Here is a 71,150-nt window from a genome sequence, read left to right on the forward strand (position 1 = left end):
TGGGCTCAGGATCCCTGGAAGGGCTGCTGTTGTTGCCATGCATCTGTTCTGCACCGTCTCCCTTAAGCCGCACATCCTCAAGAGAGAGGAATGATCAGTCCCACTTTACAGGTGTGTAAACAGAGGCCCAGAACATGGCCTCACTCCTCCCAAGTCCCACAGCGAGCAGCGCCCGGGCCTCACCGCACTGCCTTCTGGCAGCCTGAACTACCAACTCCAAACCCTGCGGTCCCTCTCTGTGACTTCTTACATTCTGACCCGGGGCCTCCCACAAGGCCTGCGTGCTGCCATTTGTCAGGACCACCTCCCGAACCGGCCGCGGCAAGAACAAACGTCCCCCTCCCGCCCTCCCGTTGTCCCCACAGCACGCCACATTCAAGTGGCCTCAGATCTGGTCCAGCGGGGGACTGTCCTCCTTTGTTCCTCTTCCTGTCCGGCCCTCCGGCCACCGCCCCTCTTTACCGGACACGTGAAACACCCTCTCGGCCCTGCCCAGGGTCCACACAGCGTATGGGAAGCTCAGAGGTCGGTAACCTGAGCTAGACACCCACTGTTGCTGAGAAGGGGGGACCCCTTAATGGTTCTAGCAGATGCTGTGGGCGGGGAGGGGCCACAGGCGGCCCCCAACTGCCCACCCGGAGATAACCCCTGACCCCTGCCTCTCTCAATGGGTGAGTCAAAAAGTCCGAGCACTGGGGAGGCCAATAAATCCTTGGGTGTCGGCCTCCCAGGATTCCGGCCTCCTGCCTGGGAGAAGGTGTCTGACTTTCCTAAAAGAACTCTCTTGCTAAACCCACAGGAATCTGCTCAGGCCCTGCTGGGACCGAGGGCCGCCAGGCTCCGGTGCGGGTTCTAGAACGGTGGTGCTGCACAATCCATCTGGGGGCGTGCATCTCGGCACCACGGCTGAGCAACGCCACGGGCGGAGACCCCTGGCACAAGGGGGGTCGCTTATGGTTCAAGACAGCAGCCAAGCAGATAGCAGGATGGAGCCTTCGTTTTTCTTTTTAAGGCCACATATTCACATGGTTAGAAACTCCAGGCACATTAAGGAACCTACTGCGTCTCGCCTTTCCCCACAGCCACCTTCCCAGGGGTGCTGGTATCCGCAGAGCTGTTAGGCACATGAGCACATAATCGTACGCGGGTGCGTCCGTGAGTGCTCGTGCTATCCACGCAAGCGCACACATGCAAAGTCACTCGAGAACAGGCCCCCTTCTCCACCAGCGGAAGCACATCACACGCCATTTGCACCTTGCTGTTTTTTGTTAATCTCTCTTGGCGCTCATTCTGTGTTGTTACACGAGGAGCACTTAGGTTCTTTTTTATGGCCGTGTACTATTTCCTCAAACGGCCCCCTACTGATAGGCCCTTAAGGACACCCGTCACCTTTCCGTGGATTCACTTATTAGGCATCCCCACCGTGGCCACCTGGGACTCCCAGTCACTCTCAGGCCCTGTCCCTCCTTTTTCCCGCTCACGGTCCCTGCGCTGCCTTTTCCGCGGTCCAGCTCTGGCCTGAGGCTCCGTGTGGCTGGGTGACACCCCAGGTCCCCCTGAGAAGCAGTCCTCTTGCTGACCTGACCTGTCACACACACAGCATAGCTTCTCTTGTATGTCTGACGGGAACACAGCAGGTGCCGGATCGTGCTCGGTGACGGGAGGGGGGGAAGTCAGTCCACCGTGGACCGCGAAGCGCGTTTAGGTTTGCCCGAGGGCACTGCACATGGAGGAACAGGAGGGGCTCAAGGGAGGACTGGGGGCCTAAAGACGTGGGTGGGCAGCCTGACCCTGTTTATTAGCTGCGTGACCTGGGCCTCCTTCTCCCACCGCCTCCGGGCCAGCGCAAAAGCACACACAGCAGGAGGAGCCAGAGCCCCCGCCATCCGCTCCTCAGCGGGAAAGTCAGTGCCGCCCACGGCCACATCCAAGCCCCGCTTCCTAGAGTCAGGCGCCCCCGGGCAGATCCCTTTCCTCCCGGCCTCACTTCCGGGGCAAACTGTAGCAACAGTACCCACCCCCCCAGAGCCCACGGCTCAAGACGTCTTCGCTGTTACCGCGGTCACTGACCTCGTGGTGTGGGTGGCTGTTCTCTCGACCCGCAGGGCTCCCCTGTGCACGTGGCCCCACACACGGCGGCGCGAATGTTCGCAGCAGCCGCCCGGCTCGCAGGCCCAGGGCAGAGGCGGGGCTTACCACTTCATCATTCCCTCCAGGTGTTCCCGGCCTGCTTCCTCTCCCCGTCCTCACCTGTGTCCTCGCACCGCGGCACACGCACGAGGACTTTGCTGGGCAGGCCTGCCTGGAGGCGGGGGATTGCACCAAATGACCTTGTGACCTCTCTCCCACCCCTCGCTCCGGGATTCAGGATCACCCAGCGTGCACTCGGGCCAGTGAAATCGGCTCCTCCTTCCGGAAATGCGAGCTTATCCAGCAGTCTCACTGCTCCCCAGGGCGGTCTCAGATAAGGCTCGCCCGGGCTTTCCCCCCAGGGCTTGTGGAAATCTCTGGGTCTGTCTGACATCAGCTTGTGTTCTCCCAGGTCCCACCAATGACCTTCTGCCGACCTGTGGAGGCCAGTGAGAGAAAACGTCATCCTTTGCCCTAACCCACTGAACCCTCCAGAACGACGAAGTGACAGAGGCCAGCGTGGCCTTTCCGGAAAGGCCTCGGCCCCCCCGCCACCGCCGTGGCCGAGAGACAGCACCCGTGCCCGGCCGCGCAGCCGGGAGCCCCGGGCAGCCCCCTCGCCCTGGAGATGGAGTGAGGTCTTCCTGAGGGGCTTTCTCGTGCGAGGCCCGGAAGAACGAGCAGGAAGGCAGGGGGGCGGCCGATAGGACAGCCAGAGGAAGAGGAGGAAATGGCCAGCGGAGTCTAGACGCGTTATCTTGCCCCCCGTGCGGGCACCAGCCCCACACTCATCCATCGTCCCTGGGACCGACTTCCTGCCTCAGGATTTACGCCAATGACTTCACCCTCTTGCTATCTCGACTGTCCCGCTGCTGCCCGCTCGGGGCTCTCAGGAATTAGGGGCCAGATAACAAGTCTAGACAGCTCAGAAGTTTTAAATGGATTGTTCCCCGGGGAAGGAGGATGGCTAGTAACGCGGGTCAAGACCGAAGAGCTGCAAAGTGGCCCTCGGTGCGTTCTCAGCCAAAAGCCAAGCCGTGGTGAGCGACGCGGCGCACGGAAGGAAGGAAGCCCGATCGAAACCCCTTCCACGTGGCCACCACCCTGGAGCCTGAGTTCAAACACCAAGTGTCTCACGTGAGACTCTCACCGGTGCCCCGGCCTCGCAGCTGGCCTAGAGGCACACCTGCACCCGCCCACTGGGCTGTGCCCTCGTGAGTCCCGCAACCTCGCAGGTCACGTGGCAGCCGCCCCGGCCTCCTCCTCGCACCCCGTTGTGGCGGAACCGTGGACGTCCTACTCCCAGGGCCTCAGAACGTGACCTTATTTGGAAGTAGGATCCTTGAAGATGTTATGAGCGACGATGAAGTCATCCTGGCACGGGCCTCCCATCCAACACGACCGTGTCCTTATAAAAGGGGAAGTGAGCACATAAACACACACACAGGAAGAGCACCGTGTGGAGACACAGGCAGGCTCAGGGTGATACGTCCACCGGCCGAGGAACGTCGAAGATGCCAACAAACCACCGAGAGCGGGGGAGAGGCCCGGGGTCTCGGACTTCTGACCTCCAGGCTGGGGGACAGTAAATCCTTGTTGAGACCCCGGCCCTGGCGTACTTTGTTAGAGCAGCCACCGCAGGCTACACAGCCCATGTTCCCCAAGGACGGGGCCACGAGGATGAGTGCCTGAGACCCTCAGATAAGAGGCCTCCCCCAAATGCTAACGAGACCACCCCCCACCCCCGGTGCTCTTTAGCAGAGCCTCAGATGTCGGCAACCCAGGGCTCCTCTGCAGTCTTCGAAGTCACAAAGCTGTGGGGCCAGCAGCTGCAGCTGGGGGGTATGCAGCGGCTCCGTGGGGGCACGGGACTTTTTTTTCCCAGCTCAAACCACGGCTGGAGCGTTGCCGTCGGCGTCCTGCCTACACTGGGCAGGGCAGGCACTGCTGGAACACAGCGAGTCCCCAGCAAGCACCAGAGCTTTCTCCACTGTGGGCAACGGCGTGGCTGGCTCACGCGGGCAGGCCACACGTGCCGGGGGCTGCCGTCCTCGGGAGTGGCCCTGGGCCAGTGACGCGAGAGCTGGCGGGCAACGTTCCAGCTCCCGGAAAAACTGAGGCTGATCCACACAGCCCCCAGAGTCCCCAGAGGAAGTGAGCCCAGAGTGGTCACCCTGAACTGGCCCCCCGTGCCTCCTGAGGCCCCCTCCCCCGGGACCCCTCGCACTCACGCGTGACACCAGCCTGCGTGGGGTCCGGACGGAGACACTGGGAGGTCAGAGCTGGCAGCGCAGAGAGAGCAGGACGAGGACATCCGTCCAGGCAGCACGCTGCATGGACAGCTCTGCATGCACTGACTTCCTTCGGTTTCTCAACAGAATATCTGCCCCCAAATTAAAACCAGCGTGATCGCTGTCACAGCCAGAAACGGCTACTTGTGTTCGATACCCATCCCCCTTCTTAGGTGGCAATACTGACTGTAACTAGATACGTGACGGTCTCACACTCCACCCTTACTAAAAGTGCAAGGTCCCCAGTGCACGTGACTCCGTGTCTCCATTCTGGCCGGTGCGGTGGGAGTGAACACGATGTCCAGCTCCAGAGCCTGCTGCCTCTCCCCTGCCTCTATCCTGCCGTCAGGAGGCAGATGTGACAAAGGGAGCACCTCTGCATTTCCCCCCTTCCCCCGCTTCTCCCTCTCCCTCCTCGTGCTCTCCCTCTCTCCCTCCTCCTGCTCTCCCTCTCCCTCCTCCTGCTCTTCCTCTCCATCCTCCTCCTCCTCCCCCTCCTCCCCCTCCTCCCCCTCTTCCCCTTCCTCCCTCTCCCCCCTTCCTTCCTTCCTCTTCCTCCCCTTCCTTCCCTCCTCTTCCTCTCCTTCTTCCCCCTCTTCCTCTCCATCCTCCCCTTCCTCCCCCTCCTCCCCTTTCTCTCCCCTCCTCCCCTTCCTTCCCTCCTCTTCCTCTCCTTCTTCCCCCTCTTCCTCTCCATCCTCCCCTTCCTCCCCCTCCTCCCCTTTCTCTCCCCTCCTCCTCTTCCTTCCCTCCTCCTCTCCTTCTTCCCCCTCTTCCTCTCCATCCTCCCCCCCTCCTGCCTCCCCCCTACTCCCCTTCCTCCCCCCTCCTCCTCTCCTTCTTCCCCCTCTTCCTCTCCATCCTCCCCTATCTCCCCCTCCTCCCCTTCTTCCCCCTCTTCCTCTCCATCCTCCCCCCCCTCCTGCCTCCCCCCTACTCCCCTTCCTCCCCCCTCCTCCTCTCCTTATTCCCCCTCTTCCCCTCCATCCTCCCCTATCTCCCCCTCCTCCCCTTCTTCCCCCCTCCTCCCCTTCCTCTCCATCCTCCCCTTCCTCCCCTCCTCCCCTTTCTCCCCCTCCTCCTCCTCTTCCTTCCCTCCTCCTCCTCTCCTTCTTCCCCCTCTTCCTCTCCATCCTCCCCCCCTCCTGCCTCCCCCCTACTCCCCTTCCTCCCCCCTCCTCCTCTCCTTATTCCCCCTCTTCCTCTCCATCCTCCCCTATCTCCCCCTCCTCCCCTTCCTCCCCCTCCTCCTCCCCTTCCTTCCCTCCTCTTCCTCTCCATCCTCCCTTTCCTTCCCCCTCCTCCCCTTCCTCCCCCTCCTCCTCCCCTTCCTTCCCTCCTCCTCCTCTCCTTCTTCCCCTCTTCCTCTCCATCCTCCCCTTCCTCCACCCTCCTCCCCTTCCTTTCCTCCTCTTCCTCTCCTTCTTCCCCTCTTCCTCTCCATCCTCCCCTATCTCCCCCTCCTCCCCTTCCTCTCCATCCTCCCCTTCCTCCCCCCTCCTCCTCCCCTTCCTTCCCTCCTCCTCCTCTCCTTCTTCCCCTCTTCCTCTCCATCCTCCCCTGTCTCCCCCCTCCTCCTCTTCTTCCCCCCTCCTCCTCCCCTTCCTCTCCTTCTTCCCATCCTCCCCTCCTCTTCCTCCTCCTCTCAGACTGAGGAAAGGTGAGGTTGAAATGCTGTAGAGTCTACTACTGGTTTTTCTCCATCAAAGCCAACTGAAGCTGGTGACCCTAGCAGCCCTTTCATCCATTTAGACAGCCAAAGGCAGCTTTCATTTGCATTAATCCAAAAATAATAAAGTGACAGAAACTGAAAAATTTGGGAAAGAGTGAGGGTGAATCCTGGAACCGGCGAGTCCAGGAAAGGCTAGGAGGCGAGAAGCAGGTTGTGTGGATAAAATCTGGAAAGTACGCCCCTCTCACAGGCGAGGGGTGACCTGGCACATGGCGTTGAGGTCACTGGAAGGCCCATTTGCCTGAACGCACAGGAGCCCCATTTGGAGGAATTTCCTAAAATGACAGTGAGCAGGAACAATGGGTGAGCCAGGTCTTTAATTGCCAGAAGCGATCTGGACTTTCATAGCAACGTTGAACCGTTTGGAAAGTCTGCGTTACATAAAGATAAACTCATGCGAGGGCCAGCGCCTAAGGAGCAGCCAAGAACAGTTGGGAATTCATGCTCTGCACTGTCTCCCATGGAGGGTTAGAAGCACGTTTTGAGGCATCGAAAGGATCGGCTCATATCTAAGACACCGCCCCCCCGCCCCGCTTGCTGGCCGCACAACGGCCAGGTCAGCAGCTGTGTCTCATCCCAGCAGGCCTGTGCGTGTCACTAGTTGGAGGGAGGAGCCTGGGACTGCTGGAAACGGCCCGTGTTGGCACGTCCCTCCCGCTGGGGACAAAAGCATGTGCTCAGGCCGAATTCTCCTTGATGCTCGCTGGCCGTGTGCACTTAGGCCAGACGTCTGGCCTCCCCGAGCTGCACCTAACACACCTCTTAAGCGAACTCGGTATTGGGCTCTGTGAAGATCGAATGAAGTCGCGGAAGCGTGGGCTAATGTCCTCGTCTGCTTGTGTGGCCATGACAAAAATACCAGAGGCCAGGGCTCGTAAGCCACAGCTGTTTGCCCCCTACACTTCTGGAGGCTGGGGGTCGAGATCAGGGTGCTGGCAGGACGGGCTGCGGGTGCTGCTCTTCCGGTGTCAGCCTTCTTGCCGGGTCCCCACACAAAGGACGGGCCAGAGGAGCTGGCCGGGGCCTCCTTTGTAGGGCACACACCCCACTCACGGGACCCCGTCCTAATGACCCAGTCGCCTTCCAAAGATCCTGCTTCCTGACCGTCACCTGCAGCATCAGGATTTCGACACGGAAACTTCAGCTGGAAGGACCGCAGGGCGTGGTGTGAACGTGGCGGGGGCGTGGCGGGGGCGTGGCGTGAGGGAGAGTGTGCGTGTGCTGTTGAGTGCGGCGTGAGGGGGTGGGAACATCTCTGCACGGGAAGCCGGGGCACCGCTGAGCGGCAACCGCTCCAAGGAAGGCGGAGCTGAGCCGTTCACGGTAACAGTCGGAACGGTAACTTACATGTGACCGGGAGGCACGTATACTGTGCTAGGAACGACCTGGTTGTGCACGTGACCGTGACATACGCGTGAGGCGCACACACTGAGTTAGGAACCGTCCTGCGCGTGCTGTAAAGTAGGCGAGCGAGCACGGGAAGCGGCAGCCCAGCTTGTGCTCGAGGTTGCCTCTGGGAGGGGAGGCGGGAAGGAGAAAGAAGGGGCGTCGGCCCCTAGTGTCTCAAGCGGGCAGAGCGGACGCGTGGAGCCACCGCGAGCACGGTGAGCGCCAGAGCCACGAGCGACGTTTGCCAGAGCCAGTCGCGGGGAGGAGCCCGCCGGAGCCCCCGCAGCTCGGCCGGGGAACACACAGTGGCACCTCTCACGACAAAACCCAGAGGCAGCCCAGGCCCCTCAACGGCAGCCAGACGATACAGTGTGGCCTGTCCACGGCGGGAGGTGACCGCGCCCCGAGAACTCAGGGCGCAGCTCCCCACAGCGGCGGCGGTGCCTGGCGGGGACCAGAAGAAGCCGGGCATGGAAAAGTACACCTTTCACTCCACTTGTGCACATTCCCTAACGGTTTGAGATCTACAAAGCCCAAGCCCAGGCACCACGAATCTGCACGTTGGAGATGGGCTGTGAGCAAGCGGCCTTGGGGCAGGAGGGGCCCTGGGGTCATGTTCCGTCCCTGTTCTGTCCCTCCCTCCGGGTGCTGGGGCTGGTGACGAGGGGGCTTCACCGTGTGACGACTCTGCGGCCGGTACCCTCAGGATGCGCACACTTTTCGGACTGAATCTCACACTTCAATCGAACGTTTTCTTTAAAAAGAGTTTACAACTCCCGATGGCAAGTGCGCAGTTATCGGTCATTTTCTAGATACTTGGTACGATGACATGATTTAAGAAATTGGATACACGGCGTTTATCGCCAGAAGAGGCGAGCGTTCAAGCCACTTGTCAGAAACATTTTAGGGACCAGTCATTGTGTTCACACCAGCCCTTTCGTGCTCGCCCTGGCCACCGAGGGGGAGGGTGCTGCCCGGGCCGCAGGCCGGTAAGTGGAGTCACGGGCCGGGGAGCTGGTCCACCCCACCGGCCTGGTTCCGCACTCCAAGTCAGCACATGAGGGCAGGGGCCGGCTCACGGCCACGTCACGCGAGTCCTCGAGGGAAGGGGAAACAAGGCAGCTGCTTCCAGCTCAAGGGCCCCCCACGCACACCGGGACAGGCAGAGAAGGCTCGGCACGGCCTGCTCTCGGGGGCGACGGGAAAGTCTCAGTTACAGTTTCGGGACTTAGAGGAGTTCCGATGGTCATCGCAGACTGATTCGTTCTGGGTCACGGGTTATCAGAGACTGGGCTTCAAGTAAGGGGAATGAGGAAGTGGGCGGTCTACGTGGGGTCTGTGAGCAAAGACAGGAAACGGGGCCGTTTCTCTGAGCAGCCGAAACCCAGGGAGGGGGCTGCAGGCTGCGTGCTGGGCCGGCCCCGTGAGCTGGCCACCGGATCAGCGGGCCACCCGGCCACCGGGCCACCGGGCCACCCGGCCACCTGAGTGGCAAGTCAGCAGATGCGTGACTGTGGCTCCACACGCACCACAGGGCCCTTGAGGACAAAGCCTCTGAGATGAGAAGTGGTCGGCCAGGTCACCTCCCCACGTCACCTCCCTGGGGCCCCCGAAGTGTGCGTCTCGGGACAGCAGACCCTGGCGGGGGTCCCGCACCACACACTCACACACACGGGCACAGACTCGTGAGTTGGGGAGCTTGAGCGGCCTTAGTGAGCGGTCACTCACACACCAAACGGTTCACCCGTTTAAAGCGCGTGGGTCAGTGGGGTCTAGTGCACTGTGCTGACAGACTGTGCAACCGTCACCAGACTCCATCCATCTCAGGACATCTTCATCGCCCCCAGAAGAAACTCAGCACCGCTTAGCCACCACCCGTCCAGTCCGCCACCTCCTTCAGCGCCATCAGCCACGAATCCACCTTTGTCCAGGATGCCTATGATATGCAGCCTTTTGTGTCTGGCTTCCTTCACGCAGTGTGGTGCCCTCAAGGTCCACCCACGCTGCGGCCTGGGGCAGGACCTCATTCCCTCTTATGGTTGAATAATATTCCACCGTGTGGATGGACCGCATTTTATTGATCTTCAGTAGATTTTGCTTCGAAACCGGTGCTGTGCTCTCGTTACTAAGTCTCCTGAGCTACCTTGGAGGTGAGGGTACTGCCCTGTGCTTCAGATATTCTTGGGTGTCAAGAAAGCCCCGGGAAAGGGATCGGGGAGGTGGGTGTGCTGCCCAAGAACATTCTAGAACTTTGTCTGGGAACTAGTGAAAGAGTTCACATATGTTGGCACTAGTGGTATTTTCTGCATATAGGAACTCCGTTGCCAATAAGGTTATAAAGTGGGCAGAGGTGCTGTCCCACCCCTCACCGTATGGGTGCACGGAGAGGGTGTCTTGCCTGAAGACACTGGAGTGGGGGGATCCTCTGCTTCTGGGACCCCCCGATGGCTCCCCTTGTAAGTTCAGGGGGGCGATCCTTGCCCTGGATCACGAATGTCTGGCCATGCTCTCACTAATAATTTCCCCGATGCAGAAGACACCCTCCTGGTTCACAAGGACCTAGACTGAGCTCGCTTCTGTGTCGTGGAGCCCTCTCCTGACACTGACCTTAGACCCTTTCTTTAAAGAGCACTCAAGGGCATCACAGACTCCAAAGTGGCCTCCACACCCCAGCTCCATCCGGATCGATGCTGGGTGGAAGAGGAAGGCTCTGATTCCAGTAAATTCCCGACACGCGTCCGTGTTCCAGGAGAAGCCTTGCCTTACCGGGAGTGGGCGGGCAAGATCCTGATCTCTTGTTGGACACATTCGGTCCCTTATCGCTGGTGCCTTCAAAGCCAGCATATTTGGGAGCCCGATATTTTTCATAAATAATGGGGGTCAAAAGCTGATAAAAATCAACGCATCTGAAACAACGTGCCGTTCCTGGTACCGTGGCCCAGCGGATATCTTGTGGCCCGGCGGGTCCCTTTGAAATGTTCACAACAACAGAAAGGCTTGTTTTTCCATCCAAAGCAAATGGAAGCACTCATGGGAGGGCAAAAACAAACACCGTCTGGGGGCTGGAGTGTGTCCGGCAGCCCAAGTGAACCGTGGGGGCCCAGGAGATTCACAGCCCTGCCACGGCCATCTGTGGGAAGAGGGGTCCCGTGGAGCATGGAGGGGCAGGAGGCGGTCTGGGGATGAAAGGCCTGTAAGAAAGAACTCAGAGTATGAGGAGTGCTGTGTGGAGCCAGGGGGACTTGGGTTTGATTCCTGCTGCTACTACTTGTCTATATCCTTCCCTCTGGGAGCCTCAGTTTACCTGTCAGCCAAATGGGATAATAACAGCTATCTTTACAGCAGTGTTGGGAGGAAACAATTGGTTAAGGCACATGATCAGGTCCTGCCTCGGGGCCAGTTCTCCACATTACCAGAAACTAGCGAACCCTAAGTCCTCCTCCAATAGCTCAATTTTACTCTGTACCGTAAGACCCAGCCTCCTTCCATCTCCTGTCTGTTCTTGTACGTGAACACGGGTCCCTTCCGGGGCTGTGACCTTGTGGTTCAGTCTCTTCTCTCTGACTAGATTAGAAGGCCTTTAGGGGCGGGGGCCATGCCCGGCACGTCTTCTGTGCCCAAGGTGGATTTTCACGGAATAATCAAAGCTGATGGTCACTGCGTCTTGACGAGCGCTCACAGGGGCCAGTACGTGCCACATAACAGGTCACTTAATCCCCACGACAACCCCATGTTGGGTGGGACGCTGCGTCATCCCCGCTTTGCAGACGGAGACCGAGGCTCAGAACAGCCGGGCGACTTCCCCAGAGGCGTTGGTGCCATCCAAGGTAGCCTGCCCTTCCGTGTCCGCTCACGGTTTGTACATCGGTGAGGAAGCAAGGCGAGCAGTGGGAAGCAGGGGTGAGGCGGCCAGTGCAGACAGGACTACCAGAGTCCCGGGGCCAGGGGTTGGGTGCTATCTGGAGCAGGTGTGTTTGGGTGAAGCCAGGTGGGAAATATAAACCAAAGGAGTGGGCACACAGCACGGGGTGGCCCATGGGAAGCAGCCTGGTGCCTCCAAACTGAAACACACGATTAGCACGTGACCCCACAACCCACCCGTGCATATTAGCACATGACCCTGCACCCCCCCCACATATTAGCACATGACCCTGCAACCCCCCCCACATATTAGCACATGACCCCGCAACCCCCCCACGTATTAGCACATGACCCCGCAACCCCCCCACGTATTAGCACAGACCCTGCAACCCCCCACTACATATTAGCACATGACCCCGCACCCCCCCACATATTAGCACATGACCCTGCACCCCCCCCACATATTAGCACATGACCCTGCGACCCCCCCCATGTATTAGCACATGACCCCGCAACCCCCCCACGTATTAGCACATGACCCCGCAACCCCCCCACGTATTAGCACAGACCCTGCAACCCCCCACTACATATTAGCACATGACCCCGCACCCCCCCCCACGTATTAGCACATGACCCTGCACCCCCCCACGTATTAGCACATGACCCTGCGACCCCCCCCACGTATTAGCACATGACCCCGCAACCCCCCCACGTATTAGCACATGACCCCGCAACCCCCCCACGTATTAGCACAGACGCTGCAACCCCCCACTACATATTAGCACATGACCCTGCACTCCCCCACATATTAGCACATGACCCTGCAAACCCCCACTATGTATTAGCACATGACCCTGCAACCCCCCCCACGTATTAGCACATGACCCCGCAACCCCCCCACGTATTAGCACAGACCCTGCAACCCCCCAGTACATATTAGCACATGACCCTGCACCCCCCCCCCCCCCACATATTAGCGCATGACCCCACAACTCCTCCTACGTATTAGCACATGACCCTGCAACCCTCCACTACGTATTAGGACATGACCCTGAAACCCCCCCACGTATTAGCACATGACCCCGCAACCCCCCCACGTATTAGCACAGACCCTGCAACCCCCCCCCACATATTAGCACATGACCCCGCACCCACCCCCACGTATTAGCACATGACCCCGCAACCCCCCCACGTATTAGCACAGACCCTGCAACCCCCCACTACATATTAGCACATGACCCTGCACCCCCCCCCCACATATTAGCGCATGACCCCACAACTCCTCCTACGTATTAGCACATGACCCTGCAACCCTCCACTACATATTAGCACATGACCCTGTTAGCAAAACAGAAACAAGGAAAGGGAAGAGGGTGATATATACAGACAGATATACAGTGTGAACATCTCTCTGCTGGAGGAGGGAGAGCAGGGTCTCGAGGGCACGAACGGGCAAAGTCCACGCTGGGTGGGGAACAGAGAGCCACGGCCAGGAGGCCGGTCAGCTCAGCTGCAGGGGCAGACTCACGATGTTGGCAGAAAGCAAAGAGGAGAGTCCGAGCTGGTTTTCAGCAGATGGCAGCTGCCTGGCTTACGGGTGAGGACCACGCAGCTCTGCCCAAAGATGGGGTGAAGGACAAGTGGCTGAAAGGTAGTGTCGTGAGGGTGCGAACGGCATTGCCAGTCATGAGATTCACTCACTCACTCGCTCGTGCGACACGTTGTAAGCAAGCGCCTACTACATGCTGCGGGGAGAACTCTACGGGCAAAGAAGATCCGACGCCTGCCCTTGTAGAAGCTACATTCTCGAAAAACACACAGAGGGTCTGCAATTGTGGTAAGCGACCTGAGGAAAAAGCAGGTGCTGTGATGAATGTCAGGGGCCCCTGACCTGGCCAGTGAGTCAGGGAAGGCTTCCTGGAGGAAGTGCCATTAACCAGGGAAAGAGAAGGAAGAAGGGCACCCCGCAAAGAGCAGGGGGTGGGGCGTGAGCTCGGAGAGGGTGGGGCCAAGAGGCGGCGATGTGGGCCGTGAGCCAGGCAGGGAGCTCCGCGCCCAGCACAAGGGCCACCGGCTAGGGAGCACGGGGCAGACTTGCGCCCAGGCGACGGGCGTCCGCGTTGGGGCTGCAAGTGGCCCGCCTTTAAACGGGGAGGCTGGCCAGGCGCACACAAGACCCGGAGGCCATGGTAGCGTCCTCCCATGTTGTCTGAAGAGTATGGCGGTGGCAGGCTCAGCCTCGCATGGTGAACGGAACCTTTCCTGGGACGTGGGCCGGAAGGGACGACAGACGGAGCAGGAAGACCAGCTGGAAGACGGGGTGAGCACACACGTTTGCTGAAACCCACGGAAATTTCCATTTCCGTGAAAACGTACGTTCACACAAAATCCTGTCCGTGAATGTTCACAGCGGCTTTATTTATCACGTGAAAGCTGGAAACAACCGCAGATGAGCAGCCAAACAAGTCACGGACCACTGCACCAGGGGGCCCACGGTACGGCCGCCCCAGGACAGCCACGCCGAGTGGGGCAAGCCCGGCTGACGAGGCTCCACGCTGTATGACCCCACTCGGCGCTCCCGACACGACAAAATGGCAGAGTCGGAGGGCAGATTCGTGGCTGGCCGGGTCGCAGGTGGGTGGCCGCGGCCACAGAAAGGAGGCAGCAGGGATCCCCGTGACGGGTGGTTGTGGCCACACGAATGTACCCACGTGATCAACATGCATCGGACAGAATACACAGACGCGTGCGTGCGTGTGAACGGCCTCGGTGTCCATTCCTGTCTGTGCCGTGGCGCTAGTGACGTGCGTACCCCCAGGCGAGACCGGGTGACGGGGACGGAGACGTCCCTGTGCTGTTTCTTACAGCTGCATGCACACCCGCCCATTCTTTCAAAGCAAGAAGGTCTTCAATAAAAGTGAATTGAATGTCACAAAAACGAATCGTTAATTAATCAAATTCAAGGCAGTTGGGTCACCGGGTGGGAGACGGTGGAGACCCGGTGCGGTGGCTGCAGAAGAGACGGGGACCCGCGGTGGCCCCCGGAAAGCAGTGACCAGCCGCTGTGAGGACCTTAGCCTCCATCCAGAGCAAGGACGGGGAAGGCAGGGCCCCTGCACCGCGGCTGCTGTCAGCATCCCTGGCGGGAGAAGCCCTCACCGGCCTTGCGTGGGCTCAACACTGGCATTTTTTAAGAGCTCTGCAGACGGTGTCACGGGGGCAGCCGGGGGCGGGAGAAGCCCATGTTTCCAGCCGGGTCTCGTTCTTGGAGGGCTGGAAAGGGGACTGTTCCCTCAAGCCAAAGGAATTCAAGGGCCCAGGGAAAACGTCCGTGCCTGCAGAGATGTGGCGAGACTTTGGCACGGGCCCTTCCGCAAATTCTTTGTGTTTTGCCCATTCCCCCCGTCATTTTCTCGAGGCAAAAATAAATACCGACATCCCCGCTTGTGTCAAAGTGACGGGTGTGTACTCCGTCAGCGTGAAAAGTTATGCCCCGAAGCCGAGCTAGACAACCGAACAAAACCTCCCTGTCAGTGAGTGGATGTGTCCAATATTTCAAGCAAAACGGTTTAAAGCTATTTTTGTAATGTGAGTCTAAGTGGATAATGTAAGGCTACGGCAAAGCCCGGCGAATGAATACATTTTTGTTTGCAGTTTGAAAATCAATAGCAGACGTGCAAATCCTGTGAGCATTCGTGCACAAGACAATCTGTGTCATTGAAGCAAGGCCCGGCGGCCCGGGGAGCAGGGACAGACTTCTGGCCCGCGCCAGCCTTGGGAACGGAGGGCTGGTCTCTCCGCCAGCCGTTGCCAATGGCCACTTTCGTGCGTGCAAATGTCCCTGGGTTCTAATGCTCGCTCCGAATCTAAATCTGGGGTGTTGGGTTCAGCGCCAGGGAAAGCGTAAGCCACCTGCGGTGAAGGTCTATATCCATGTGGCCTCCACGGGCACCCACACATTTTCATGAGAAATGCCTCCTCGCACGGGTGTTCCCTTTGTGGGGAGACGGTTTCCCTCCTGGGCATCGGGGCAGCCCAGCGCTGAGCTCTGAAGCCCCCCGATCTCTTGCTAGAAGACTCTTCCTAATTGAGCGGCCCTTAGGCTGGGTCCACTTCCGGCTTTTAGTGGCTCTGTGGGCCCGCTTGATTTGGATGCGGAAGTCCATTTCCATTCCCTGGGGCCAAAGTCGCTCAGCTTCACGGCTGCTCACAGGAATCCCTACTCCAGATTCTGAGCCTTGCTGTCCTGAGCTGGCCCACCCCACCCTGCCAGCCTACACACAGCACCCAGTCGCCCTGCTCTTTGGGCTTCAAAATATATTTTTTCCGTGCACTCTCCTTGAAGAACGATGGGAAAGTCCAGATAACACTGTGATATCCAGATTCCAGACCCCGATGCCAAAACTCAAGCCTGATGGTATCTACCGCCTCCCGCGACCCAGACACCTGGCACCCGCAGCACCGAGGCAAATCGCAGATCTCCGTGCCGCCCGTGGGTCTCCACATCCTCCGGTCCTCATCCGGCACCGGACACCTAATAGCTGTTCTATGAAGTCTGCACAGTAAATAAATGGGTGTTTCCAAACTGGCCATCTGGCATTGCACAGATAAGACCGCTTATCTGCTGATAAAGAGAAATAGAGAAATGGGACCCGGGAGGCAAATGGGGCCCGTTAACTTATTCTCATTCTGCATCCATCCCGTTTGAATAACAGCTAATATTTAGTGCGTGCCCTCCTGCTGGGGCCCCCGAAGGCACATGTGGGGACACAGGAGACAAAATCTGGAGGCAGGTCAGGGGAGCTATTTTGGAGGTGAGTTCAGGAAGCACCGCGAGGGGAGCAGGTGGAGGAGGCTGGGAACAGAGGAGGCTGGCCCCCGGGGGCTTTCATGGAGAGGTCACGGCTGGGGTAGTCGGGGTGGACCCTGTTGGGACCCCCATGGAGCCAAGGGGAGACACGTGGGACTCTCTTCCTGCAGGACAGGAGCTGGCCGTATGCTACCCGCTCCCATCTGTCACTGGTGAGGGGCTGCTCTGGGGGCACCGACTCCCTGCACGGACCCAACTCGGAACCAAGAACCCTCCCGGGTGGAGAGTAGCTGGTGCTTAAGGGGGAAAGCTGTGACGGTGCAGCAGACTCATCCACCCAAGGGTTAGGCGACCTCTGGAGAGACAGAGAGGGTGATGTAACAGGTTTGCTATGCGCATCTGTTCGGGGCCAGTTCTCTGCTAGGAACTGTGCGTGCACTTCATCTTGACCATGCCCATCTAGGAGGAGTGTGACCTCACTGCCACCCCCACCTCAGATACGAGACACTGAGACACGGGTGGCAGAGGGCTTCGCGCACGGTCCTCTCGAGCGGGGGTAGACGGCACACCTAAGCCCACTTTTGTCTGATTCCAAGTCCCACGACCTTCTCCGGGACACAGGGCGCCTCCCGGGGGAGAGGCCCGGATGGCACCTCACTGGGCGGGCAGGGAAGGTGCCAGCAACAGGGAAACGCTGAGTCACGGCACCTGAGTTCTGCTGACCTGATCTGTCCCAACACTTTCAGGAAAAACAATACACCCTCTTTGATCGACGTCCAGGGCCACGACGGGCTCAGGTTCAAAATCAACACATTCCCAACGTGTGGAAGCCCTTGGGTTCTGGGAAAGTGGGAGAAAAGGGCTTTTCTTCCTGGAGTTTATTTCAGATTTCCCCTCCCATGTTGCCCAAGTGTCCTTGAGGGAAGCCACATGGCAGCAGGCGCCCAGCACGCCCATTCAGGACACAACATTCCAGGAGAACCCTTGATGAGAGACAGGGTCTGCAGCAGGACCTCAGCTGCCCCATTTGCAGACCGGGCTGGGCACACTGTCACACTGGAAGCTGTCACCGAGACCGGCTGCGGTCACACACCAGTGACCCGAGGCACAGAGTTCGCATCTCACCCCTACCACCACCACACGGACACGGACAAGAGTTAGCCCGAAACATCAAGGGCGCGCCCGAGTGTGGAGAGAAGGGCTCGGACGCAAAAGAGCAAGAGGCAGAAGGAGCCACGACAGGGCAGGTGTTCCTGGGGCCACACCAGTGAACTGTGGCCACAGCAATACCCAGCGATCGCGGTCCAACCCTTAGGGCCCACAGCTTCCCTTGGAGCCCCTGAACAGAGTCTTGGGGCCCGGACAGGACCTTGGGGGTCCTCCACACAATACCCTCCTCTCTGCGCTCAAGCCATGTGCAGATGGGGAAACTGAGGCACAGAGCAGTTAGGGGGCGTTCCTGAATCCACAGGGTGATCAGAAAGCCCCTTAAACCAGGTGGACCCAGGTCTTTCTCCCTGGGGCTGACGGCCCCTGGGACCTCTCTAACACGAGTCAGAAAGGAAAGTTCACACAGGGAAGCAACCCTGATTTTTTGCTTCATTTCTGATGAAGAGGATTTCATATAGGAAGTTGGGAGGTGAATGCATATGCACAATAAACACACATGCACTCTCTCTGGGAGGCAAGAGGCCAGCTCTAATGATAATACATTTCCTGAGAACTTTCCACTTGCTCTGAAACACTTCTAATTATGTCTGGAGTCCTTCCTTCCTAACCCACAGGATGAGCTGGAATACGCAGCTCAGGAGTCTTATCTTGCGCACGGCAGCCCAGACTTGCGCCCGGGGCTCAGGACTCAGAGCAGGAGGGGAGCCCCAGCCCCCCGCAGGTGACGTGGCCGGTTATCCTCCTGGGCAGCCCTCGCCCAGCTGTAAAGGGGAGACGGCAAGACCTGTGTCCACACGAGGGGGCCCCGGAAGGGCTCGGCGACACGGTGAGTGAGGACCCCCCCTGCCCGCCGGTGGTCCCGGGAGCGCCCGCTCCTCTTGCTGTGGTTCTGGAGAGGGTAGGCAACCAGGCGGCTCCCCCACCATTTTCCTGACTGTTACGAGGCCGTGACGATCTTCTAAGGAACTCTCGGGAAGAGCTTCTCTTTCTCTTCCTCAAAGCCAAACGTTTCTTCGAGAACATACGGGCGTTTCGGCCAGCGTGCCCCCAACCATCTCACGGGGCGTCTGGCGGTTCCCAGACTGAAACGGAACTCGTCTCGCTTTACATAAATGATATTATAATCAATCATAAATACAGGATGCCTATGTTTTCCATGTAAAACAGGAGGTGGTGCTGGAGTCAGGGACAGCAGTGACCGAGCACAAGAACTCAGGGACAGGAAAGCCACCCAGCCTTGTCCCTGAGCCTGGAGTCAGGCCTCCGCGGTCTGGAGTTGTCAGCCCAGCCCTGACACCCGGACCTGGCCTCTCCAAGCTCTCCTGATCTGGCACATAGGGGCAAGGCCCTCGCCGTGAGGTGACCGGCGGCCACAGAAGCTCCACAGAGCTTGCCCGAGCGTGGCTCCCGCACAGATAGCCTGTGCTGTGCGTGCCCTGGCTCATTCATGCCTTCAGTAACTCTAGCAAGGGTGACTCTGTCAGTCCCTGGGGACAGATGAGGAAACCAAGACTGGGAGAGGCAAAGTCTCTCGTCCAAAGTCCTGGGACTAAGGACAGAAGATTCTGGAATCCTGTGTCTTAAAGGCCCCGTATGCATGTCTGTGTGCACCCCCCCCCGCAATGAGCTAGCCACAGAGTCAGGGCTCCGTCTCTTTGCTCCTTTCAATCCTGCAAATGCAGGTCCCAACACACATCCACACTGGTGTGCTTTCTCCTCCCCCTTTCCCTGCCGGCCCCAGCCGCAGCTGATCACCTGACCACCCCGTGACAACGTGTGGGGAGATGTGTGGGGAAAAGGTGTCCCCACCTTCTCGGACACAGCCCTGACCCTCTCACATTCTCCTAAGATGGGGCTCTGTGCTCTCCGCTTGTGGGTGGTGTTGGTCCTCAGCATATGGCAGCCCTGGTGGCTTTCCCATCTCACCGAACTGGGGCCTCCTGTTCCAAGACTCATTTCTCTGCACCTCAGTGACCACAGCAACCCCAGGGTCTAGGACTGAGCCTGGCACGAGGCCAGCACGTACTCTAGGAGCATGTGGGCTCGGGCACCAGACAGACCCACAGTCACTACCTGGCCACCTACTGGTGGTGTCTCCCAGGTGGCCTCACTTCATTCCTCCAAGCCTGTTTCCTCATCTTTAAAATGGGAACTATCATCACGCGTACTGGGGAATTAAATAGAACGTATAGGGCACTTAGCACTATGCCTGGGTGATAGCAAACACTCAAGAAAAGACACTGATCATCATCACCATCATCACCATCATCATCACCATCACCATCATCATCACCATCACCATCACCATCATTTCTTCTGTAGATGCTTTGCCGAAAGACTTAGTCTCACGGCAGCCACTGCAGCCTCAGTTTAGGGCCAGTCGTGAAGCAACCCAAAGCACATCTGAAATCTGGCTTCCCCAGCTTCACGAGCCTGTTCAACTTAGCTAACTCACTTGGACAATAGCACGAGGAGGCCCAGAGACAGGCCCAGAGACAGGCCCAGAGACAGGCCTCCAGACAGGAGGCCCAGAGAACAGCCAGCACCCTGTGTGCTCCCATTCCTCGGGGTCCCGCCATGCAGTCTGGGGCAGGTGGGTGGATTTTAGCAACACCACCCTTTCCCCGTCTCCACAATGAGGATCCCCAACCGGCCAGCCGAGCCAGGGTGTGGTAAGAATTACTCACTTTGCGGCCTCCTCTAAGACCCGCGCCAGGAAGTGAAGAAGTCACTACGGAGGCTCCTGTCCAGAAATGGAACATTTTCTTCCCTCAGTGTGAGCTCAGTGTGTCCTCAACCAGGATGAGAACCCGCGCCAGCCAACAGGCTGTGCCAGGGTGTCAGGACCGTTTAGATCCCAAGCATGGGGATGGGAGGCAGGGATATACCCACATTTCCGATGACCGGTGGTCATTGCTGAATGTCTCCATTGCGGCAGCAGCTACAGATTTTCTAATCCCTGAAGAATGTTTATGACGGGAGAGATGCCCTCAACCTGTTTGCCTTCCCTCCAAAAGCCACCTTCAGCATGGAACTTATGTCATTCTTGGCAGAGGACGTGGCAAGTTTTTACGAGTGGTGCCTGCCCAAGGAAGTGGTTGTTATACCTGTTTCTCTGAAAAGGGACCCAAGCCCAGATAAGCCAAGCTCCACTCGAGAGCTGGACGATGTTCGCCGGAGCACTCGGGCCTTGATCTGACCTCTGCTTGAATCCGGTTTTTTGAAATATGTAATGGTTGACACTTGTTGAGGGTGTGCTCGGGGCCAAGCCTTTGGCTAACGGCTTCATACACATTATCAGGTTTGCTTTTCGTAACAACCCAGTAAGTTAAAATGTTCGACGTGCGGATGAGGAAAGCAAGACCAAGAGAAGTTCCATAATTCACCCGAAGTCACTCAGCTAATGAGAGGAAGGTAGGATTCAAGGCCGGGAAATCTCTCCCCAGAACCCCCATCACTGGTCACCACAATCTTTGGTCTGGGCTGGTCTGGGACTGTCCCCACCCACCTCCCACGGCTTTGTACGTCAGGGCACTACATTTCCCAGCTCCTTCTGGGCAAGCTCAGCCAACAACGGGAGGCATTGGCAGACAAGTGCAGGGAGGGAGGAGGGGAAAGGCGGGGGCACTGCTCCTTCCCTCTCTCCACGCGTCTCCTCCACGGCTCTAGCTCCTGTGGGAATGCGCCTCCCTCCGTGGTCCCTGCTCCCACCGTAGAGGACCACCGAGGTGTCAGCCTCCACCGGGTGGCCGTGGCTCCTGGGTTCCGTGCCCCTCCGGCCCCAGGAGTGCTGCTGCTTCTCTACTTTTGCTAACCCTCGTGGCTCCCCACGACCCCCACTTGATGTTTGCACACGCTCGCCACCTATAAAACCACATCTCTGTACCCAGAGTGGCTCCTGTTGTGCAGAAGGGACACAGTGCTCAGGGGAAAAACGGGTGGTAGAGAATGTGGACCTGGGTGAGCGCAAACCGCCTCCTTGGCATCATCTCACCGCGTGCCTCACAGACATCCGTCGGCTCACCGCACCCTTGCAATGGAACCTCGCGGGCAGGCACTCTCCTTGGCCACGCTTTACGGAGGGGGAAAGTCAACTCGGTAGGTCTAAGCAACTTGCCCAACTGAGAGAGAGCAGAGACTCAAACCTCACTCTTCTTGGTGACAAATCCGGAGCTCTTGCCCCCGTGCCCTGCTGCGGCCCCAAATCCCCAAAGCCTGCCAGCTCCCTTCTGCTGCCTCCCAGGAGGGCATGAGCTGTCTGTGCTCCCCCACCTGACAAAAGCCAGCCCCGACTGCTATTCTGGGCCACCTTCTGTCGCCTGGGATTCTGACCGCTTCTGCACTCCTGGGCCTTTCATGGCCGCACGGTGAGGCCTGAGCCTGACGCCCTGCTCTGGCAGGCCCAGATTTATGGCTTTGTTATTACTGTGTTTTGGAGTTTTTACAGCCCCACGCTCCCTGGAGAATCCCAGCGCGTTCTCTAGGACGTATCAGTCAGACGGCGGAGGAAATATCCAAAATGCTGGGAACATCCTGTGTCATAGCGTCCCCCCCTCCCCACCGGCCCCCAGGTACCGGCGGCCTTTTGTTTGCAGCCAGAGGGAGGAGGAAACTGATAAAGGGCAGGAGCTGGGGGTGGGGGGGGCGGCAGCCGGCACCTCTGGTGCCCCGGTTTGTCCTTCCCCGTGACAATGTCCCCAGCTTCCTGACCACAACAGTCATCACCGTGGGCCCTCTGACGTGCAGCCAGGGCCCGGGCTGGAGCGAGCCCCTCTTAATTAGCCCGCACTCGCTCAGGACAGATTGCTGACTTCGCAAGGAGCCTGTGCGCTCGCCAGCAGGGTCCGGCGGAGTTTTGCCCACGTAGGAAACAAGGCCCCATTGTCCCGCTGCTGACCCTCCCCCGCTGCCCGCCTCTCTCCCAGAATCCTCCGGGCGGTGGCTCGCTCGGAGAATTTAGGCCTAAATTCCAATGGGGGACGTGTGGGAGGGGAGAAATGAGCCGGGCCAGCAGGAACAAGGCAGCAAAGAGGACAGCACTGCCTAGGATTGCAGTTTGGGCCTATTTTTAAAAAATACACACACCTAAAAATAACAAAACAAATAACGAAATGATGAGATACAGAAAGGTCTGGAACAATACAGCTACACTGTGGGAGGCTAGTTTTCTCTGATCAGTAGGGTCAGTTCATTTTTTTTTTCCTTTAGACTGTTCTATACTATCAAAACGAGAATTTCTTAATGAGCACCTATCACGTTTTTATAGAAAAAATAGTTGCTTTGATTTCAGAAGCGTAACACTGATTATTTCCTTAATTCGAGCCCCTGACGCCAGGGGGAAAAGGTGTTCCGGAGGCGTGTGCGTGGGCCGGTTTCTTGGTCCGAGCCCGTGCGCCAGCCCAGCCGCTGCCTGGTCCCCCCCAGACGGAGGAATGGCCCTCACAGGCCCGCCCTGGGGCCCATCTCCCTCTGCAGCCCGGCACCGGGGAGCCCCCAGGCCAGGAGCGGCAGAGGAGGCCAGCCAGGTCAGCCCCGCACGCGGCAGGGGGCAAGGTGCTCCCAGGGACCCCCAGGCCAGGCCTCGCGGACAGCCCTGCGTCCGCCAGCCCACCCCCTGGGCTCCGTGGTCCCAGGCCGGCCCGGGGCAGGGGGTGGGCAGTGGATGGACAGGGACAGAGGCAGCAGGGCCTCCAGCTCCTAAGTAGAGGCCACCCAGAGACTGGGCCCCCATGTCCCACCCTGAGAAACAAATGTGACCTGTCCTCTGACCTCCAGCTGGCCCCCATCTCCCCTCTGACCCACCCCCAAACCCAGGCCGTCTGAGTGCTCCCTGCAGACAGCCGCGAGGCCACGCCCGGGCCTCCGAGTGCAGGGTTTGGGCCTCCCCAGTGTGGGCCGCTGCTAAAAACACACCGCTCTTGACGGGTGACATGTGGAGGGCTGTTTTCGGTGTTGGCAAAGCACAGTGGAGCCATTCATAATTCTAGCGTTAAGGGGCAGAAGAAATGGCCCCCTGTGGTGACAGATGTCCCCACGTCCAGACTGCCGTCTGACCGGGGCTCGGAGCTGCTGCATGGCGTCTGTGACGCCGGGCTGCGCGCAGGCGGCCTCCCCGTGGGTGCAGTCCCGCCCTGGGCAGCCCCCCGAAGACGCGCGGGCAGCGGGCAGCGAGCCCCAGGGCTCCGAGCGGGGGCACCTGCTCCACCTCACCCGGCTCACCCGACAGCCCCGGCACAAGGGACGGCCGTTCCCACCCCGCGGGGGGGGACTGAAGCCACGCTTCCCGGTCCACGGGCTCGGCAACCACAGCCGTAACGGCAGCTCACGGCGCCACTTGAATCCATAAGAGCCTCTGAGAAGGAAGGAAGGGAAGGAAGCTAGGAGCCCAACGGACACGAGGGATTTTCTGTTCCTCCGGCCATCGTGAGGGTTAGGAATTATTAGAACTCCCCTCCAGAGAGGAGACCCAGGGATGCCGAGCAGGCTGTCCGAGGGCACAACCGCCCGCAACTGCCAGGACGCGGACAGGCTCGTCTGATTGTGCCTCCCCCCTCGATAATGCAATCGTGCGGAGGAAGGAGAGGGAGAGGGTCCTTGCCGTGGGCCCATGAGCCAAAACGGCATCTGCCCAGCCCTCCAAATTAAGCACGATACGGGTTAGAATACAGGATTCTGCTCCTAACGGCTCAACATTTTTTCTTCCATTGAACAATCGGGAAATATGCAGCTACAGGGAGGTCAGCGCGGATGGGTGGGTGGGTTGAGGGAGCAGGGGTCCAAGTGGCCTCCTGCAACAGGGCGAAGCTAGAGTCCAGACGGGGGCCCTAGCCCCTCCCGCCATCCCGCTCCATCCGCGAGGAGCCCTTGCACACCCCCCTCGATAACTCCTGACGGGTGACCACGGAGCTCCCCTCGGCTTTGCTTGTACCGCCCTCATTGCCGTCGTCCGCGCCGTGAACGCCAGAGGCTCACGTGTTCAGGGAACGGGGTTTGAAAACCTTCCAGTAGGAAAGTGCAGACCTCTGAGTCCTCAGAGGTGACAGCAAAGCAGCCACAGGCGTCTCACGCTGGGACCAGGGACTCACAGCTTCGGCACGTGCATGACCCTTCCGGGTTTTCAGCGGTAGCGCTGGCGTGGCGGCCGTGGCCTCAGGCCTGTAACCCAGAGGGGTGGCATAGAGTCCTGCCAGGGCCCACACTCCCCTGGGAAAGTCACTGCAGGTCTCTGAGCTCCCGTTTCCCCTTCTGTGCAAGGAGGCGACTAGACGGACCGGAAGATGGTCCCTTCCGAGTGGAAAATCCAGCAGTTCTGTCGGTTTGGTTGAAGGTTTCTTGGCCCATAACAGACTCGAAAGAGGAGGCGAATGGAGGGGACACGGCCAGCCGCAGGGACACAACCAAAAGCACCAGGGCACAGAAGCTGAGCTGGCGGCCCGTCTCCGTGCTGTCGTGTGGCCCCGAGCCAGCCCCGCAACGGGCCTCATCCTCTGTCTCCGCGTGAATCAGGGTAACGATGCCGACTTCCCAGAGGGGGCTGTGAGGGTGAGAGGTAACAGGCCAGAAATGCCAGCACAGCGGGCCCCTGGCCCCGAGCGAGTGCCCGAGTCTCGGAACACGATGGAAGAGAGTGGCATTCAGCCGTCACCAAACTTCACGCAGACGAGGGAACACCACGGGCCCTGGGGCTCTTAACACGCGGAGGAGAGACGCCAAGCCTCGTGTGACCCAGCCCCTCCCCGACCACCTGGATGCAGCAGGCGGTCAGCCCCCGCGAGCCCGTCTCCTCACCGGAACACCCAGGAGTGGGGCGGGACGTCAGCACCCACTGCAGCTGGCACCGGATGCAAACTCCTGGAATGTGGCGGCTCAGACTTCTATCTTCACAGCACGAGCCGCCCGCACACCCGCCCCTGGGGCCGCCCCTCCCTGGAGGACGGGTAGCCACGTGGGAAAGTCAGCTCAGCGAGGACGAGCCTGGCCCCGTGGCCCTCCTCCCTCCCGTGCACTGACCGACGACATCAGCCTGTTCTCGCCGGGCCTCTTCCCCACCATGGAAGGTCCCAGGCTCGTCCGCTGTGGAACGCCACAGAGACGAGGGCGTCCATGTGCATTTGATGGGAGACCCTGTCCGAGGACGCCAATCTGTTGGCCCACCGCTCTGATAGGAAGCCGTGCCCGGACGCGAGGCGAGAACACAGAGACGCGTCCTGAAAGACTCGGCACAGCACGGCACGGTTCGTCGTGAAAACAAAAGCAGGAGGTGGGGGCTCGGAGGAGAAACCACGGCTCTGTGGGGTTTGCCGCGAACACCCAGAAACAACACACATTTGCAGTGTCGGTCCGAGGGCAACATTCTGGGTGACAAACGCTTTGCAACTCGTGATGGCGGTAAAGCACGCCCAGGGCAAAACACACCTGTCTAAGCCGCAGCCCAGTGACTGGGCCACCCAAGCGTGCACGTGATGCGCACAGGTCACGTTCAGACACGCAGGGCGGAGGTGGCCCCGAGCCTCTTTGGCGTTAGTGTCACTCTCACGAATGTATTTTCATTCTCTGCCCCCACCGAGGTCTGCCCCTAATGGGGCCACGCGCCCCGCATGGTAGCGCGTGCCCTCATGCCTTCCCACGCGTGCGGAAGACCACAGGCTGTGTCCCCAGCCCAACCAGGGCCCCCCAGGATCAGGACCACCCCCAGCCTGGCCTCGGTTCTGCTCTGCAGAGGCCAGCCGCCTTCCAAGAAGGGGACGTGGCCGTCCTGAGCCAGCCCGCCTGTCAGCCTGGCGGCAAACGGGAGCCACCCCTCGCCTGCTCTCTCCCATCGCGGAGGCCCAGCCGGGCGGGACGCGGGGAAGATTTATCAGCCCCTCAGCCCTGTTAAAAGCATTCTGTCAAAGAATTTGAAAAACGCGTCTCATATTCAGCGTTCGGAGACAGCTATTCCCTGTGAGAAGGGCGGTGGATGTAAAACACATCAGTCCTGGAGCGGCTGTCCAACAGCCGGGAGATCTGTCCTGACAGATGGGGGCCACGGAGGCCAGGTGGCCTGGCGGGGAGAGGGCTCCTGCCCAGCCCTGCATCCCCCACGGGGCCAGGGGATGTGTGTGGGGGGGGGGGGGGGGGGCCAAGACGTGGCTCTGGGAACAGGGTGGACAGAGCACCTAGAGGGGATGCAGCTGGGAAGAGGGAGGCGTGGGAGGCAGCCTCAGAAACTCAGTCCTTGGTTTCCACCGTAAGCCACGGAAAAGGGGGCACGTGGCTGGCAGGAAGCGGCTTCCGGGGCCACCTTCACTCCGAAAGCCGGTGCTAAGCAGGCAGTGGCCCTGCTGCCCTGGGGAGGACAGGCTCCTCATCCCGGTCTGTGCGCCCCGCCCTCGGGCAAGGGTTCCACAAGTGTGAGGGAGAGGGCTCTGAAACACACACGTGTGCAAAGGCTGCTGCGGGACTGCGGCCCGTCTCTCCTGAAAAGCCCCGGGGCCCCAGCCAGTCCCTCAGCCTGGGCCTCGCTCTGCTTGTCCCACTTCATCGTAGCCCAGACATCGCCTGCCCTGACAAGCCTCCCCTGTCACACACTCTACGGAGGTGCCCCCGACATCACAGCCGCGAATGTGTACATTTGTGCACACATGCAGGGGTGCACGTGAGCACAGGCACACACAGCCGTGTGTGCACGGAGACAGGTGTGTGCACACTCACACACACACCACACTTCAGCGAGGTGACTGGGAGACAGGACTCTCCCGCCCTGCCACGTGACCTGGGGTAGCTGAGTTGACCTCTCTGTGCCTCGGTGTGCCCGTAAGTGAAGCAGTGGACGGTAACACTGTCCACTTGCTACGACTGTTGGGAAGGGTGTTGGATGAGGTGGCGGGGGACAGGACCTCGCGGAGCTAGGACACCGTGAGAGGCAGTTGCCAGCACCCCTGTGGCAACGGTCTCCCAAATGACCGTCGCTGCTCATTCGCGTTCCCCTCAACTGCCTCCCTCCCTGGCAGGTAGGGCCCCGGGGGCAGTCTGGCCCCTAGTGCCGGGCAGAGCGCACTGGGGGGAGAGGCGCCGGATGAAGGGTCCCCTCAGCCGCCTCCCCTGGAGCCCGGCGACACCTGCTGGCGTGGAGGCCGGAGGCAGCTCTCCACGCAGGCAGGTGCGAGTGGCCCCCTGCGCACCAGGCACGGGCCAGCCCGAGTCCTCATTTCATCCTTGCATCCAGACCGCCAGGGGGGCCCTCTGATGGCCACGTTGCAGACAGAGGGGAACGGAAGCCCAGAGAGGGGGCGTAAACTAGACAAAGCACCACAGCGGAAAGCAGCAATGACTGTCTTGCAGCCCGACGTGTTCCTCCTGCAATGGGGCCTCGAAGATGCTGACCTCTTTCTGTATTTTTTAAAAAACTTGTTAAGCATTTTTATTTATTCTTGAGAGACAGTGAGAGACAGAACACGGGCAGGGGAGGGGCAGAGAGAGGGAGTCACAGATTCCGAAGCAGGCTCCAGGCTCCGAGCTGTCGGCACAGAGTCTGACTCGGGGCTCGAACTCACGAACCGCAAGATAGTGACCTGAGCTGAAGTCGGACGCTCAACCGACCGAGCCACCCAGGAGCCCCAAAACAGCCCTCCTTTTAATGAGGCTCCTGTCACACGTGAACAGCTTTCTGTCCATTTCCTCACTGAACCTCATGACGACCCTCCTGGCAGGTGTTTCTATGACCTCTGTCTTACCCGAGTTCGCGAGGCTCAGGTGATGTCCTCAGAGCTGCCGGGAGCCACAGGTCGTGGCAGAGCCCAATTCAAACAAGAACGGAGCCTGGGCTATGACCTTCCTTACTGTCACAGCAGAACCCCCCCATGAGATGGGGAAACTGAGGCTCAGAGAGGGAAGCCGGCAGGCCCAGTCCCGGGCCCCAGGCCGTCGGGCACGGGCAGGGACCCAAGCCGGATGGTGCTGACTACGGTATCTGTCCTGCCATACCCAGGGAGCCAGCTGCATCTGGCAATTCTGGCCCAAGTCTCGCGGGGAGAGCACGCCCCGCTTTGCACAGTCCGAGCCGAGAAGGGGATTCACGGCCACACCCCCTTTCCAACTTCTCCCCGTGGCTGCCTGAGGACCGGCTCCCTGCCCTACTCGGCCTTCGTGCTGAAGGCACACGGACACGGCTTCCATTGGAGCCCCCCACGCACTCAGCACCCAGGGGCTGCCCCAGAGCCACAGGTTAGTGGGGATGGCGGCAGGAAGCTGCTCACTCTGTCCCCCACACAGACCAGAGCGGCTCGAGTGACACTCTTAGAACCGGCCCCCACGCTCCTTGGTCGGAATCACCGGACGGCCAGATCCCAGGAATCTGCCTGCGTGCAGGAATCAGACCCACATTTCGCTGCCCACACTCAGGACCCGGAGGGTCTCTCGGATTAAGGTTTACGAGGTGGCTTCTGGATTTGATTACAAGGAAATCTGTTCCCCATCTCAACCCTTCAACTCTCCTTGCCCTCAACTGCAGGAATGTGATGCTGGCTGATTTCTCAGCAACTCCCTCGCTTCTCGCAGACAGCAGACGATGAGCCAACATTCTGCCTCACGTGTGCAACTCACGAACCACGGTGCAATTCCGAGAGACGGTCAGAATTCTGGACCTCTAAGTAGGTGAGATGTGAGGGCCAAATCACCACGAACTGAGGGAGGGGGGCTTAACACAACAGGAATTTATTCCCTCACTGTTCCGGAGGCCAAAAGTCCACAGTCAAGGTGTCATCAAGGTCACTACGCTCCCTTCAGAGGCTCCAGGGGAGGATCCTTCCCGCCTCTTCCAGCTCCTGGGAGCTCCAGGCGTCCCCTGGCTGTGGCCACGTCCCTCATTTCTCTGCCTCCAGCCCTCACATTGTCTCTCCCCATGGGTGTCTCTCCCTGTGTCTCTCATAAGACACCCGTCATGGGGTTTAGGGCCTGGTCAGTAATCCAGGCTGGTCTCGTCCCAAGACGCAAGGTTCATCACATCTGCAAAGACCCTATTTCCGAATAAGGTCACGTTCACAGGTTCTGGGGACAAGGATGTGGACGTACCTTTTCAGGGGACAACATTCAAACCTCTACAGTGTTTTCTTCTTTCTTCTGACCAAGTGCATGAAGGACCATCACCCGGCCAGGCTGGCCCTGGGGAGGCACGGAGCTAGCAGGGGCAGGGGCTCTAGTCTCAGCACTGGCCGCCCCCCCCCCCAACCCTGCACTCTCAGGAGAACTTGGTCCTGGTCACCACCCTCCCTGTTCTCAGAGCTGCCGATGCAGCAAGAACCATAACCGACTGAGGCCTGGCCAGTGAGGGAGTCAGACAGTAAATAAACCCGAGAATAAATGGGTAAATAAATATGCCATGTGGTGACAAAACGCTTTGAAGACAAATACAGCAGGGATGTGGGACAGAGAATAAAGCAGTAAGAGGGCCATTTTAGATAGAACACTCATGACAGAGCTGCAGAGGTCAAGATGTGGGTCCTGAAAACAGGGTTCTTGCAGGAGAGGGAACCGCCGTGCAAAGGCCCGGGGGTAGATGTGCACTTGGGAGTGTTTGTGGAGCAGCAAGGAGGTCAAGTGGGGTCAGAGAGATGATGAGGCAGATAATGCAGGGCCCCGGAGGCCCAGGGAGGGTTCTGGAATTTTCTCAAACTATTCGCGGAAGCCGCTGGCAGGGTTCCAGCAATCAGTGGTAGAGGTGAATTTGCCTTTAAGGGGATCACTCTGGATGGGGAGTGGACAGTAGAGTCCAAGCAGAATAAGCAGGGAGCTGCAGGGAGGCTCTGGGCAGGCGGGAAGCACGGCGTGTGGTTCTGTTCTGGGCGGCGCGGGAACCCTGCTCCCGGACCTGGTACCTCATCTCTCCCCGTGAGGTGGGAGATTCCCGCAGACTGCGCTCAGCCGGCCCAGAAGCACGTGGAGTCACCCCTGCCCACTTAACCCTGAAGGAGTGGACAGCACGATCCCCACCTGCACCCAAAGCCACCAGTGAGCAGCTTCCTCTTGGAGCACCCTCTAAAACGGGAAGTTTGGTCAAGAACACGGGTTCTCCAGCTCAGCACTGCTGACACTCAGGGCCGGACGGTTCTCCACGGTGGGGCCATCCTGGGCATCCCGGAGGGCTGACGGCATCCCTCGCCCGTGCCCACCAGGTACCAGTGTCACCCCCTGCCTGGTTAGAGCAACCAGCCCCACCTGCACACGTCGCCCACCGTCCCCTGCGGGGGGCAGTCAGTCCAGCCGAACCCCTGTCCAAGGGGGCAGCCCACAGGCCCGTGCCAGCGCTCAGACCTGGAGCCCCACAGGGGTGGGGACCAGAGTGCCTCCCTCGGCTGGGGTGGGGCTAGGAGGGGCCACATGCACTGGGCCTGGGTGCTCCCCACATAGCCCCTCATCACTGGGTCCCAAAGGGGTCACCTCCTCATCCTCGTCTGCTACCAGGCAGCCCGGGGGCCTCAGCAGGCTACCTGCCCCATGACTCTGGCTTCTCACCCCTACAACAGGGGAGTGTGTGTGTGTGTGTGTGTGTGTGCGCACGTGTATGCGTGTGCCATCGTCCCCGGCCTCAGTCCTGGACCCCCGTGCCTTCCAGCTCGGGCCTGTTTTCTACCCCAACCCACCCTCTGTCTGCAGCCACTCGAGGGACCCCTGACCATCCCTTCCGTGTCCAGTGGCCCTGCACGGGTGGGGACAAAGGGAGCCAAGCGGACCGTGTGGTAGCTGTGTGACCAGCTGCCAGCCAGGAGAGGTTTCCGGAACACCCGCTGCCTTAGTGGGTGACGGGCTTTGATGGCCTGCCAGAAATGATAGCCAGGCCCTGTTTGCTTTGCCTTATCTGAGTGTTTTGACCACTATTACCTCCTGTCCCCTCTGTCCCCGTACGGTGGTTATCAGCAGGCAGCCACGGCATCCGCCACACAAGGTGAAGGCATGGTGACCTTTCCCATGCCCATTTGTCTGCACCCGAGACCGAGGCCCTCTGCCTCCACGCGGACCCTGCCAGAGGGTCGCCCCAAACAGGGCGAGCCGCTTCGCATTTAACTACTCCCCCACATTCCGAGAGAGAGAGAGCCCCGGGGATGTGCGTCTGCGAGTGAGGAGGGAATCTTGGCTGCTTTCTATTCCGGGGCCCGGCAAGTTGGAACCACCTGGTGTGTGCGTCCCGGGGCCGCCGTGACCAAAGACCACAAGCCGGGTGGCCAACACAAGAGGAATTCACCGGAGGCCGGACGTCCGGGGTCAGGGTGCAGGCAGGGCGGGTTCCCTCTGAGGCCTCTCCCCAACCTCTGCAGGTTTGCAAGCGGCCCTGGCTCGTAGACGCATCCGTCGCATCTCAAACGGCATCTCCCTGGGAGTGCGTCTGTGTCCACATTCCCCTTTTGATGAGGACACCCGCCGCATCGGTGGAGCAGGTCCACTCTGAGGACCTCGTCTTAACTGGGTGTCCTCCTGCAAAGACCTCATTTCCGTATAAGGTCACATTCATAGTCCCCGGGGTCAGGCCCACAACATCATTTTGGGGGGACCAACTCAACCCCTGATTTAAAATGGCACATCCAGGGGCACACGGTGGCTCAGTCGGTTGAGTGTCCGACTTCGACTCAGGTCCTGATCTCACGGTTCATGGGTTCGAGCCCCGCGTCGGGCTCTGTGCTGACAGCTCGGAGCCTGGAGCCTGCTTCCGATTCTGTGTCTCCCTCTCTCTCTGCCCCTAACCCACTCACATCCTGTCTCTTTCTCAAAAATGAATAAACTTCAAAAAAAAAAATTTTTTTTTAATGGCACATCCGATCCCTGTCCCATCCCCCATCAGCTGAAGCAGGGTATCCACGGGGAGGCCACGTGAACTGCTACCCTCGTCCAATGGATGTGGGGAAACTAAGGCCCCAGAAAACGGGAGGTCCAAGGTCACCTGGTGGCAGAGGCAGCCTGGGACTGCGGTCCCCTCCTCCTGATTTCTGCCCTGTCCTCAGCTACAGGCTGTCTTTGCAAAGCCAAGCCCAGGGACTGCGCTGGAATCTGCACAGTGGAGGCCAGTGTCCCTAGAGCTGAACTTGGCCTGTGAGTTTTCTGCTAGTTTTCCACGTCTGTCAGGTTTTCACCCCCAACCCGAAATGGTGCATGGAAGGTTGTCTCCATTCTCTCCAGGTGGGCTCTAGGATTCAGAGAGGCAAATTCACTCACTCAAGGCAACACAGCTAGCCAGGGGTGGGGAGAACTGGGGGCAGGATTCAAACCTGGGCCTCTCCAATTCCACAGCCTGCTCCCCAGACAACACTGCCCCCGGGAAAGCAAGATTGCCAGTGCTGGGCGGTTAGACGGTCCCGGAACACCCTAGCAGGGCCGCTGCAGCCTTCCTGCGATGGATTCAGGAATGGCTCAGAATGCAGCAGGACCACGGTCCAGTCCCAGCTCTGCCACCGACTAGCTGTGTGGCCTCGGGTAAGTAACTTAACCTCTCTGTGCCTTGGTTTCCTCGCTGGTAAAACAGGCACGGAAGTAGCCAACCACTTAGGGTTGCTGGGGATCAAGTGGATTAACACACATAACATGCTTCTCACGGTGCCTCAAGAAATGTCAGCTCTTAATATTACTCCCGAGGGTAGCGTGCGGCTCCACAGAGGTGGGCCCAGCTGTCCCACAGCTGCTCTCCCCCAATTTATGTTCCAGACCAGCCCTGGCCCCAGCCCCACTCATGCCCCCCCCCTCCCGTGGACCCATGACATCTCACTCCAAGACCTGTCCAAGACACTATTACGGTGATAAATCTCCCACCAGCCCCTGCCCACCCCCTCCGCTCTCTGCACAGAGACTGCGCCGCTATAAATGTGTCCGGCCCGTGAAACCTAACCCGGACGTGCCCCGTGACAGGGGGCGGCGTCTGCAACCCTCAGCGCCTTGTCTGATTGGAAAGCAGCGCCGGCATCCCCCGGCCCACACCCCGAGGCTTCAGGACGGGGCCTTGCAAAGAGCTTTGCTGCCGATTCCAATCTGGGGTGCACCCCCAGGGTGGGCAAGATTCCACAGAGGGGAGTCAGTTGTAAGCGACGGCACAGGAGTTAGCCAGGTGGGGAGTTAGCCATGAGGAGGTGTGCGAGCCTCAGAACCCAGCTCTAGGCGTCCAGCCTGTGCGCTGGGCTCTGTCCTTCCACACATTTGGGGGCAATAATGACACTCTTTTCTTGCTCCTCTGTAAAAGGAACTTACTGGCTTTATATAATAAACCAGCCCAATGGTAGTTTGGGGTTTCAGGCATGGCTTGCTCCAGGGCACAAACAATGCCTCCAGAAACCGACTTCCCTCTCTATTTCTGGACTTCACCATAGGTTCTAGGGCTTTGATATGGATGTCGGGGGGAGGTTTGTTTTTTTGGGGGGGACGTTTTTCAGCCTATTACATGTGCCTATAAGGGGTGCAAAAAAATGCTTCACAACTGGCACAGATAACAAGAGCGGGTACCACTGCTAAGGACAAAAACTAAAATGTGATTTTGGCGCTCAGATTTATGAAGCCCTGTACCTAGAAAACCTCTTTTAACAAATAGCAATAAATACCATTTGTGGCGCACTTACCACACAGCCTTTGGGATCTACTTTGAAGCTCTTCCCTGCTTTCCAAGGTGAGGAAACCCATTTTGCTGACCAGGAAACTAGGGCTCAGAGACATTTTGCCCAAAGGCAGAGTGAGGATTCGGCTGACCGCCCTCTGACTCCAGAGCCTGTGTCCTTTTCGGCACATCCTGCTGTCTCCTTTGTCTGGAAACCCATCATCGGGAGACGAATGGCTTCAGTGCTGTTTTAATAAACCTGAGCGCTATGACATGCCAGTGCTGGGCGCACACTCGTGCATTCACGGATCCAACAAATACGAAGACGTCTTTCCATGGAGCAAGACGCGGGGGTCATGTGAAGAAGGGAAGACGTTTTCCTCCGCCCTCAAGGAGCTTGGATCCGTAAGCCATGTAGTCCATATAAAAATCCTGCTCTGACCAGGAGGAGGATCCCGAGGTTCAGAGAAGACCCCAGCTGGCGAACAACAGAGCCAGGATTTGCCTGCCCTATACCACGTCCCCCTTTGGTGTTTGGTAGCTGAGTTCTTTTGTTACGATGTTGGGAATTACCCCCACCCCCAAACAAGGGGCTCTCCAGGACTCTCCCACTAACCAGCTGTATGAACGTGGGAAAGTGAACGAGCCTCTCTGAACCTCCCCTTCCTTCGCTGTAGACAAAGGGTGAACCCATCAGAAAGGGACTGAAAGCGATAAATCAAGCAAACTCGAAGGCCCTAAGACCTGCAGAGACACCAGGCTCACATAACTGACAGCCCTGGATGGGGCCACTTGAGAGACAGCTGGGCCCCCCGGGGGGCAGAAACGGTGTCAGCCCAGAGGGGTTCTTCTCTCTCCGCGTGTCAGATCCATTCCGGATCCAATGCTCAGACCTCTTCTGGTCTCACATGGCCGCAACTGTCTGGATTCAAGCCCAGCAGGAGAGAGGAAGTGCCTCCAGCCCAGTGCTCCCTGGGCGGGCCCCAGGCATCCCCCGGCCGGGCTGGCCCCTGTCAGTCCTCACCGAGGACTTGCACCGAGCAGGCTGGCCAGGCAGGGCTGATTGGCGGAGCCCCGGATCGGGTGGCCCTGGCTCCTCCAGAATGTCATCCGAAGGAGGAGGGATGGATGCCAGGGACGTACATAACAGGCATCCGTACGGAAGGGCTTGGCGATCTCCTGCTCTGAACACACACTGAAGTCACCTGGGGAACCAGTGCCTTGTCGCCAAGATCAGGTGAACCGGATCCCCAGGGACGGGGCCCGATGTCGGTGCCGCTGTGGCACGTCCCGCTGGTTCCACTGGGCAGCAAACCTGGGAGCAGCGGCTCACTTACTCGACTGGTTTGTTTTGTCTTATCCCATTTCATTTTCATTTCATTTCTTTTCTTTTCCCTTTTCTTTTCATTCTTTGAAAGGCCAACGGCCACGTGCATCAGCTCACCGGTACGTGCCTGGTGCCTGGATGAGGCAGGCAGGTAGCCTGACTACCCCACGTCCTCCTACAGACAGACCTCGAGAGCTTGTCTGGAGCTTCTATCAGCAGCATGGGCTACTCGTGTATGCTTGACCCAGGAAGGGTCCTCCTCTGTCGCAGAAGGTCATCCCCTTGGACGGTGCACACAGCTTTGGGAGGGACACACACGGACCAGGGAGGGAGGGGACCCCCGCACAGCCGTCCGGATCTGCCTGATCAACCCTGGCGATGGATGGGGGTGGGGGGTGACAGGTGCGTCACAGCCAGAGTGCCCTCACATCCTCAACTGAGTTTTGTTTTATTTTTAGCTTTTTTTTACATTTATCTATTTATTTTTGAGAGAGAGAGAGGCACAATGCAAGCAGGGGAGGGGCAGAGAGGGAGGAGACACAGAATCCGAAGCAGGCTCCAGGCTCCGAGCTGTCAGCACAGAGCCTGATGCGGGGCTCGAACCCACGAACCGTGAGATCATGACCGGAGCGGAAGTCGGTCGCTCAACCGACTGAACCACCCAGGCACTCCCTCAACTGAGTTTTTATCTTAGAGGAGCAGTTCCTGGTCTGCCGTGCTGCTGTAACAAAGTTCCGGAGACAGAGACCGGGGAGGGGGGCAGGGAACTAGGGGGGAGCATCCACAGACACTTGTGCTCTCACAGCTGTAGGGGCCGGGAAGTCCATGCTGACGGGGCCAGCACCACCGTGTGCTGGTGAGAGCCATCTTCCCGACGCGTGTGCTCGGAGGGAGCACCCTTGTGCCTCCCCCACTTCGCGTAAGGACGCTGACCCCTCGTGACCTCATCCAACCCTGACCACCTCCCCGCGGCCCTTCCTCCGAGTGCCATCGCATTCGAGGTTAGGGCTTGACGCGGGAAAGGGCCCGGCTCCGCACTGTGAACGCAAAGCCACGAACGTCCCAGGAGAACAGACGCTTCAGAAGTTCTGCTGACACGGGGATCCCGATGTGCGCCGTGGAGCGAAACGGATGTCACGGCGGTGGCGTGGCAGTCTCCGCGTGGAGTCTCCGCGTGCCCCTACGTGTCTTCTCCATCACACGGACGCGTCCGGGTGTCCACCGAGGCGTCCGCCAAGCAACTGGCCCGCTGCAAATTGTTCTTCCACTTGGTATTGATGGAGGAGAGGGCCAGACACGGTAAATTACCCGGAGCCACAGGATGACCCAGTTGGAGTCACCGTGCGGGCCCACGGCTGTCTGATGACTGACGGGTGGACACGTGGCTCCATCCATCACGAGGGCCTGACGTGGGAAAGACGGATGGGTCGCAGAGCCGAAACACATGTGGCTCTGAGAGCCGGCCCCCGCCGCACGGCCAGGCTGTCGGGGGCCGTCCTCTGGACAGGCACCCCTTCTTGGAAAGGAGCCGTTCAATACCTACGTATTCTTGTGACATCCCGATGGTTAGAATAAAACAATTCCACATTTGCAGAAAGACAGGAAATATGCTTTCTCATGATCAGCATCTTCGGGGTCAACTACTATCATTTTAGCGCGGGAGCCAAACTCTATCCACACCTGAGCGACTCGGTGGCACTTTTACATCCTCTGCAGGGACCGTGGCATTGAAAGACATTAGCACAGTCTGTTCACTTGAAGAAATATGTCTAACATCCTTTCGGTGGCTTTCACCCCCAAAATTGAAATTTAGGCAAATTTTTGCTTTCAGGTCACCATGAAAATCCCTTGATGATGGGACTGACGTGTGTGCCTCCTGGCGAGAGTCCAGCGTTGTGTTAAAGATCTCTGGACTAAGGGCCCCGGGCAGTCCCGGGCGGGCCGGTTACGCAGCCTCGGGACTTTCACCCACCGCCCGCCCTGCAGAGACGCGCTCGAGCCGCGGAATCGCTCCACACCTGGGCGGGAAGACGGTCCCAGACAAGAGCTGCACAGAGGTCCGGCCCCGCCTGCGAGAGTCACACCGGGACCGACACAGGATCGCAGCGCCCCAGCTCCAAGCTCCCCACGTCACGGGGTCTGGGGGAGGCGGGGGCCAGGCACTGGCGCATCTCAAACACCCTGCAAGGGACGTGGATGGACACCTGGGGGAACCCCGAGCCGAGCCCAGGAACATGAGCACCCACGGAGGGTGGCCAGTGGTCTGGGGCCACACGGTGAGGACAGTGTCAGCAGGGCCCTGGGCAGCCACACACCCGCAGAACTTCACCAAGACCGTGTTAACGGGTGGAGTCGCGTCCCCCGAAAAGATACTGCCGTGTCTGAAGCCCAGGTCCCCGTGAATGTGACGTCACTTGCGAGTAGGGCCTTTAGACGTGTAACCAGTTAAGATCAGGTCCCACTTGTTAGGACAAGCCCTAATCCACAATGACGGGTGTCCTAATAAGAAGAGGAAGGTACAAGACGCAGACGCGGAGGTGGGGCTAGGTGGGGACGGAGGCAGACACTGGGGGCACAGGGCCACGATCCAGGGGCCCTCTGGGAGCTGGAAGAGGCAGGAAGGATCTGGGACTTTCCCATAAGCAGAGCCGACAGCGTGAGGAGGCGTCGGCCCAGCCGGACACGGGGGACGTTTGTGTGGTAGGGCTGGCTCAGAGAGGTCCCTTCCCTTGAGACCTGGGCAGGCCAGGCCATTCCCCACGAGCAGGCCCACCCCGTCAGCCTTCCTGCCACCCACAGCAAACCCTCGTCGGGACCCACGTCCACGGCAGCCGGGAGCCCTGTCCGGTCCCAGAGGGTGGCGGGCCACATTCCCTCCTGCTGACACACGTCCACCAGGAGCAATCCCGACTCCGGACAGACTCACCACCTTCACTGAGGGGCAAAGACTCACCCGGACCTGGCCCCACCCCAATCACAGTTGACGGTCACAGGCCAGCCCGCGTCCACAGCTGTCGCTCTCACCGTGGGGTGAGGGGGGAGCACACGGTGCACCGGCCAAGAGCGTGCATCCACGTGAACCTCTGCCGCTGACCCGGGGTGGGCGTGCCAAGCCCCTCGCGCCTCGGAGCTACGCGTCCTCGTCCTTGGTAGAGAATGTCGCGTCTAGCTCTCACCGAAGGTGTCGGGAGTAGACACCACGGTGCCTGGCACAAGACAAGGGCGCCACGAACACGGCCGTCACCGTGGGCTTCATTGTGGCCATCAGCCATCAGGGCCCAGCTGTTTGGCAGTCTCTGGGCGGTTCGAGCAGAGGACAGAGGGCCTGTGGAAGGCCAGTGGAGGCAGGAAGCAGGGTAAAACAGGAGGCCCCAGAAGGGGGCCCTGAGAGCACGCCCGCTCCGTTCAGGGACAGCTCCACACTGGGGGACACAGCCAACAAGGTGGCACGTCCGCTGTGACGTCTGTCTGAAGACGGCAGGAGCAGGAAGGGATCCCGGAGCCGGTGCGTCCGTGTCCTGCCCCCCGACGATCTCCAGGGGCCACATCCCTGCCCCTAGTGCACACGTCAGAGCCTCTCTGGTCTGGTCCCCGCTCACCTGGCCAGCCTCGTCCTTTCCACACTGACCCCCGCCCCACCTCAAAGCGCACACGTCGCCAGGCTGACCGGCTTTTAATCCTCTTAGTGGCGGGCGTCTGACAGACAGGAGTCCTCTCGTCTCCGTCACTGCCTTTGTTCTTTCTCGCCTCTGCCTGTCCGCATCCCACCCACCCCCTCGGAGCCTGCACCCCCAGGGCCGGTGGACAAGCAACAGCATCACCCGGTGTGGGATCAAGCGTTAAGGCTTACTCGTGGAAAGTTACCCGCAAAACTAGTATCTCTACAACAAACTCTGCTGCGTCTTGTTTGGTTTTTTGTCCAATTAAATATTAATCCTGCTGCGAGGGAGAAGGGACATGGTTGATGGTGTCGGGCCACCGAAACGCACAAACGTGGGAGGCACGTTAAAAAGATCGGTTAACACCGGGCTCTGCTATGCCCGTGTTGTGCTCTGGGATTGATGTGTGGCTCCTACAGGGACCATCTTCCCAAATAAATCCCAAGAAAGGGATGACAGATCTTGGCTTGCTTCCCACGGTTCAGGAACTTTCCCTTAATCGTAAGTAGGATTTCTTCATTCGGAGATCTGAGAAGAGTATTAAAGGGAGACATTGCGTTAAGCCTCTCAGTGTGTGGTTTATGTATTCATCCGCTCTCACGAAGTTGTCCAGGGTCACACAGCTACTAGGTCACTGAGCCAAAATTTGATCCCGGGTGTGCTAAAAATACTTTCTTCTCCTACAAAAGAGCCGTGTCCTTAGAGACTGACCCCTTCATGAGAGGAAGCTGTGAATTTAAGATACAGATCAATGCCTTCAGAGTCAGAGTGACCCGGGCCTCCCCTCTAAGTGGGGCCGGGGAGTCTGTCCCGCGTACCGAGGTGGTTAAAAGTTCAGCCTTGGAGACTGCGGTCTGACTTCCTGAGATCGAACCCAGCCCCGCAGACTTAGGAGAGTGAACCTGGCCAACCACGTTCACCCGCCTGCACACGACTCCTCCTGGGTAAACACCGACAATGAGACAAAACACGTTTTCAAAGCAGTGCTATGTCTCTGGGCCTGCGTGTGCCCCAAAGCCCAGCCACCCCACTCCCAGGTAAACCCCCACCAGCCCGGGTCCGCGTGTCCCCCAGAACAGGGACAGGGGTGCTCATTAGTACCCAGCCTGCCACTGCCCAAGGCCGGTCCCCAGGGAGGCCACAAGTCAGTTGTGTGGTCGTCACAATGGGAGGCCCGCCAAGAGAAGGAACGAGGTGTCGCTACCCAAAACAAGGCAGACGGCTTTTCACGAGCAGCGTGGGTGAAAAGAGCCCCGCACGACGGTGCCTGTGTGTGGTCCCTTGTACTGTGCTCGCGACGGGTGCACTCACCTCCGGTTAGGACTCGGGAGAGTGGTTACCTGGAGGCGGGGGGCCTCGAGGGGCTGACGGTAATCCCCCTCGGGGTGTGTTCACTGTGTGAAAACGTATGTACAGATCTAGACACAAGGATACACAGGTCCTATAGGTACATACACACAAATCTTCAACAGAAGCTTGAAGAATCTGGCCCGTAAAATCCTCACTCGCCACAACACCTGTTCCCAGGCAAGCCCTTCCCCAGGCTGCACGAGCACACACACCTTCGTACCAAAGGATCCCTTCCTCCGGGTCTCGGGGGTCAATCCCTGGGGACCCACATAATCTGTGCAGGGGTTACCCGTCAACTTCCACGTGGCTTTCAGCTCGCAGGCTCTCTCCCTCCACGTGGACGGGTGAGGCCGGGGGCCGTGGGGACGGCAGGTGGGAAAGTGGGATCCTGAGCTAAGTGAACCATCCAGGAGGGAGGAACAGGGGGACCTAGGGGAGCCCAGCACTTGGAGAAAAGCCCCCGAGTGTTAAGTGACTTCTAGAAATGTGAGGCTGTGGCAGTGGTCATCCGGAAGCCCAGGGGGTGGAGAACAGGAAGCAGTTCAGAGGCAAGGCTGGGGAGCAAAGCCATCCATCCGGGGCTTCCTTAAGTGTGGTCTGGGGCTTGAGCAGAGGCTGGTGGGGCCATGCAGGGACGAGAACTGCTCTCAGAGGGATGAGGGGCCCAAAGTTTGCCCTCCTGACTCTCACCCTGCCTTCTTCATGGCCTTTTATGGGCTCTCTGGGGCTCCATGGAGCAGTCTGTAAAGCAGACATTGAATTCAACAGACTTTGACTAAAGCAGATTGCTCTCCATCACGTGGGTGGGCCTCACATAATCAGGTGAAAGCCTACTAGAGGAAAGACTCACTTCCCCCACTGACAGCTTTCACACTCAAGACAGCTCTTCCCTGGGTCTCCAGTCTGCTGGCCTGCCCTGCAGATTTTGGACTTGGACAGCCTCCACAATCACATGGCCCAATTCCTTTGAAGGAAAAAATGAACGAATTTTAGAGATAAAGACAGAGATAGACAGATAGATGTGGGTTGATCCTGCTGGTTCCGTTTCTCTGGGAAGCCCGACTGATAGGATCACAGAACCTTCCGAGCATTTGTTGGAGATGCAGAAGGAAAGAGAAGAGAAACTTCACAGCAAGCAGAGGGCCAGTTAGACGGGGCAGCTGCAGGGTTGAACGCCATCTAAGGAGCGGGTGCGGCACATCACCGTGACATCCTGCAGCTGGGCACCCCCTGTCTAAAGTGACAACCTGCTTGCCACGGGGACGCTGGGACCTAACCATGTCGGTACATGTGTAGTAGGTGCTCAGTCAACAGGTGTGGACGGCGATCCGCCTCCGGGTCTGAACACCCCCACCACGGGCGGACGATTCTCTGCTTCCCCACGGGTGTTGTTCAGCCTCCACACGTGCTATTCGTCAGCGTGTTTTGGCTCGGTGTCACTTTCTTACTTTCCACTCCATCTGGGTAGCTCGTTTCTTTGGGATGTACCATAAATGTGCGTATTCATGACAATCAGGGGATTTAATATTACAAGGATCTCACAAAAGAGCCTAACGCTGTTCCTGGCACCGAGAAGTGGATTTTTTAAAAATATGTTTCCCTCAGGGGTGCCGGGGGTGGGGGGTCCGTCGGTTAAGCGTCCGACTTCGGCTCGGGTCATGATCTCATGGTTCATGGGTTCGAGCCCCGCATCAGGCTCTGTGCTGATGGTTCCAAGCCTGGAGCCTGCCTCATGGATTCTGTCTCTGTCTCTCTCTCTCTCTCTCTCTCTCTCTCTCTCTCTCTCTCTCTCTCTCTGCCCCTCCCCCGTTCGTGCTCTTTCTCTCTTTCAAAAATAAATAAACGCTAAAAAAAATACTTACAAATACGTTTCCCTTATAAGTTTCACAAAGTGAAATATTAAGAGTCAAACAATTTTTACAGATCCCCCCCAACAAAAGTCCTTTAAAGCCCTTGCAGTCTTTGTACCCTCGAATAACACAACGATGGGGGGACGGTTCTCACAGATGGACACAGAAGAGACCCCTCTGCGTGGCCTCGTTATGGGCAATTCCAGAACTGAGAAAGGAGCTCAATCCATGTGGGGAGATCAGAGAGAAGCCTCCTCGCCGAGGAAGGGGGTGGTATTGACGGGAGGGCACAGGGTGCTACTGGGGGGGGGAAATGCCGGTCTGGGCCGCGCTCCCGTGGGTGTGCGCACTGTGGAAAAATCCAGCGAGCGGTACGGGTAAGATGCGCGCCCCTCCCTGAATGCGTCTCCTTCAACAGAAAATACGTAAAACAGCTTCAGCCTGGAATAGACTTACATGGCAGAGGGTTTACATGTTCTTACAGCCGTTGGTAGCAAATGCATTTACATGGTTCTGAGTTTAAAAGGTCCGTCTTCAGAAACTCTTGCCGGTCCCCATCTCTACCTGTCTCACCCACTCCCTGCGTGGCCTGCCGGGTTCCAGATGACCCCAATGCGCACGGGCTCCTGCACGTTCCGCGAAATTTCACTGTCTAACCAGTAACAACAAGCAACCACTGAGGGCTTGCTATCTACCTAACATTCCAATCACCACTTACAAACATTCTGTTTTCTAGTCTCCTTTCACTGGTAGGGAAATTGAGGCACAGAGGTGGTAAGCAATTTGCTCCAGGCCACGCAGCTAGTGAGGGGCAGAGCTGCGGTCTGAGCCCGCCAGTCTGGCCGTGAGCCGTGCCCTCAGCCCCGGGTCATAGGGTGCTGGACGCTTGGCCGGGGAACCCGGCCATAAAAGCCAGTCGTGAATTTTCTGGTGACAGACCGATAGGGATATTGCTGGGGAACAAAATCCACCTCTTTCACAACTGTCCTGACGTGTTTATAGATGCATATGCATTTGACGGGCGAGGGAAGGGGAGAGGGCCTCCCCACCCCACCCCACCCCCCCGCCACCGCTGTGCAGGGCTGAGTCCAACGACCGCAGAAAAGTGAGGGAAGCCACCCATTACGAATGATCGCTACAAAAGCAGGTTCCAGGGTTGATCTTTGCCACATGTGGCACCCAGGCCCTGGCTGGCTTTAAAGCCCCGTCTAGAAAGCGAAGTGGAAGCCAGCAGGGAATGGGAAGCCTGCGTCCCAAAACCTCATTGCTCAGACACCCATGGGCCTGACCTCGGTTCCCGCCCCACACTGTGGCCTCCGAGCACAGAGACGGGCGGCTGGAGCCCTTGGGGGAAGCCCCCGGGCCTGAGAAGGAGCCAGAATGCTGACCGCAAGCCCGAGTCCTGGACCCTGGCACCCCAGCGCTTTCCCCGAGGGGCAATTCTCCCATGACCAGTGTTTGTGCAGCACGGCTGTGGACCCTGGGGCAGGGTCCTGAATGCGGCTTCTGTTCTCCTGGGGCACAGGATGAATCCCCCTGCTCCCAGATGGAGAGAAAACACCCCAAAGGCAGCTCAAAAGATAAACTTTGGGCTGTGTGGGAAGTGAAGCCCAGACTGGGGATTCGGGGGTGCCCCGTGAGGAAGGGGCCAGGGGTCCAGACTGGGGATTTGGGGGTGCCCCGTGAGGAAGGGGCCAGGGGTCCAGACTGGGGATTTGGGGGTGCCCTGTGAGAAAGGGGCCGGGGGTCCAGACTGGGGATTCGGGGGTGCCCCGTGAGGAAGGGGCCAGGGGTCCAGACTGGGGATTTGGGGGTGCCCTGTGAGAAAGGGGCCAGGGGTCCAGACTGAGGATTTGGGGGTGCCCTGTGAGGAAGGGGCCGGGGTCAAGACTGGGGATTTGGGAGTGCCCCATGAGGAAGGGGCCAGGGTCCAGAGTGGGGGTTCGGGGGTGCCCCGTGAGGAAGGAGCTGGGGTCCAGACTGGGGATTTGGGGGTGCCCTGTGAGGAAGGGGCCGGGGTCAAGACTGGGGATTCAGGGGTGCCCTGTGAGGAAGGGGCCGGGGGTCCAGACTGGGGATTCGGGGGTGCCCAGGGAGAAAGGGGCCAGGGGTCCAGACTGGGGATTCGGGGGTGCCCTGTGAGGAAGGGGCCAGGTCCAGACTGGGGATTTGGGGGTGCCCTGTGAGGAAGGGGCCAGGGTCCAGAGTGGGGGTTCAGAGGTGCCCTGTGAGGAAGGAGCTGGGGTCCAGACTGGGGATTTGGGGGTGCCCTGTGAGGAAGGGGCCAGGGGTCCAGACTGGGGATTTGGGGGTGCCCTGTGAGAAAGGGGCCAGGGGTCCAGACTGGGGATTCGGGGGTGCCCTGTGAGGAAGGGGCCAGGGGTCCAGACTGGGGATTTGGGGGTGCCCCATGAGGAAGGGGCCAGGGTCCAGAGTGGGGGTTCAGAGGTGCCCCGTGAGGAAGGGGCCAGGTCCAGACTGGGGATTCGGGGGTGCCCCGTGAGGAAGGGGCCAGGGGTCCAGACTGAGGATTTGGGGGTGCCCCGTGAGAAAGGGGCCGGGGGTCCAGACTGGGGATTCGGGGGTGCCCTGTGAGGAAGGGGCCAGGAGCAGCCATGGGGGGTGGCCTCCAGATGCCTGAAGGGTTCGAGGTCTGCCCTGTGCACAGGCCCACTGGCCGGCAGAGCAGCTCACCTTTGTGGGTGGTGCCCAGACTGGACAAGCTGTTTATAGAAGTGGGGGGACACTGGCTGTGTCTGGACCAATTGAGGAAGGGCCGAGGTCGCAGTCGGGGCTGGTACCCACCCACTCCATCATGCCCAGCGGGACCTTGCCCGAGAGCCTAACCAGGACATAGCGCCCTCACCTCCCCCTCCCCACCCAGCAAGGGCTCCCACAGCCACCGGTGTGGGTTTGGAGGGACATTCTGGTCAGTGGTCAGTGGAATGTCTCCTCGTGTCAAGACGCAATTACCTGCAATTATTATGCAAGCTTCTGATCGCTGCACGTTGGCTAATTCGTTACAAATTGCTCAGGCAATAAATCACCCTGGGCAGAAAGACCTCCTTCCTGTGGAATGTGGGCTGGTTACCGACAGGGAGGCAGGGAGGTGACCCGGCTGCCCCACAGAGGTGCTTGTCCTTGACTCGGAGGTTTTCTGACATGTCTCTTGAAACGCCAGCAACGTGGCGGAGAGGGGCAGCGGCCCACGGTGCGCCACAGGCGCTTGGGCGGGGGGCCGGGTAAGTGCGGTTGCTTGAAGGTGTGGAGGAACCAGGTCTCCGCGCCCCCAGACCTGGAGGTGGCGGCTGGAAGCCTCCCTGTGCCGTTGGCTACTCGTCACGTGCCCTGGGCACCGGCAGCATCAGACAGACTGGCCGCTGAGGCTACTTGGAAACAGCGTCTTCGCAGATGTGATTAGGTAAGATAAGGTCACATTGGATGATGGTGGCCCTAAAAAAAGCCACGGGAAGACAGAGACACAGAGAGGGCAGACGAGGCCACGTGAGCATGGAAGCAGAGGTGGAGGGACGCAGCCACAAGCCAAGGGATGCCTGGAGCCACTGGAGGCTGGAAGAGGCACCAGAAACCCTGCCCACGTGATTGTGACCCGCGGCCCCCGGGGCCGGGACCGGGGGACACAACACGCCTGTCGTTGTAAGCCCCCAGGCCGTGAGAGCGTGTTGCCACAGCCCCAGGAGGCGGGTGCGGTGCCCCCCGGACTGCTCACCGGGCTCTAACTTAGCCTGGCCCGCAGCGTCAATGCCGTGGCAACCGCCATCTACCCAGGCAGACTCTTCCTGCCCCGGAGAGGCAACAATGGCGGGGTGAGTGTGGCTGCGGCAAGATGCCCAAAGATGCCAAGTGGAAGGGGCAGGGGAACCGTGAGGCTTGGGGCGTCTCCTCCCTGTGAGGCCTGGAGAAGACTGTGCTTTCTGCCTTTGCAATGGCCGCGGCTGCTCCAGAGCCCCAGACCCGGGGGCTCCCAGGCGGTGCCCCCGGCAGCGGAGCAGACCACGGGATACGGCATCCGACCACGGCATTTGCCTGGCGGTTTAGGGAGCAGGACCTCGTCTGCCCCCTGGAACCTAAATACAGATGTGTAGGGGTCAGAGGCTGGGGCTAATTAGCTTAGGAAGGCCACGTACACTTGACCGGAGCCATGAAGGTCATCAGGAGACCCCAAGATGCCCCTGTGCTATTTTTAGCCTTGAGGGCCGCGTGATTAGGCCACGGCTTCAGTGTGGCCCAGGATGGCTGGGGGGAGGGGCTCTGCCAAAGAGGATGGAGGGAGAGAAGGAGAGGTCATGCAGATGTGTGACAAAGGGGCACTTTGGAAGACACCAGCCAGCCAGCCAGCCAGCCAAGGCCTGGGGACAGGGAGCCAGCGTTCACTGGGACTTTTTATTTGCCCTCTCTGTTAACGTTCACAGCGACTCTGTGGCTGCCGGCTCCCTCTCAACGCTGGGGAAACTGAGGCACGCAGTGAATAAGTGGCCTGCACAATGAGCCCGTCACACCACCAGGTGGTCCTCCAGACCCCTGCACTACAGGGAAGCTACCTTAGCCGGGTATTGTGGGGTAGAAGATACACACTTCGATGTAACACTGTGGGGTGCACGTGCAGCTGGGGGGCACTGGCGCTCCCAAACGGGGGCTTCCAGGGCAGGTGGTTGAGAGGTCAAAGGTCCAAACCCACTCCATCACTTCCCGCGGGAGCAGGTGGCTCATGCGTGCCCAGCCTCAGGGCCTCGGTTGTACAGTGCGGATTCACGGCCCAGGGGCAGGGGTGAAATGAGCGACACACACACGAGGGGCTTAGCGCATCTCCCGGAGCGGGCCAGTGCTCTACAGGGCCTCCTGTGACACCCCGGCCACCCAGTCTAGGACAGGAGTGTGCCAGTGACAGAGGCAGAGGCCTTGCAAGGCCGCCCAGAGACGGGGTGGCCCACAGAGCAGGGGCAGGTGAAGCCGAGGAGGAAGGGGGGACGAGGCCGGCCAGCCGGGCCGGCTCCGCGGCTGCGACATCCCGAGTGTGGGGCCCCGGCCGAGGGGCTGGGACTCTGAGTGCAGGGAGACGGGAGATTAATGGAGCTCCGATTACAGGGAGACAGGGCTTTCTGATGGCTTGCGGGGGCCCCCTTTGCGGGATTAGTATTTATTACGGCATGAATTAGCTGGCAAGGAGGCCGGCTTCTGTGGAGACGGTCAGCAGAGCCTCGAAGCATAATGTTCCTTTTGTTGCTTCGTAAACACAGCGGAGACTCCCTCCACTTCTTCCCGCCCCCTCTCAAGCCTGTCCTTTTATGCCTTTTAAACCTTTAATCAGAGGCTAATTGGGCAGAGTAATAACAAATCCTTTCAGCTCTGCCCGTCCAGAGCCCTGCCCGGAGGTGACTGAGGTGGCAGGGCCTAGAACAGCCCCAGCGGTGCCCAGCAGGGCAGAACCTCACGTGTGTTCTGTGAGCTATGGGATAATTAATACCCCGGCTAAAACAAGGGGAGAAATGCCGTCACGAGGAGTGTCATCACGGCTGCACATCCTCTAGGGGGAGCCGTCTTACCCTCGCCTCTGGAATGGCATCCAGAGCTGTGCAGTGCGCAGCCTGTGCAACCACATACAGCACCCTATTTCTACAGCAACCAGGTAAAACAGAAATGCAAAGATACACATTCGGTGTCAGCGGTGGCAGAGTCAAGGTGACTTTTGTTTTCTAATTGTTCTACAGTGAAGGTGCTTGCAGAACATACCAGGCCTAGTTCCGAGTGCTTGGTATGCATTAACTCTGTTAATATGCACAACAATCCTACAAGCTAGGCATTATTATAACCCCATTTTACAGATGAGGCACTGAGGCACCATGTAACAGGTAACGGATCGCCAAGCTGGCCACTCCTGGCTCTATACTCCCAATCGCCAAGGCTAAATTTCCTCTTACCATTCCATCCCCCAATGAAGTAAACTACACTGATTTTAAGTGACCCAGCCAACCTCCACTTCTAGCATTTCAGTGGCCTCTCCCCTTGCCCAGGACCTGCTATTGCTTCACTCAGACCCTTTGCTCCCCCTCACACAGTTCTCTGATGCATTTTTTCACCTATCAGTGACTTAGGCTCTAGCAAGAATTTTAGACAATACGTATTCCTTCAGGGACCTAATTTCTAATGAGTGTTGAGACTCCAGACGGATGGGGAAGCAGCAGAGAGAATTCAGAATGGGAACAGGGAGTTTTGCTGATGATCCAGAAACCAAAATGGCTCGATGCTGCTGAACAGCATCACGACATCCCAACTTTTAGAAACAGAAGGATGTTAGTGATCGTGGAATGGCAATGTTAGGCATGGGAAGAAAGAGACCCAGGAAGGAAAGCACACAGAGTGAGTCCCTTTACAACTGAAATTGTGAGCCTAATTCAAACATCATCTTCCAGACCTGGCCTCACAAGGAAAGAGAATACAAACAGCTGAGCAACAGGCCCATGGCCCCAGACTGACCCAGTCCTGAGCCACGGAAACACCGCTGGACGTGCCACAGATGTCGGGAGGCGACAGGTCCCAGGGAGCACAGATCCAACTGTCCCGCTGCAAGGTGGGAAAGGCGAGGCTGAGAGAGTTAATGACACTGGCCTTCACTCACTCGACACCTAGCCCTCATCACAATGAACCTGCAACCCCATAAGGTGGGCGGAAGTTTGGCAAATGCTGGGGGGAGGAAATTTAAGCAGAGTCCTGCATTTACTTTATCTTAAGTGCAGGATTTTCAGAGCCTTACATATGCTTACGTGCATCGTGAATCTCCGAGAAATAGACAGGGTTGCTGGCTTCCCTGGTTACTTGGGCAAGGAAACACCTTTTCACGGAGCGTGTCCTGGGACACAGGCCGGTTCTAGATTGGAACCACACACGACATTCCGAGAGCTCTGCCAATTCAGCATGTGTGCAAATGCCCAGTAAGTGGTTCCAGCTGTGAGGGCCCTGAATTCCAGAGACAGGGCGAGGTCACCCTGCATCCGTCCACTGGTGCGTGCATGTGTTGGGGGCTCCTTCCAGTGCAGGACATCGAGCTCCTTGCCAGAGTGGGGTGCAGGCGAGGGCGAGGAAAGTGGGTGTGGTAGACACCATCTGTGGGCACAGACGAAGCTTCTCTCTGTCCTGGACACAAGGAAGGCTATGTTCCCCAGCCCTCCGGCCGCTGGGGAGGGCAGCTCATGCCTGGTTCTCTGGTCGTGAACCAGAGCAACATGGGAACGCCCGGGCGGAATCGGTAAGGAGAGGTGGGGCCTCTCTTACGCTTGCAGCCACGCGGCAAATGTGAAAGCCTCACGCCGAGACGATGGGGCCGTGAGATGGAACTGGGCCCGCTGCGGCATCACCACATGCAGGACAGCCGCTCGGAAGCTCGCCTGGACCTGTTGCAGGCTTGGTGTGAGCAGGGCGTCCCCACCCACCACCGCGCGGAGGCTGGGAGCCTGTTTGTTACTGTGGCACAGCTAAGCGTGGCCCGGCTGCCGGGGAAGAGCTGAGAAAAAAGATGGCTGGATCAGATAGGATGCCTTGCTTGGGGCACAGACTGCTCGGTGGGGGAGATCAGATATCGACACGTGTGCGGGACCCAGCTCTCGAAGAGGTTCCGTGAGCTTCTGGGGAGGTCGCAGGAGGACCAAGTCCCCGCCGCCCCCAGTGACCTCAACCACACAGCCTTCACCTCCCGCCCTCCCTCACTCCCGCGCCCCACATCACCTCCCCAGTAAACCACCAGCTCCCAAGGGTGCAGGCTGTGGGGAGCCCAGCATAAGACAGGAATGTATTACAGGGATCAGGGATCAGAGCAGAGGGAGAGAGATACGGGGAGGAGATCTCTGAAAGGGTTTCCAACAGACCCAGGAAATAAAACATAGAAAAGCAAACACTGCTCCACAGAGAAGTGACAGCAAACTGGCCGGTGATGAAAGCCGCCCCTCACTGGGCCCCTCCTGGGCCAGAACCATCCCCCACCCAGACTCCTCATCGCTTCTCTAAGCTTCCTTGCAAAGGCTTTCTATTACTTCCTTGATTTTCCAAATCTGGAAACCGAGGATCAGAGAGGCGCCCTCTTTCCTCCGAACTAGGCAACTTTCCACCCCCCCAAAACATGTTCTGGGAGAAGCAGCCACAGCAGGAGAGAAAAGCGGACTCTGAGACCAGCCTACTCCGAGAAGACTTCCCGGAGGAGGCGGACGATTCCAGACATGGAAGCTTTATCAGAATCCCGTGCAAATATGCAACGTCACGATTACCCCCCAAGCCGGTGAAGATCCCTGTGCCTGGGTGGGTTCTGTGAGTCCTAGTTCGTTTCCGGTTGAATCCCGGATCACCAGGACTCTCCAAATGCTCCTTTCCCAAGCCTGGGGGATCCGAAACTCAAGCGCACAGTCAGGAAACAGTCACCCCCCAACGCAGGTCGGCGGCAGTGAAGCAGAGTGGGGCAGCTGTCTGATCTTTGAGGCCATGTAGACACCCAGCCCGGACAAGCACGTCCCGCCCTGGGGCGTCTGCACAACACGGGCTGCCGAGCCGCTCCCGGAACAGGCCCGTGAACAGCGGTGTCACGCGAGCCTCGCATCCAGCCGCTGGCCCACCCTGCGGACATCCTCCCCGGCAGGCTGCGTAGACGAGGGGCAGGCTGCCCTCCCGCAGCTATCAGGCTGGACGGGCCCCCGCCCTGCCCATCCCCTCGGCCCCCCACAGGCCCAGGTACGGACCATCAAAGACCGCTTCACTCCCAAATGGGGTTACAAATCAGTCCTTTGCGGGGCCGGTTCCCACAGGACACCCGCTCTGTTGTCAAAGAGTAAAAAGGAAAAGAAAAAGCCGTGAAGACAAAGGCCTGGTTCCCAGGCAGAGGAGCAAGCCCACAATATTTGTTCAGCGGGCTCGGTGCAGAGCTCCCGCAAGCCCGGCGTCCGGAGGCCCGGTGCTTTGAACTGTCCCTCCCTTTGTTATCCTAAGAGGCTTGACGATAAGCCCACCCAGAACACAGATATTCTCGACTCCAGGCATATGGACTCCATTAATCTGCCCTCACACCTTTTAAGGGCTCGCAGCTCCTGCCGCCCGCGAGCTCCAGGCAGGGCGAGCGCCCCAGGGTTAATTTTCTTAAATGGATTTTAGTCAGGCGCGTCCCAGCCCCTTTGGAGTGCAGGAGGTTGACAGCCCGCCCACCAGCCGTGATCCGTCCTTGGGGTAAAGGCGTCTGCTCGCCCTGCCCCCACCGCTGCGGTGGACGCGGCCCCCGAGGGCCGTGTCCGGTCAAGCGGCCAAGGTGGCTTCCTCACGGCGGGGCGGGCCACGGGCTCACGTCAGAACCTCAGCCCCACCGCCGGCCGACCGTGTAACCCGGGCACGCACACACCTCGGCGTCTCTGGGCCTCGGTTTCCCCCTCTGTAAAGCCCAGTCAACAGTAACCGCCCTGCGGTGTTGTTGGTCAGGTGAACACGTGCAGAGCAAGGCTGATGGCTGTGGCGCACAATAGTGCCCACCAGATACCCGTCGACCGGGGAGGGAACGGAGCAAGACCGTCACCAGGATGGCACAGAGAGGCGGCTGGGCGGTCCCCAGAGCTTCAGACGGTGGGTCCGACCGAGCCCTGCGATCCTGTGCCGCTGTGCCCACCTCGGTCTCCCCACTGGACGCTCTGCGTCGCGGTCCTGGCATCTAAGGGACAGCTGCTGGCCGCATCCTCTTAGGCAACACGAGACAGCTCCTACAGCCCAGGCCCTGAGCTGTCAGGCCCTGCAGTGAATGTCACAGAGCAAACTTCTCCTTGGCCACACATGTGAGGGGAGCACCTCACCAAGGGTCACTGGACCTCAACAGACCGCCTGCCACAGGCAAGCCGAGGGTCGCCAGAGGGAGGTGGCCGGGAAGGCGCTGTCCGCCTCTGCTCGGAGCTGTCCTGCCCTTTCCCCTGGAGGGAGAGCGTCAAGGCAGACCCGACAGTCCACGGGCTGGAGGCTTCACATCGGACATTAAATTGCTGGCATGGAATCCACTAGGCGTTTCTGAGTCCTGTTTCTTAATATTTTTTCTTTTTCCAATAAAAGAGCATAGGGAAAGGGTAAGTGATCCGGCCCCTGGCCCCGAGAGGCTATTACTTGGCAACGAACATGCTTAAGGTTTAGCAACCTTGGAGTTTCTCTTTTTTTTTTTTTCTTTTTAGTTTAATCTACAAGTGAGACCCTCGGGCTGGTGTTTGAGACGGTTTGCATGGAACGCTGAGAGCTCCATCCATGATGAACTTCATAGACGGAAAGCGGGAACCCACCTGGCGTCTCCAAGAGAAATGAAATCAGGATGTCAAAGCGATGCCCGCCCTCCCGCGTTCCCGGCAACACATTCGCAGCAGCCGAGACGGGGAGGCTGTGTCCGCAGGAGGGGAGCGGACGAAGGCAGGGTAGAGACGCACACGTGCAGAGAAGTACCAGCCACGACAGAGAAGGTGACAACGCAGTGGCCCCCAAGGGCGCGTGCCAGGTCACACACAGAGGGACACATCCCGCACGACCTCACTCGTATGTGGAGGCTCAGCCGGCCGGGGGGGCGTCTCGGGGGGCTGGAGGGTGGGGTGGGCGCGGGGGTCAAGGCCAGGAGCGCGCAGGCAGGAGCGGAAGCAGCAGCACAGGGACGGCAGCTGACGGCACGAGAGGAGTCCCGTGCGGCCGAGAGGGTCCGAAAGGTTCTCACCACAGAAAAGTGGGGACCGTGAGCTGGCAGAGGGGGAGCCGGCCTGCTCGCGGTGGCCGCTGTGTGACACGTGTGTGTCTCCGGTCAGCGCGTGGACCCCCAAGCACGCCCGGCATCATCCGTCCATCAGGACTGGGAGACGTGACCCTGCAGCCACTGATGATGTAGTTACCAGGAGGGGACGCGTTCCCTCCCTTTGTCCAGTGTCAGCCCACGAGGGGTGGCCCGGCCACGGCTGCGTGTTGTCACGTGGCTGCGCTGGTGGTGATGACGGTGTGAGTGCCACGTCGTGGCCACGTTGTGTCCTTGGGTTGTTGTTGGGTTGTTAGTGTGGTGGCGTCGCCGCTGTGCTATCGTCACTGTCGCATCCTTGCTCCCGTGTCCTCACCGCCGTGTCCTCACCGCCGTGTCCTCGCCGCCGTGTCCTCCCTGCCAGGCGGTTGCACTGACCCTTCTGTCAAACTTCCTGCTCCATCCACCTCACTGTGCGCCAGGGAAGGGATTCAGGTGCAAATCCAAGTTTCGCGCTCACTTAAGTTCATACAGCTTGGAGGATCATCATTCGCGCGCGCGTACACACGGGCACACACACACACACACACACACACACACACACAAAATGGCCAAATTTAGTACAATGTAACGTACTGAAAGGAGAAAACAAAACTGACTGGAAGTTTCAAACTACAGATACAACAAATACCACACAATCAAAGGAAACAATGTAGCCTTTTATTAAATAACAGCCGTCACCGCTCGGCCCCTCCCCTGCACAGCCGTCCCGTAAGATGGTCAGACGGCCGTGGGAAGATGTGCGCCCAGTCGGCACTGCCCAGCCCGAGCCTCCGGCCCCGATGCCACGGCTGCCGCATCCTGGCGGGCGGCCTGCGCCCCAGGGCCCTCATTTCTCCATGCCTCCGGGTCCTCGTCTGTACGACAGGACGCTGCCGGTAGTGGGGCCTCCTCCCAGGGCTGGGGGACAATGACGCGGCAGCTCAGGCTGCCAGTGGTCACGGTCACCTCTGCGGGTCTGGTGACGTGAGTGGCTTCCCGACATCTCCTCCTTGATGGAGCAGGTGAGTCAGAATGGCGACCGCGCGCACAGTGAGCGTGTGACCACGGCCATCCTGGCACCGGCTGCCGTGCTGGTGCAGGGACACAACTGGGCCAACACGGAAGCAGCCGGCGGAGCCCGGGCCCCAGAAGCCGGCTCCGGGACGGGCATTAGAGACGGAGGCGGTCACGTGGGAGGTGGCCGGCGCGGGGAGGTGATGCGGAGAAAACCAAGAGCCAGCAAGGAGCTGTTTTACCCCACCATGGGGCTGGGGCTGACTCCTTCGGGGAACTGGCGGTGTAACGGGTTTCCTGTTGCTGCTGGGACAACTCACCCCCAATCTGTCGCTCCAACAACACCGACCTCGTACCTCCCAGTCCTGCAGGGAGAAGTCCAGCAAGGTGGTGGCTCCACAGGAGAATCTGGTCCTTCCTTTTCCAGCTTCTGGAGGCACCCAAATTCCTTGGCCGCAGACCCTCCTCCCCCTTTTGAGCCAGTAGGGACGGCTGGCATCTCTCTCGGGCGGCCTCCCTCTGCTCTCTGCCCCCGCCTCCCTCTGCCACTCTTAAGGGCCCTAGTAATCACATGGGGGGGGGGGGGTGTCCAGACAACCCAGAATAACCTCCGTACTGAAGCCGGCTCGTTAGCAACCTTACTTCCATCTGCAGCCCCCTCCCCTGGGCCAAGGAGGTAACGTATTCGCAAGTTCCAGGACTCAAGCCGGGGACATCTGCGGGGGCCATCATTCTTCCTGTGCCCCTGAGTAGAATCTGCATCTGGGGATGTCCCCTCGTGGGACCAGGTGGCTGGGGGACCTTGGTGGGGCTGCTCCAGGTGTGAATTCTTGTCCACCTACGGCCGCCCTGTGCAAACAGGCTCCTGATGCTGGAGGAGGACCTCAGGCACAGAGGCCCGGCCCATGGGGCACAGAAGTCCTGGTGCAGCCCTGCGACCCCTTCCCCCGCGGCAGCCAGCGCCACGGGCCTGGGTCCCCTCTGCTTGCACTTCCGTCCCGCCCGGAAGAGGCCACAGCCACAGAGCCCCCATGGGGGAGGGACTCCCCCGTCCTTGGGCGCATTTCTGTCCAGCTGCTGGGCTCAGGGACCCAGCTTGAGCCAGAGTAGCGAGGTCTGGGGTCCCAGCGAGGTCGGCAGAGGGCTGGGGACCCTGCCTCTGGATCTCCCCAGGAGAAAAGCAGCCATGGCGGGTTGGAGTCAGGCCGTGTGACGGAGCCTGCACAGGCAGCAGGAGCATCCGGCCACCTTGCAGGCAATCCTGTGTCACCCTTCCCTGCACAAAACCCTCTCCACGCCTCAGACACCATGGGGGCAGCCCCACCCCTTCCAAAAGTGACATTTTGTCAGCCATCTCCTTCCCAGCCGCCCCCACCCGAGCATGCCCGGCCCAGGCCCGCCAGGCCGCAGCACGGTGGGGACACATTTGGCACCGAGGGGCCCGTGTGTCCAAAGCCACACCATTGCAGCTGTACGGGCTCTGGTTTCAGCCGGCCTCCAGCGTCCTCTCCCTGACAAGCGGGTCTCAGAAAGTGCCAGGCCAGAAACTCTCCACCCGGCACAAGCTTCCACCTTCCCCGCACTCTGCCCCCTTCCCTGGGAGAGCTAAGGCCGGTCCCCAGGGGTCTCCTGCCTCCTCGTGGTGGGCCCGCCCCTCTCTCCCCCACTCCTCCACATCTTGCTTTCCTCTGTCACTGTCATCATCCTACTCCCAGTTCAGGCAGCGCAGCTCCAGCCAGAAAGGAAGGGGGCTGGGGGCCCACACGGGGGCCACGGGGGGGGCCACTGAAGGGCCGCGGAGGGGGGCGTGGGTGAGCAGCCCAGGGTGTCTCCTGCAGTGAACATGCTGAGAGGCTCTCTGCTCCATCACACAGGTGCACAAACACACGCACACAGGTACATGTGCACACACATCCACACACACATGCACGTGTGCACACACATCCACACACACATGCACGTGTGCACACACACGCACGTGCATGCGTATGCACACACAAGTGGGAGCATACTCACATTCACACGTACGCACACTCACACTTGCACACATGCACACACATTTGTCATACACATATGTGTGTGCACGCTCACACACACATGCGTGTGCACACACTTGCTCACACTCACACACTCTTTCACGCACACTCGCACACACGCACACTCCTATCGGCTGATGCCGTGGTCTTCCCAGAAGACGGGCGGACAGAGAGAAGCCAGCAGCGCAGACGCACGCGGGCAGGCCCAGGACTCCAGGCATCCGGCCTCCCTTCACGCCTTCTGGTTCATTCCCTGCCTCTGGGAACTTTCACTGCAGGGGGCAGATGATGACCCCCAGAGCTAGTTTCTACCTGGGGAATGAACTGCGTCGGGAGGCCCCAGGTCACCTCCGCCCACCCGCCCCGCCCCCCAGCCAGCACTCGAGGCGAAGCTCGTGACCTGGACTTGCCCACCGCTTCCAGCCAGTCCTCCCTCCGAGGGCCACGGAAACCCCGAGGGCCATCCGTGAAATCTCCCTCGGCACGCCCACTGGTTCACCTCCAGGCCTTTGCTCATTCTGAGCCTCCTGAAAGGCTCTCCCCTCCCCTCGGCCCCCCTCTACCCATCCTTCATGGCAGGGCCACGGTGACACCTCCTGCAGGAAGCCCTCCCACGGCACTGCTGACGCCCAGGTTCTCAGTTCAGGGGCGCCTGTGCCCCTCTCTTTGTCCTTGCCTTTCATCACAGACACACCCAACTCAGACTCACAACTTAATACGTGTCCCTTTAAATACTGAAGAAAACACAAGGCGGGCCCGTGGAGTCTGGGGCCCCCTGCCTTAGCTGAGTTGGGCCCTGATGTGCGGAAGATCCCTCAAGGTCAGAGGAACCAGCTCCTCCTCCGTTCAGGAGCTAGATGAGCGGCACAGTGGAACAGGGCGGTCACACGGCCAGACTACACCCGCCTCCTCGCATACCCCACCACGAGTGCCTGCACGGCCGCCGCACTGCTCCCATCATGCTCCCAGCGTGTGTGAACCCACAGGTATGGGGGTGACTTTGCCTCAGGCGCTGGTGCAGCGCGTGGATGGTGTGGTCACCTCCTCTCTGAAGAGACAAGGAGGCTGAAACACAGAGAGGTTGGCAACCGTTCTGAGGCCACACAGCGAGTAAAGGGTGAAGCCAGGAGGCAACCCCAGCAGTCTGGCCGTGGCACACCCCCAGCCCTGACCACTAGGCTTTGGGGGTGGCTGGAAGCCTTGCCTCTCAAGCTGGAGGAGGAGGAGGAGGAGGAGAAGCCAGAGTGCTCACACCTGGTGTGACCTAACGCCCAGAGGCATGCCATCAGGCAGTCAGGCAGGGAAGGTAAAAGGCATCACCTTGGGAAAGAGGAAGTAAATTTAACTTTACCCACAGATGATGTGATCCTAAGGCTCACACACGCGCGCGTGCGCACGCGCGCACACACACACACACACACACACACACACACACACACACCTACGAGAACTAATACACAAGGTCCCAGGACACAAGATCAACACACAGAAGCCAGTTAGGTCTCTGTGCACCAGAAGGAACAGTCCAAACACAAAGCTAAGAATATAATCCCGTTCATAATAGCATCACAAGAATAAAATACTTAGGAATCAATACTTAGGAACAAAAAGTACAAGATCTGGGGAGGAAACGTCACTAAACTCTGCAGAAGGAAAGCAAAGATCTAAAGAAACACAGGCACAGTCCGTGTGCACAGACGGGAAGGCTCATTATTAAAAGAGCAGTTTTCCCAAACCGATCAACAGATTCAATGCAATTCCCATCAAAATTTCATTAGGCGTGTTTTTTTTTTTTTTTTTTTTTTTACAGAAATTGCCAAGCAGATTGTAAAATTTTCGTGAAGTTACAAAAATGTCTCATCCACGTTGACGGTTACGACGCTCGTTTCAGTCAAGTTAGTGACGCCATTGAATCATGCATCGAAATGGTGGAATGTTAGGATATGTAAATCTGTACCTCTGTAAAGCTGTTTTTAAAAATTCCCAGCGATGCTTGTTTACCACTGTGGGAACTCACAGTCTGCATCCCCTCAGTCCATGAGAAACTCGACCTTTCCTGCTCAGTCCGAGCAAGAGACGGTGAGAAATCCAGGCCCTTCCCTCCCCCGAGTGGGGTGCCAGAGGTGTCGGGGCCCAGAGACCCTTGAGGGTGAGGGCTCTTTTGATGTGCTTTGCTTTTAGGAGTGTCATTTAATCCCAGAAGTCCGTCTGAGTTCAAATCTCCCTTGCCAGCTCATATGCTGTGTGACATTAAACAAGACAGTGACCCTCTCTGAGCCTCAGTTATTTCAGCAGAATTTGAACTCAGGGTTCCTCACTACCAGCCTAGTGTTCTTTCCATTACGTTCATGCCTCCTACACCCCCTTGGCCATTACAGACTCCACGTATTTCTGTGGCTACTGGGAGCCTGAGTGAGCCACGAGTGGCTTCTGCGGGGAAATGCCGGCACCAGGGAGACGGGAGGGCCTCAGCTCCCCCACGTCTGCTCACCCACACGCCCGGGATTCTCAGCTCCCACCCCTGGGGAGACACAGCCCCCGACTCGTCTGCCCACATGCCTTTCCACAGCCCTTAACCACCCCGTCTCACCACGACAGCCACGCCCTCACATTCTTCCCAACCCAGCGCACACGCACGTCCCCAGGCTCGCTGCCCGCCCCGCCCCCCAGGACTCCCCCTCGGCTGAGCACCTCAAACAAACGTGGCCCATGAGACTCTGCCTGGAAACAGCATCAGCTCTCGTTTCCTGAGCTGCGGGCTTTGTCTGCCGGCCTCCTCTGGAGAAAAGGTCACTGCGGCTTATACTTCTCACTTTATGTGACACTCCTGAGCTCCTGTGCGCTGGAATCGTTGTGGGTGGCTCGGCGGAGACAGGGGTCTGCAAAGTGGCCAGAGGCAAAGCTGACCTCCCTCCCAGAAGGCCAGGAGCAGCACTCTGCTTGGCAGGCTAGGCGCAGAGTTGAGGGCTTGCAGGAGGGAGAGACCAAGAGCAAGGAAAACCCAGGGCGAAGCCAGCAAGCACAGATCCAGTCCCCTCGGGCTGAAGAGTAAAGGACACAGGCTGGTAAACTGAGGCAGCCGTGGCTCTGGAGCAGCTGGCAGGAGGACACGAGCCAGGCTGGGACATCGGAGCCGCTCCTCCCCTGCCCCTGTCCCCTGCCAGGTAACACGCCAGCCAGGCCCCCTCCCTAATATTCCACCTGCAGCTGGGAGACAGAGGAAGCTGTCCAGCTCGCTAGCTGGGGCGGGAAGCCCGGAGAGAGGCTGAAGGGAGCTCACTGCATTCCTCCGTCCCACAAATCGCCACCCGGCACCTACTATGTGTCCGGCACTGGGATTGGTGCAGTAAAAAGGTGGAATTTATATTCTGGCCCAGGGACAGAGAAACTTCAAAATAAGATAATCAATAAGCAATCCTGTAAATACCCAGCATGTCAGACAGAGGAAAGTGCTAAACAGGAAAGCAAGGCAGGGCCGGGATGCAGAGCAGAAGGGGGAAGGTCACAGGTCAGGGTGGGGACCGATCTCACAGACAGCCCCCCCCCCCGGCCACTCTGGGGCCTCTGGCTTCGGCCATGAGGGAGGGAGGGCACGGAGGGGCTGGGACAAGGAGTGGGGCTCTCCTGCAGCCCTGCGGTCCCCTCCCCATACCTCCCGCAACCCACGCTGCAGCCCTGTCCTGATGACAACGATCCTGGTGGAGCCTGAGACACTTACAGGCAGCTGTGTGTGCACCTGCCAGAGCAGAGGCTGTGAGTGAGGCTGTCTTGTCCTCGCCCTTTCCCTGCCTCCCAGGGCTTCGGGGCTAAACACTGTTCCCAGGAAGACAGGGTCAAAAACGCTGCTTGCTGCCATCACTTCCTGGCAGGAGACCCCAGACCAGGGTAAGCAAACGCCTTCGCGGAGGAGCCAGAGAGAGAACAGTTTAGACCGTGAGTGCCGTGGTCCCCGTCTAAGTGCTCAACTCGGCCACTGTGGCACAGTACCACCACAGACACTGCACAAACGAATGGGCGTGGCCGGGTCCCAATAAAGCTTTATTTACAAAAGCAAGCGGTGGGCCAGACACGGCCAGCAGGCTGTGGTTTGCTGACCCCTGCCCTCCAACACCAACTGGGCTTCATACGTTTGTGACGGTTCTAAGGTCCCCCGCGAACGAAGAAACAATAAAAGCGGTAACGACGCGATGATGCGCGTGGAGCGCCAACTTCCCATCATGCCGTTCTTCTGTCTGCTGAATCGCTATTGCGCTGGGAATACAGAACCGAATGCCAAGAGGGGAGCCTTGCCCCCCAGAACTTGGAGTCTGATGGAAAGGTCCCAGGCACCATACAAGGTAGGTGCTGTGTGTATCCCCAGTTCCCAGGTGAGGAAACGGAGGTTCAGGGGGGTGACCAAACCTGTTCACAGTGACAACAGTTGGTGAACGGTGGACACAGGTGAATCCCAGCGCTTCTTAGTCCTGTTTGACACCCACACGGTGGCACATCCTGGGTCACCCCCTGCCCCCCGGCAGCGGGACAGCCCCCAGCCAGGAGCTCAGGTGCAGAAGACGGCCCCGGTGGGAGCAGGAGGAAACCGGGGCCCGGGGCCTCTCTGCGCCAGCACGTGAAACAATGAGCTAGTATTTCTCTAACAACCTGATGCCTACCTGACATCATCCTTGACACTCCTTTTTAAACAAAGACTTTCTTCTCTTGCCAATGTCTTCACCCTCAGACAGGAAGAAGCCCTTTGATCTGTGGATTCCTTCCCCGTGTTCCCCAGGACTCCAGCTGTCAGGGTGACGAGCGCCCCCATCCCGGCAGATGGAGGACATGCCTTTGACTAACAGGGTGTAAGAACCCGGACTTGGCCCAGCCTGGGCGGCCGGCGCCCAAATGAGAAACAGGCTTGCAGGGTGCAAGGCGGAGGTGAGGCGAGCCCTCACCTGTCCTGACGTGGGGACCCGCAACAACGCACCCCAAGATGGGCTCTGTGCACCTGCCGCGTGTCTCCCAGCAGCCTCGAGGCCGCCCCGAGACCAACAGAGGTGGGGCCGCAGAGTCATGTCGGAGACGAGGCCGTCACCCTGCAGGCCCTCCGGTGGGGGCGCCCCGACGAGCTGGCCCCAAGCGCCACCTGCCAGACTGAGATGGAGGGCCCTGTCCTCCAGGGGTGGCCTGCCCCACCCGCCAGGGCTGCAAACTGTCTACCAAGCACGTCCGAGATGGCCGCCAGGCGAGGTCACTACTCTGGGAGCCACCACTGCCCACAGAAGGCGGTGCTTCGGGACCGGGAGCCACGTGGGGAGGTGGGAGACGGCCCTTCCCTGTTGCATCGTGAGCTGTGAGGGGTTCACAGAGCCCCCAGGCACCAGATTCCACCGAATTGCTGCCTTGTGTTTACCCACAAACCTCCCCTCCAGGACTAACATGAGCTCCACCTTCTCCTCCAGAGTCCACGGTGACCGAGGCCCCGCCGCTGGGCCCCGCTTGGCGTGTCCTGGCTTCTGCTGGTCACTGTCTGCTCCCTTCCGGGGGCGTCTGGAGGCCAGGTCCCGAGGGCCCACCTGCCATCGGTCAGATGCCCTCAGACACGTCGGACGCCGAGTAAAGTCAGGGAAAGTCCCCACCGCCCAATACTGGTGGCGGCTCTGGTCTGCACCAGGAGCTGTTCTGCACCAGGAACGTGGCCCTGGTCACTGCCAGCCCAGGGTCGGCTGGAAGCCAGTGGTACAGGCAAACTGGGGTGGCCCGCACAGTTCTTGAGCCAGTTTTACTAGGACCTAAGTATGCTTTTTACGGTTTTTAAATGCAAGAGGCAAAACATAAGAATGTGGGACCACGTGTATGCGGGTCACAGAGACTAAAATATTTCCTGTGTGTCCTCTCACGGTGTTGGATGAGCCCAGGAGAGGAGAGGAGGGGTTCCCGGGAGTGCCACAGACCAGAGACCACCGCACACGGCCATGTGAAGGGACGAGTACAGTGTCGGGCTGCCGGCTCACGGCCCAGGGGCTGGCCAAGCCCCAGCACCTGTTCACATGCGGCCCCAGACCGTCCTCTCCAGAGCAGGTGAAGCAGGGTGGCCGGGAAGCTTCAGTGAAATACCACTTGAAAGCCACTGAGTTCAGTGGCTCCTGTGGATGGTGAGGGACAGGCGGAGGGGTGGTAACCAGTACCGGGAGCGAGCTGGCCACTAGCCACAAAACCTGGTGAAAGCCACTGTCGACAGGGCGAGGACTGTCACCAGCATCACACGCTTTGGCTTGGGGCTGCACCTTTTCCCAGGAGAGGGTCCAAGCTCAACCTCTTTCTTCCTGGCGAGACTGGGGGAGGCCTGGGAGGTGGATCTGGCGACAGAGACCCCACACAGACCCCAGCTCACAGGTTCTGCACCAATCTTGCGCAGGGAGAGAAGAGGCCCCACCTCCGGGCACGTCCTGGTGCCTGGAGTGGCAGCAGTCACGTCAGTGGCCTGGGGCACCCACAGCCTGGACTGTCCCTTCCCAAGCTGAGTCTGGACTCAGCCCCACGACTTGCCGTGGTCAGTGGGACATCAGCTAATGTGACGGAAGTGAAGGCTTGAGCGTTTGCAGGCCGGGGCGTGGCCCTGCTGTAGGAGGCAGAGGAGATCCACTGGGAGATGGTCCAGGAGCGGCCGGCACGGAGGGCGGAGAGCAGGGAGAGGACCCTCGGAGCTGCGAGCCACACCACCATGCCGGAAGCCCAGGGCCGTAAGAGACACGAATCACTGGTTACCGCCACTAAATATGGGGGGGGGGGGGGGGGCTTGTTAGGGAGCATGGGCAACTGAAACAAATACCCAGCCCCCACTGTAACCACAGATGGTTTTGTCTCTTTAGCTCATCTCTGTTTGCACCGAAAATTATGACAACCTTATTGCAGATGCCAGTGCCCCCCTTCCTGAAACCCAGATGCTTCTCTAGAAAACAAGATCGAATACTTTACAAAGAAGGAGGAGAGGGACGGAGGGAGGGAGTCTCCACCCCTAAAGACGGGTCCACCGGATCACCTAGTCACTGCTCTTCTGTCTCTGACGGGAGCCCCTGACCCTGCAGGACTGGGGGTGGGGGTGGGGTGGGGGACAGGGGTGGAAGGCAGAAGGGCCGCCAGTTAGGAGGCTCTCGTGTTAACCCGGGGGCGAGCCAACGTTACACACTAGCACAGGGGTAAAGTCACATATCGGGGACCGGGGCAGGAGCCCCAGGACAGAAGGGGAGCCCACCAGCCACTTTGGCCTGTAGCTGCTGCCATGTATAACTGTGTGCCCTATGGCCCGCCACCTGGAGAGAGTCATTCTTGCAATGAAATAAATACCAGTAAGTCCATACACATAGGGTACTCTGTTCAAATCCTGAGAGTGCTAAGCCAAGAAATAACGATTTGTGGAAGCAAAGAAGTCCCGAAGTTGGTAGTGTCGACATGTGATTCTGTGTCGTGCCGTTCACATTTCTAGAAGATGTAAGCTCAGCACGATTTCCGGGGCGCGAATACTCACTCTGGGCGCCGATCTTCGTGAACACGCCAACAGAAGACGTGCAAACAGAAGCAGTCAACCTCACTGTAGAATTCTCCAGGTGAGACCATCTTCCATCTAAGTTTGCAAAAGCCAATTTCCTTTTTTTAAATTTTTTTTATTAACGTTTACTTATTTTTGGGAGACAGAGAGAGACAGAGTGGAGTGGGGAAGGGGAAGACAGAGAGGGAGGCACAGAATCCGAAGCAGGCTCCAGGCTCCGAGCTGTCAGCACAGAGCCCGACGCGGGGCTCAAACTCATGAACCGTGAGATCATGACCCGAGCTGAAGTTGGACAGTTAAACAACTGAGCCACCCGGGCGCCCCTGCAAAAGCCAATTTCAACACCAACAACCTTAGAAAGGGCAGCACACAAAAGCTTTTCACTATTAAAAAAGGACAGAGCTTGGGACACCTGCGTGGCTCAGTCGGTTAAGCGTCCAACTTCAGCTCAGGTCATGATCTCACTGTTCACGGGTTCGAGCCCTGTGTCCGGCTGTGTGCCGACAGCTCGGAGCCTGGAGCCTGTTTTGGATTCTGTGTCTCCCTCGCTCTCTGCCCCTCCCCCACTCATACTCTGTCTCTCTGTCAAAAGTAAGTAAACATTTTTAAAAAACTTTAAAAAAGGACAGAGCTTGCCTGAAACCAGATGCACCTAACACCCAGGCTGTGCACGGATGGGATGTACTTGGTGGTCCAACCAACGTAACGCAATTTGTCTCCCTCTGGATTATTTGTTAGGAGATATCAGGACCTTCTGAGAGGTCTTTGAATGAACTGTGTTTTAAAACGTCCTTGTTAATGCACCCCCATGTTTATAGCAGCACTATCAACAATAGCCAGAGGACGGAAAGAGCCCAAATGTCCATCGGCTGATGAATGGATAAAGAAAATGTGTTATATATACAGAATGGAATACTACTCAGCAATCACAAAGAAGGAAATCTTGCCATTTGCAACTACATGAACGGAACTAGAGGGTATTATGCTAAGTGAAATTAGTCAGCGAAAGACAAAAATCATATGACTTCACTCATAGGAGGACTTTAAGAGACAAAACAGATGAACATAAGGGAAGGGAAACAAAAATAATATAAAAACAGGGAGGGGGACAAAACAGAAGAGACTCATAAATACAGAGAAAAAACTGAGGGTTACGGGAGGGGTTGTGGGAGGGGGGATGGGCGAAATGGGTCAGGGGCACTAAGGAATCTACTCCTGAAATCATCGTTGCACTAGATGCTAACTTGGACGTAAATGAATGAATGGATAAATAAATAAATAAATAAATAAGACATTAAAAAATATGTCCTTGTTAAGACTAATAAATTTTAATCACTAAATATTTGTGGTACTTCAATTTTTTAAATAATTTTTATCTGACACTTGTGTTGATGTGTTTTTCTTTTAAGATTTTCTGTCCTCAAACATCTGAATCAGGTACAAATGAATGTGAAATGCTATCAATTATTGAATCACATAATGTCAAAATATATTGATGTAAAGCAATGATAAACCATGCATTGACCATTCCACGTTAACCTGAAAAACAAAAAAACCTCTGAACTTTCCACATAATCCTACCACGGAATTGATCGAGGCCTCTCATTCTTTTTAAATCACATGAAGTGCTGTGGAAAATGTAGAGTAATTTACAACTCAGGAACTCTTGGCGATTTTTCAGAAATTCTGATCTGCTGTTCCCGAATCCTAACCTTTATCTCTGTCGGGAATTTGGATGTCATGTCCAGAACCGAGCTGGTCAGAGAACTGGGCCAGACGAGGACAGGAGCGAGGGGGACTGAGCCGGCCAAGAGACGCACACCCGAGCCGGCAGCCGAGACTTTTGGTTGCACACGGGACCACAGGAGCTCACAGAACCGGGCAAGGCAGGCACGTGGGCTCCAAAGACCCACCTCATCCCTCAGGGTCGTCCTCGCCTGCAGGTTCAGAGGCGCCTTGGGGCAGGGGACCCGGCACATGGGGACCCGGTTTGTGCAGACCACCGTGGCACGCGGGTAGAAGCCCGTCCCTGCAGGCACGGGGACCCCTACCCGCCACCCGCACCACACGCAGCCTGTGACGGGCTAGGAGAGGTGGGTGGCCGGCTGTCCACACCTCGGCCTCCCAAGCCCCGTCTGCAGGGCCTCTGAGCTGGACACAAGGCCCTGCATAAACATGCGGTATTTTGCACTGAGGCTTGTGAGCGCTTACCCGAGTCATAAACTGTCACCTGCTTCCACTGAGGGATTCCAGGCCTGCCTTCCCGGGGAAGTCACGGCTTTCCCAGGCACAGTGACTCCCACACGGGGTCCACGGAAAGCACAAGTTCCCGGCAAGGCGGCTCATCGCACACCACCTGCTCGCCCTTGCAGCAAGCACTGCGAAACTGTTCGCTGGGCCAGGCCTGAGCTCGAAGTGTTGGATGTGCAAAGCACACAGTGCAGAGGGGAAGGTGAACTCTTACCTTCCAGAGACACCTATGAAATACGCCATGTCGGGGAGAAGCAGCCAGGCCTGTGTGAGGGGTGGGACTCACTGAGCAAGGAGCATTTCTGGGGCTCGGGGGGTGACAAGCAGGTTTATCAACCCGATCTGCCCACCTGCCAGTGGAAATTTCATAAGAAACTACCCCATCGATAGTGACGGTCACGATGGGGCCATGCAGCCTCAGAGTTAGGGGTCCAAGGGCTCAGGGCCCAGCTTTGCCATTTACCAAAGGCTGTGGCCTTGGACAAACACCCTGACCTCTCTGTTCCCTGGCTTCCTCATCTGTGACATGGGGTAACAGCGCCCATCTCGTCGAGCCGGGGACAGAAAGTCATTGTGAGACAGTGAACTCTCACTGCTTGGGCCGGGAATCTTCTTCATTTTCTAGATGGTGACGCCGAGGGTCAGAGTGGCGGAGAGGCGAGCTCGAAGCTGCACAGTGGAGGAAGTGGCACAGCCGGGACTGGAGCCCGGACGCGTGGGGCTCCAAAGCCCTCTCCCCTCCAATGTGGGACGCACAGACGAGCAGAAGCCCCCGTCTGCTCAGACGGCCGTGCCTGGCCAGCAGCCAGCACCCCACAGCAGGGGAAATCCCTCCTTGCTCAGGGATGCCCCGCCTCCCCCCCCTCCCCGCCCCCCGCTCCCTGCCCCGAGGGGCCGTGCAGGGGCCTGGACGCCTTCGGCACCGGGAGGGTGCTGTGAGGAAGGCAGGTGGGAGGTGAGGGCAAGCCTCCAGGACCTGGTTTTGCCACTTCCCCTGTGCTGTCCAACCACACAGACTCCGGTCCCTGCTGTCCCCCAGGGTCCTCACTGAAACCTCACCTGCCCGGGAAACTGTCCCCAGCCTGCACAGCCTGCCGTGCCTCAAAAAGTCCAACATGGAATCAGCACGGGACCCCACAATTGCACTTCTGGGTGCAGACCCGAGACAGGTGAACGCAGGTTCTCCAGCAAAGCCTCCCAGCAGGTGTTCACGGTGCTACTGTCACGCACGGTAAGGAAAAACGCAGAACCAGCCCAGGCGCCCGCCCATCCGTGGGTGAATGGATAACCACACTGTAGCACAGCCACGTAACAGAATAGTATTCAGCCGCCAACAGGAGTCGAGTACCGACACGTGGTTGGGTGCAGGCGAGCGAAATCGTGCTAAATGGAAGAAGCCAGTCTACCGTGTGGCTCCACTCACAAGAACGTTCCAGAATAAGCATGTCTACAGTCAGAAGAGTGGTTGCCAAGGGTGGGGAAGGGGCGAGTGGTGGCGGGCATGGGGTCTCCTCCTGGGGTGAAAACGCTCTGCACTTAGAAGTGTGGTTTCGCTACATGTGCTCCGCTGCCCCTGGACTCTTTGGCTTAAAATGGTTCACTTTACATGGTGTGGATTTAACCTCAATTTTTTAGAAAAGGCGGAATGCAGAACGGGACGCCTGGAAGTCCTGGAAAGTCCATTACTCCGTGGCTGACGTTATGTAAGCGGGAGCCGGCGCGGGCAGGGGTGGGGGGGGGGAGCGCGTGGGCAGGGAGGAGGCACGGGCAGGGGAGGTGGAGGGGGGGTGGTACGGGCAGAGGAGGTGGAAGGGTGGCGCGGGCAGGGGTGGTGGCGGGGGGGGGTGGGGGGAGGGAGCGGTGCGGGCCAGAATGCAGGGTGCGGCCAGGAACGCTGAGAGTTGAAAGTAACAGGAAGCCTGAGCAATACCATCAACGAGGCTTTTCTGACGGCTGCTCGTATGGAGCAGAACAAAGTGTGCTGAGTGTCGGGGGGAGGTGTGAGTCCGGCTGCCAGGCTTTGCCGGGGGGCCTCCGACCGCACACCGGCCGCAAACCTGAAAGCTGCTCGGTGAACAATCCGGACCCAAGGTTTTAACAAAACTCGGCCTAGCACCGGCCTTGAACGTGAGCCAGAGGATTTCGGTGACAGCCAGGAAAATGCACGGGGCAAACGCCTCTCAGGGCTGGAGTGGTCGGGGGGGGGGGGGGCACATCCTGTCCGGGGCTCGCTATGGAGCTCTGCAGCACAGCTGCGGCAGTGACACGGGGCCGGGGTGGGCTCAGAGGTGAGGGCGCTCGGGGGCCCCCGGTATGCCTGGGTCCTGGTCGGCCAGAAACGGGGTGCTGGTGAACCTGCAGCGTGTCTTTCCACGGCTCTCGGGGCAGGAAGCGGGGCTGGGCTCCGGGGAAGGTCCCGTGGTGCCGAGAGCCACCTTTCTGAGCCACGTTGTCCCGTCTGTGCTACGAGGAACCAAGGCCACCTCGTCCAGCTGTCTGAGAAGTAAAGTGGCACGTCCCTCCTTCCCTGCTCTCAGGGCTGACCCCAGCATCCTGCAGGCCTCTCCCCAATCTCTCAGGGCTGCCTGGCCAGCCCCTCAGCTGGGCTAAACCCCTTGTTCCATCCTCTGTATGACTGTGTTCCCCTGGACTTGCTCACATATGGAATTATTTAGACGTGGGCCTGCCTGGCCCGTCCAGGATCACTCCCCACCTCAAGAGCCTGAGCTTAATCTCAGGCAAAGTCCCTTTTGCCACGTGAGGCCACATAGTGACAGGTCCAGGACTGGGACGTGGATGTCCTGGGGGTGTTGTTCTGCTGAGCAAGGGTCAGAAGGGCCCCATGGGAATGACCACTTAGTAGGAAAGAAAGACGATAAAACAACTCCATGAGTAACTGCTCTAAAGGGGTGGGGGGGGGGGGGGAAGGAACCTGTGTATCTCAGTGATGATAATGACAAAAAAGTACGTATTTACGAAGCACTTACTATATGCCAGGAACCTTGTTAGACTCGCAGACATTTTGCCACATTAAAAACGGTACTGTGAGAAGACAGGTCTCAGCATTCCCACTTAACAGAAGTGAAAACTGAGGCGTCGTATGTGAGTGTCGACTCCAGAACGGGGTTCCTGGCCCCTGTCCTATAAACAGGGCACCTGAGTCCTTGGCCCACGGACCACGTGCACGACCACAGGCTGGAACAGAGATCCAGGGTGACTCAGGAAGAGTCTGTCCACTTCTTAATTGCCTGGGAGAGGGAGAGAGGGGCTCGGGCTCTTTCCCTCGTGTGCAGTCCCTTCACAAACAGGCCCCCAGGAGTGGTGACAGGAGGGAAGGCGCTTTTGCGTTTTGCGCTTGGCCGGCCTGGCGCACCACAACCTGCCATCCAGCCGAGCACGGGCGTGTGGACGCTGGCCAGCGATAGAGCAAGTCCGGGCCCCCGGGCCACCTGAACCAGGCAATCCAGCATCGCAACCGAGGGCACTGCCGGAAGGCGGCAGCACGGTCCTGCCTCAGAGAAAGGAATTGTTGTCTTTGTCTGTAAACACAAGTTTCCAGTTGTCCTGACTGATTCTGAGGTGCAATTCTCCTCTCCGCAACAGACTACGTTATTGTCCGCGTGTCCTCAGGGACGTCCAGCGTATCACCGTCCACTTACCAGGTCTGCAGTGACCCAGAACTTGAACACCCGGATCTCCTCTGCCGGTGGCACACCGATACTCAGTCTGTGCTTATTAACTCTTAGTCTACACACAGTTCTAACGGACTTGGTCATCTTGCGCACAAACAGATTCTGATGATCAGATTAGAAAGGGAACAAGGGAAGGATCATCGAACACAACGGATCCAGGGATGACCTTGGTGGCTCTAGGTAGAAGCCGTGCCCACTGCCTCAGGGCACGTGGCCTCAGACAGCGCTGGCATGTGGCTGCCGAACTCTCACCACCCCACCTGCTTCCTTCGTCCTTCTGGAAAGTCCAGGACGAGGCTCACACCTCAGGGGCTTGGACAGGGAAACAAGAGGCTGGAGTGGAATCCCAGTGCGGCCTGGGACGGCCAAGCATCTCAGACGGAATATGACGGTCTCGAGATGCTGGCCCCTCGGGGTGACCGGGTGAAAGGGCAGGTGCTCCCACACTTGCCACCCAACCTCACACCTTCTCCAGTTCTAGAGATGACGGGACAAGGGGAGTGACCCGCCCAAAGTCCCAAAGCAACGCTGGGGAGGTGGGGGTGCACCGAGGCCCGCTGGCTCTGCAGCCCGCCGGCCGCTCCCCTGCACCTTCCGGCTTTGCCCCTGGACCAGAACTGGAAGATTTGGGGGAGGGTGGGGGGCTGGTCCCTTCCTGAGGGGGTTCACTCTGCCATGTTTTATTTCAGGGAAACAAGATGAGAGGCAGCCTAGATTTGAATCTTCTCAAATTCTCAACAGCCCCCCACCCCACACAACCATGAACCCCAACAGACAGACGCTCGTTCACTACGTTTGAGGCTACAAGTTCTTAATGACTTAAGTGGAAAACCAATGGACTGATATGGAATCAATCTGTCATCTCGAGAACGCAGTAAATACAGAGAAAGGCTCTCCTGCCCGGAGAAGCCTTCTCTCCAGCCCCCGACTGCGCCACAGGTAACCAAATGGCAGGCTAGGAGAAGCGTCTCTGTATGAACTTCCTCCGGCCGACAGATGAGAACAAAATGATAGAACATCGCTGTTTTGCAGCCCCCGATGAATTAATGGAAACACTTTTAAGCACTAACAGCCCCTAACAGCAAAAACAGGATGGAAAGAGGGAGAGACGACATTTCAAGGACAAAGTCAGAACTCTCCTAGAAGGGCAGGAGAAAGACAAACTCTGGAAACACCAACAGTAATTTCAACGCCAACGGGCACGTACACGCACGTGGACGCACCTGGCCAGGTGCATGCAGAATGGTGCCACTTCATTGAGAGAAAGTAACTTCCCTCATGCCTTGGAAGCAAAACGTCCAAATAACCAGAGAGGAAATACAAACCCTGACGTTGATCCAAACACCTCTTCTTATTTTCATAATGGCCCCGCCAAGTAGGAACAGCAAAGTCGCGTTTAATCAATGTATTTCATGGCCAGGGCAATTCCATTGTCCTTCCCGTCTATTTTTGGGTTTGACCCTGGAGGCAACTAATATTCATTTTCAGGAAACAAATCCATGAAAATTATACCGGTTTTTGTGCTAAATGCACAGCCGGTGCGCACAGGTCCAGCGTTTCCGAGCAGCGAGGGTACACGCCGCGCTCCTCGCCCTGAATGCCTAACATCTGTGGGTCCACAGGAGAATTAATTCTTCAGGAAAAGGCCCCTGCCCTAATTAGATTTCACTTGGCTTATTAGTGAATCTCATTCACTGACTTAATGAGAAACAAAAGTCACGTGATAAAAGAGTCACGAGCA

Source organism: Panthera leo, chromosome E2 (genome assembly GCF_018350215.1).
Source record: "Panthera leo isolate Ple1 chromosome E2, P.leo_Ple1_pat1.1, whole genome shotgun sequence".
Lineage (NCBI taxonomy): Eukaryota > Metazoa > Chordata > Mammalia > Carnivora > Felidae > Panthera > Panthera leo.